Raw genomic sequence first — 72089 nt, 5'->3', positions numbered from 1 at the left:
TAGATACACTACATATTGATATACACCTGGACATCAGCAGGAGAGGAGTCTTTAAAGTAGAGACACTACATACTGATATACACCTGAACATCAGCAGGAGAGGACTCTTTAAAGTAGAGACACTACATACTGATATACACCTGAACATCAGCAGGAGAGGACTCTTTAAAGTAGAGACACTACATACTGATATACACTTGAACATCAGCAGGAGAGGACTCTTTAAAGTAGAGACACTACATACTGATATACACCTGAACATCAGCAGGAGAGGACTCTTTAAAGTAGAGACACTACATACTGATATACACCTGAACATCAGCAGGAGAGGACTCTTTAAAGTAGAGACACTACATACTGATATACACCTGAACATCAGCAGGAGAGGACTCTTTCAAGTAGAGACACTACATACTGATATACACCTGCATATCAGCAGGAGAGGACTCTTTAAAGTAGAGACACTACATACTGATATACACCTGAACATCAGCAGGAGAGGACTCTTTAAAGTAGAGACACTACATACTGATATACACCTGAACATCAGCAGGAGAGGACTCTTTAAAGTAGAGACACTCAATACTGATATACACCTGCATATCAGCAGGAGAGGACTCTTTAAAGTAGAGACACTACATACTGATATAAACCTGAACATCAGCAGGAGAGGACTCTTTAAAGTAGAGACACTACATACTGATATACACCTGAACATCAGCAGGAGAGGACTCTTTAAAGCAGAGACACTACATACTGATATACACCTGAACATCAGCAGGAGAGGACTCTTTAAAGTAGAGACACTACATACTGATATACACCTGAACATCAGCAGGAGAGGACTCTTTAAAGTAGAAACACTTAATACTGATATACACCTGAACATCAGCAGGAGAGGACTCTTTAAAGTAGAGACACTACATACTGATATACACCTGAACATCAGCAGGAGAGGACTCTTCAAAGTAGAGACACTACATACTGGTATTCACCTGGACATCAGCAGGAGAGGACTCTTTAAAGTAGAGACATTACATACTGATATACACCTGAACATCAGCAGGAGAGGACTCTTTAAAGTAGAAACACTTAATACTGATATACACCTGAACATCAGCAGGAGAGGACTCTTTAAAGTAGATATACTACATACTGATATACACCTGAACATCAGCAGGAGAGGACTCTTTAAAGTAGAGACACTACATACTGATATACACCTGAACATTAGCAGGAGAGGACTCTTTAAAGTAGAGACACTACATACTGATATACACCTGGACATCAGCAGGAGAGGACTCTTTAAAGTAGAGACACTACATACTGATATACACCTGAACATCAGCAGGACAGGACTCTTTAAAGTAGAGACACTACATACTGATATACACCTGAACATCAGCACGAGAGGACTCTTTAAAGTAGAGACACTACATACTGATATACACCTGAACATCAGCAGGAGAGGACTCTTTAAAGTAGAGACACTACATACTGATATACACCTGAACATCAGCAGGAGAGGACTCTTTAAAGTAGAGACACTACATACTGATATACACCTGAACATCAGCAGGAGAGGACTCTTTAAAGTAGAGACACTACATACTGATATACACCTGAACATCAGCAGGAGAGGACTCTTTAAAGTAGAGACACTACATACTGATATACACCTGAACATCAGCGTGAGAGGACTCTTTAAAGTAGAGACACTACATACTGATATACACCTGAACATCAGCAGGAGAGGACTCTTTAAAGTAGAGACACTACATACTGATATACACCTGAACATCAGCAGGAGAGGACTCTTTAAAGTAGAGACACTACATACTGATATACACCTGAACATCAGCGTGAGAGGACTCTTTAAAGTAGAGACACTACATACTGATATACACCTGAACATCAGCAGGAGAGGACTCTTTAAAGTAGAGACACTACATACTGATATACACCTAAACATCAGCAGGAGAGGACTCTTTAAAGTAGAGACACTACATACTGATATACACCTGAACATCAGCAGGAGAGGACTCTTTAAAGTAGAGACACTACATACTGATATACACCTGAACATCAGCAGGAGAGGACTCTTTAAAGTAGAGACACTACATACTGATATACACCTGAACATCAGCAGGAGAGGACTCTTTAAAGTAGATACACTACATACTGATATACACCTGAACATCAGCAGGAGAGGACTCTTTAAAGTAGAGACACTACATACTGATATACACCTGAACATCAGCAGGAGAGGACTCTTTAAAGTAGAGACACTACATACTGATATACACCTGAACATCAGCAGGAGAGGACTCTTTAAAGTAGAGACACTACATACTGATATACACCTGAACATCAGCAGGAGAGGACTCTTTAAAGTAGAGACACTACATACTGATATACACCTGAACATCAGCAGGAGAGGACTCTTTAAAGTAGAGACACTACATACTGATATACACCTGAACATCAGCAGGAGAGGACTCTTTAAAGTAGAGACTCTACATACTGATATACACCTGAACATCAGCAGGAGAGGACTCTTTAAAGTAGAGACACTACATACTGATATACACCTGAACATCAGCAGGAGAGGACTCTTTAAAGTAGAGACACCACATACTGATATTCACCTGAACATTAGCAGGAGAGGACTCTTTAAAGTAGAGACACTACATACTGATATACACCTGAACATCAGCAGGAGAGGACTCTTTAAAGTAGAGACACTACATACTGATATACACCTGAACATCAGCAGGAGAGGACTCTTTAAAGTAGAGACACTACATACTGATATACACCTGAACATCAGCAGGAGAGGACTCTTTAAAGTAGAGACACTACATACTGATATACACCTGAACATCAGCAGGAGAGGACTCTTTAAAGTAGAGACACTACATACTGATATACACCTGAACATCAGCAGGAGAGGACTCTTTAAAGTAGAGACACTACATACTGATATACACCTGAACATCAGCAGGAGAGGACTCTTTAAAGTAGAGACACTACATACTGATATACACCTGAACATCAGCAGGAGAGGACTCTTTAAAGTAGAGACACTACATACTGATATACACCTGAACATCAGCAGGAGAGGACTCTTTAAAGTAGATACACTACATACTGATATACACCTGAACATCAGCAGGAGAGGACTCTTTAAAGTAGAGACACTACATACTGATATACACCTGAACATCAGCAGGAGAGGACTCTTTAATGTAGAGACATTACATACTGATATACATCTGAACATCAGCAGGAGAGGACTCTTTAAAGTAGAGACAATACATACTGATATACACCTGAACATCAGCAGGAGGACTCTTTAAAGTAGAGACACTACATACTGATATACACCTGAACATCAGCAGGAGAGGACTCTTTAAAGTAGATACACTACATACTGATATACACCTGGACATCAGCAGGACAGGACTCTTTAAAGTAGAGACACTACATACTGATATACACCTGAACATCAGCAGCAGAGGACTCTTTAAAGTAGAGACACTACATACTGATATACACCTGAACATCAGCAGGAGAGGACTCTTTAAAGTAGAGACACTACATACTGATATACACCTGAACATCAGCAGCAGAGGACTCTTTAAAGTAGAGACACTACATACTGATATACACCTGAACATCAGCAGGAGAGGACTCTTTAAAGTAGAGACACTACATACTGATATACACCTGAACATCAGCAGGAGAGGACTCTTTAAAGTAGAGACACTACATACTGATATACACCTGAACATCAGCAGGAGAGGACTCTTTAAAGTAGAGACACTACATACTGATATATACCTGAACATCAGCAGGAGAGGACTCTTTAAAGTAGAAACACTTAATACTGATATACACCTGAACATCAGCAGGAGAGGACTCTTTAAAGTAGAGACACTACATACTGATATATACCTGAACATCAGCAGGAGAGGACTCTTTAAAGTAGAGACACTACGTACTGGTATACACCTGAACATCAGCAGGAGAGGACTCTTTAAAGTAGAGACATTACATACTGATATACACCTGAACATCAGCAGGAGAGGACTCTTTAAAGTAAAACACTTAATACTGATATACACCTGAACATCAGCAGGAGAGGACTCTTTAAAGTAGATACACTACATACTGATATACACCTGAACCTCAGCAGGAGAGGACTCTTTAAAGTAGAGACACTACATACTGATATACACCTGAACATCAGCAGGAGAGGACTCTTTAAAGTAGATACACTACATACTGATATACACCTGGACATCAGCAGGAGAGGACTCTTTAAAGTAGAGACACTACATACTGATATACACCTGAACATCAGCAGGAGAGGACTCTTTAAAGTAGATACACTACATACTGATATACACCTGAACCTCAGCAGGAGAGGACTCTTTAAAGTAGAGACACTAAATACTGATATACACCTGAACATCAGCAGGAGAGAACTCTTTAAAGTAGATACACTACATACTGATATACACCTGGACATCAGCAGGAGAGGAGTCTTTAAAGTAGAGACACTACATACTGATATACACCTGAACATCAGCAGGAGAGGACTCTTTAAAGTAGATACACTACATACTGATATACACCTGGACATCAGCAGGAGAGGACTCTTTAAAGTAGAGACAATAAATACTGATATACACCTGAACATCAGCAGGAGAGGACTCTTTAAAGTAGATACACTACATACTGATATACACCTGGACATCAGCAGGAGAGGAGTCTTTAAAGTAGAGACACTACATACTGATATACACCTGAACATCAGCAGGAGAGGACTCTTTAAAGTAGAGACACTACATACTGATATACACCTGAACATCAGCAGGAGAGGACTCTTTAAAGTAGAGACACTACATACTGATATACACTTTAACATCAGCAGGAGAGGACTCTTTAAAGTAGAGACACTACATACTGATATACACCTGAACATCAGCAGGAGAGGACTCTTTAAAGTAGAGACACTACATACTGATATACACCTGAACATCAGCAGGAGAGGACTCTTTAAAGTAGAGACACTACATACTGATATACACCTGAACATCAGCAGGAGAGGACTCTTTCAAGTAGAGACACTACATACTGATATACACCTGCATATCAGCAGGAGAGGACTCTTTAAAGTAGAGACACTACATACTGATATACACCTGAACATCAGCAGGAGAGGACTCTTTAAAGTAGAGACACTACATACTGATATACACCTGAACATCAGCAGGAGAGGACTCTTTAAAGTAGAGACACTCAATACTGATATACACCTGCATATCAGCAGGAGAGGACTCTTTAAAGTAGAGACACTACATACTGATATAAACCTGAACATCAGCAGGAGAGGACTCTTTAAAGTAGAGACACTACATACTGATATACACCTGAACATCAGCAGGAGAGGACTCTTTAAAGCAGAGACACTACATACTGATATACACCTGAACATCAGCAGGAGAGGACTCTTTAAAGTAGAGACACTACATACTGATATACACCTGAACATCAGCAGGAGAGGACTCTTTAAAGTAGAAACACTTAATACTGATATACACCTGAACATCAGCAGGAGAGGACTCTTTAAAGTAGAGACACTACATACTGATATACACCTGAACATCAGCAGGAGAGGACTCTTCAAAGTAGAGACACTACATACTGGTATTCACCTGGACATCAGCAGGAGAGGACTCTTTAAAGTAGAGACATTACATACTGATATACACCTGAACATCAGCAGGAGAGGACTCTTTAAAGTAGAAACACTTAATACTGATATACACCTGAACATCAGCAGGAGAGGACTCTTTAAAGTAGATATACTACATACTGATATACACCTGAACATCAGCAGGAGAGGACTCTTTAAAGTAGAGACACTACATACTGATATACACCTGAACATTAGCAGGAGAGGACTCTTTAAAGTAGAGACACTACATACTGATATACACCTGGACATCAGCAGGAGAGGACTCTTTAAAGTAGAGACACTACATACTGATATACACCTGAACATCAGCAGGACAGGACTCTTTAAAGTAGAGACACTACATACTGATATACACCTGAACATCAGCACGAGAGGACTCTTTAAAGTAGAGACACTACATACTGATATACACCTGAACATCAGCAGGAGAGGACTCTTTAAAGTAGAGACACTACATACTGATATACACCTGAACATCAGCAGGAGAGGACTCTTTAAAGTAGAGACACTACATACTGATATACACCTGAACATCAGCAGGAGAGGACTCTTTAAAGTAGAGACACTACATACTGATATACACCTGAACATCAGCAGGAGAGGACTCTTTAAAGTAGAGACACTACATACTGATATACACCTGAACATCAGCGTGAGAGGACTCTTTAAAGTAGAGACACTACATACTGATATACACCTGAACATCAGCAGGAGAGGACTCTTTAAAGTAGAGACACTACATACTGATATACACCTGAACATCAGCAGGAGAGGACTCTTTAAAGTAGAGACACTACATACTGATATACACCTGAACATCAGCGTGAGAGGACTCTTTAAAGTAGAGACACTACATACTGATATACACCTGAACATCAGCAGGAGAGGACTCTTTAAAGTAGAGACACTACATACTGATATACACCTAAACATCAGCAGGAGAGGACTCTTTAAAGTAGAGACACTACATACTGATATACACCTGAACATCAGCAGGAGAGGACTCTTTAAAGTAGAGACACTACATACTGATATACACCTGAACATCAGCAGGAGAGGACTCTTTAAAGTAGAGACACTACATACTGATATACACCTGAACATCAGCAGGAGAGGACTCTTTAAAGTAGATACACTACATACTGATATACACCTGAACATCAGCAGGAGAGGACTCTTTAAAGTAGAGACACTACATACTGATATACACCTGAACATCAGCAGGAGAGGACTCTTTAAAGTAGAGACACTACATACTGATATACACCTGAACATCAGCAGGAGAGGACTCTTTAAAGTAGAGACACTACATACTGATATACACCTGAACATCAGCAGGAGAGGACTCTTTAAAGTAGAGACACTACATACTGATATACACCTGAACATCAGCAGGAGAGGACTCTTTAAAGTAGAGACACTACATACTGATATACACCTGAACATCAGCAGGAGAGGACTCTTTAAAGTAGAGACTCTACATACTGATATACACCTGAACATCAGCAGGAGAGGACTCTTTAAAGTAGAGACACTACATACTGATATACACCTGAACATCAGCAGGAGAGGACTCTTTAAAGTAGAGACACTACATACTGATATACACCTGAACATCAGCAGGAGAGGACTCTTTAAAGTAGAGACACTACATACTGATATACACCTGAACATCAGCAGGAGAGGACTCTTTAAAGTAGAGACACTACATACTGATATACACCTGAACATCGGCAGGAGAGGACTCTTTAAAGTAGAGACACTACATACTGAAAAAACACCTGAACATCAGCAGGAGAGGACTCTTTAAAGTAGAGACACTACATACTGATATACACCTGAACATCAGCAGGAGAGGACTCTTTAAAGTAGAGACACTACATACTGATATACACCTGAACATCAGCAGGAGAGGACTCTTTAAAGTAGAGACACTACATACTGATATACACCTGAACATCAGCAGGAGAGGACTCTTTAAAGTAGAGACACTACATACTGATATACACCTGAACATCATCAGGAGAGGACTCTTTAATGTAGAGACACTACATACTGATATACACCTGAACATCAGCAGGAGAGGACTCTTTAAAGTAGAGACACTACATACTGATATACACCTGAACATCAGCAGGAGAGGACTCTTTAAAGTAGAGACACTACATACTGATATACACCTGAACATCAGCAGGAGAGGACTCTTTAAAGTAGAGACACTACATACTGATATACACCTGAACATCAGCAGCAGAGGACTCTTTAAAGTAGAGACACTACATACTGATATACACCTGAACATCAGCAGGAGAGGACTCTTTAAAGTAGAGACACTACATACTGATATACACCTGAACATCAGCAGGAGAGGACTCTTTAAAGTAGAGACACTACATACTGATATACACCTGAACATCAGCAGGAGAGGACTCTTTAAAGTAGAGACACTACATACTGATATATACCTGAACATCAGCAGGAGAGGACTCTTTAAAGTAGAAACACTTAATACTGATATACACCTGAACATCAGCAGGAGAGGACTCTTTAAAGTAGAGACACTACATACTGATATATACCTGAACATCAGCAGGAGAGGACTCTTTAAAGTAGAGACACTACGTACTGGTATACACCTGAACATCAGCAGGAGAGGACTCTTTAAAGTAGAGACATTACATACTGATATACACCTGAACATCAGCAGGAGAGGACTCTTTAAAGTAAAACACTTAATACTGATATACACCTGAACATCAGCAGGAGAGGACTCTTTAAAGTAGATACACTACATACTGATATACACCTGAACCTCAGCAGGAGAGGACTCTTTAAAGTAGAGACACTACATACTGATATACACCTGAACATCAGCAGGAGAGGACTCTTTAAAGTAGATACACTACATACTGATATACACCTGGACATCAGCAGGAGAGGACTCTTTAAAGTAGAGACACTACATACTGATATACACCTGAACATCAGCAGGAGAGGACTCTTTAAAGTAGATACACTACATACTGATATACACCTGAACCTCAGCAGGAGAGGACTCTTTAAAGTAGAGACACTACATACTGATATACACCTGAACATCAGCAGGAGAGGACTCTTTAAAGTAGAGACACTACATACTGATATACACCTGAACATCAGCAGGAGAGGACTCTTTAAAGTAGAAACACTTAATACTGATATACACCTGAACATCAGCAGGAGAGGACTCTTTAAAGTAGAGACACTACATACTGATATACACCTGAACATCAGCAGGAGAGGACTCTTCAAAGTAGAGACACTACATACTGGTATTCACCTGGACATCAGCAGGAGAGGACTCTTTAAAGTAGAGACATTACATACTGATATACACCTGAACATCAGCAGGAGAGGACTCTTTAAAGTAGAAACACTTAATACTGATATACACCTGAACATCAGCAGGAGAGGACTCTTTAAAGTAGATATACTACATACTGATATACACCTGAACATCAGCAGGAGAGGACTCTTTAAAGTAGAGACACTACATACTGATATACACCTGAACATTAGCAGGAGAGGACTCTTTAAAGTAGAGACACTACATACTGATATACACCTGGACATCAGCAGGAGAGGACTCTTTAAAGTAGAGACACTACATACTGATATACACCTGAACATCAGCAGGACAGGACTCTTTAAAGTAGAGACACTACATACTGATATACACCTGAACATCAGCACGAGAGGACTCTTTAAAGTAGAGACACTACATACTGATATACACCTGAACATCAGCAGGAGAGGACTCTTTAAAGTAGAGACACTACATACTGATATACACCTGAACATCAGCAGGAGAGGACTCTTTAAAGTAGAGACACTACATACTGATATACACCTGAACATCAGCAGGAGAGGACTCTTTAAAGTAGAGACACTACATACTGATATACACCTGAACATCAGCAGGAGAGGACTCTTTAAAGTAGAGACACTACATACTGATATACACCTGAACATCAGCGTGAGAGGACTCTTTAAAGTAGAGACACTACATACTGATATACACCTGAACATCAGCAGGAGAGGACTCTTTAAAGTAGAGACACTACATACTGATATACACCTGAACATCAGCAGGAGAGGACTCTTTAAAGTAGAGACACTACATACTGATATACACCTGAACATCAGCGTGAGAGGACTCTTTAAAGTAGAGACACTACATACTGATATACACCTGAACATCAGCAGGAGAGGACTCTTTAAAGTAGAGACACTACATACTGATATACACCTAAACATCAGCAGGAGAGGACTCTTTAAAGTAGAGACACTACATACTGATATACACCTGAACATCAGCAGGAGAGGACTCTTTAAAGTAGAGACACTACATACTGATATACACCTGAACATCAGCAGGAGAGGACTCTTTAAAGTAGAGACACTACATACTGATATACACCTGAACATCAGCAGGAGAGGACTCTTTAAAGTAGATACACTACATACTGATATACACCTGAACATCAGCAGGAGAGGACTCTTTAAAGTAGAGACACTACATACTGATATACACCTGAACATCAGCAGGAGAGGACTCTTTAAAGTAGAGACACTACATACTGATATACACCTGAACATCAGCAGGAGAGGACTCTTTAAAGTAGAGACACTACATACTGATATACACCTGAACATCAGCAGGAGAGGACTCTTTAAAGTAGAGACACTACATACTGATATACACCTGAACATCAGCAGGAGAGGACTCTTTAAAGTAGAGACACTACATACTGATATACACCTGAACATCAGCAGGAGAGGACTCTTTAAAGTAGAGACTCTACATACTGATATACACCTGAACATCAGCAGGAGAGGACTCTTTAAAGTAGAGACACTACATACTGATATACACCTGAACATCAGCAGGAGAGGACTCTTTAAAGTAGAGACACTACATACTGATATACACCTGAACATCAGCAGGAGAGGACTCTTTAAAGTAGAGACACTACATACTGATATACACCTGAACATCAGCAGGAGAGGACTCTTTAAAGTAGAGACACTACATACTGATATACACCTGAACATCGGCAGGAGAGGACTCTTTAAAGTAGAGACACTACATACTGAAAAAACACCTGAACATCAGCAGGAGAGGACTCTTTAAAGTAGAGACACTACATACTGATATACACCTGAACATCAGCAGGAGAGGACTCTTTAAAGTAGAGACACTACATACTGATATACACCTGAACATCAGCAGGAGAGGACTCTTTAAAGTAGAGACACTACATACTGATATACACCTGAACATCAGCAGGAGAGGACTCTTTAAAGTAGAGACACTACATACTGATATACACCTGAACATCATCAGGAGAGGACTCTTTAATGTAGAGACACTACATACTGATATACACCTGAACATCAGCAGGAGAGGACTCTTTAAAGTAGAGACACTACATACTGATATACACCTGAACATCAGCAGGAGAGGACTCTTTAAAGTAGAGACACTACATACTGATATACACCTGAACATCAGCAGGAGAGGACTCTTTAAAGTAGAGACACTACATACTGATATACACCTGAACATCAGCAGCAGAGGACTCTTTAAAGTAGAGACACTACATACTGATATACACCTGAACATCAGCAGGAGAGGACTCTTTAAAGTAGAGACACTACATACTGATATACACCTGAACATCAGCAGGAGAGGACTCTTTAAAGTAGAGACACTACATACTGATATACACCTGAACATCAGCAGGAGAGGACTCTTTAAAGTAGAGACACTACATACTGATATATACCTGAACATCAGCAGGAGAGGACTCTTTAAAGTAGAAACACTTAATACTGATATACACCTGAACATCAGCAGGAGAGGACTCTTTAAAGTAGAGACACTACATACTGATATATACCTGAACATCAGCAGGAGAGGACTCTTTAAAGTAGAGACACTACGTACTGGTATACACCTGAACATCAGCAGGAGAGGACTCTTTAAAGTAGAGACATTACATACTGATATACACCTGAACATCAGCAGGAGAGGACTCTTTAAAGTAAAACACTTAATACTGATATACACCTGAACATCAGCAGGAGAGGACTCTTTAAAGTAGATACACTACATACTGATATACACCTGAACCTCAGCAGGAGAGGACTCTTTAAAGTAGAGACACTACATACTGATATACACCTGAACATCAGCAGGAGAGGACTCTTTAAAGTAGATACACTACATACTGATATACACCTGGACATCAGCAGGAGAGGACTCTTTAAAGTAGAGACACTACATACTGATATACACCTGAACATCAGCAGGAGAGGACTCTTTAAAGTAGATACACTACATACTGATATACACCTGAACCTCAGCAGGAGAGGACTCTTTAAAGTAGAGACACTACATACTGATATACACCTGAACATCAGCAGGAGAGGACTCTTTAAAGTAGAGACACTACATACTGATATACACCTGAACATCAGCAGGAGAGGACTCTTTAAAGTAGAAACACTTAATACTGATATACACCTGAACATCAGCAGGAGAGGACTCTTTAAAGTAGAGACACTACATACTGATATACACCTGAACATCAGCAGGAGAGGACTCTTCAAAGTAGAGACACTACATACTGGTATTCACCTGGACATCAGCAGGAGAGGACTCTTTAAAGTAGAGACATTACATACTGATATACACCTGAACATCAGCAGGAGAGGACTCTTTAAAGTAGAAACACTTAATACTGATATACACCTGAACATCAGCAGGAGAGGACTCTTTAAAGTAGATATACTACATACTGATATACACCTGAACATCAGCAGGAGAGGACTCTTTAAAGTAGAGACACTACATACTGATATACACCTGAACATTAGCAGGAGAGGACTCTTTAAAGTAGAGACACTACATACTGATATACACCTGGACATCAGCAGGAGAGGACTCTTTAAAGTAGAGACACTACATACTGATATACACCTGAACATCAGCAGGACAGGACTCTTTAAAGTAGAGACACTACATACTGATATACACCTGAACATCAGCACGAGAGGACTCTTTAAAGTAGAGACACTACATACTGATATACACCTGAACATCAGCAGGAGAGGACTCTTTAAAGTAGAGACACTACATACTGATATACACCTGAACATCAGCAGGAGAGGACTCTTTAAAGTAGAGACACTACATACTGATATACACCTGAACATCAGCAGGAGAGGACTCTTTAAAGTAGAGACACTACATACTGATATACACCTGAACATCAGCAGGAGAGGACTCTTTAAAGTAGAGACACTACATACTGATATACACCTGAACATCAGCGTGAGAGGACTCTTTAAAGTAGAGACACTACATACTGATATACACCTGAACATCAGCAGGAGAGGACTCTTTAAAGTAGAGACACTACATACTGATATACACCTGAACATCAGCAGGAGAGGACTCTTTAAAGTAGAGACACTACATACTGATATACACCTGAACATCAGCGTGAGAGGACTCTTTAAAGTAGAGACACTACATACTGATATACACCTGAACATCAGCAGGAGAGGACTCTTTAAAGTAGAGACACTACATACTGATATACACCTAAACATCAGCAGGAGAGGACTCTTTAAAGTAGAGACACTACATACTGATATACACCTGAACATCAGCAGGAGAGGACTCTTTAAAGTAGAGACACTACATACTGATATACACCTGAACATCAGCAGGAGAGGACTCTTTAAAGTAGAGACACTACATACTGATATACACCTGAACATCAGCAGGAGAGGACTCTTTAAAGTAGATACACTACATACTGATATACACCTGAACATCAGCAGGAGAGGACTCTTTAAAGTAGAGACACTACATACTGATATACACCTGAACATCAGCAGGAGAGGACTCTTTAAAGTAGAGACACTACATACTGATATACACCTGAACATCAGCAGGAGAGGACTCTTTAAAGTAGAGACACTACATACTGATATACACCTGAACATCAGCAGGAGAGGACTCTTTAAAGTAGAGACACTACATACTGATATACACCTGAACATCAGCAGGAGAGGACTCTTTAAAGTAGAGACACTACATACTGATATACACCTGAACATCAGCAGGAGAGGACTCTTTAAAGTAGAGACTCTACATACTGATATACACCTGAACATCAGCAGGAGAGGACTCTTTAAAGTAGAGACACTACATACTGATATACACCTGAACATCAGCAGGAGAGGACTCTTTAAAGTAGAGACACTACATACTGATATACACCTGAACATCAGCAGGAGAGGACTCTTTAAAGTAGAGACACTACATACTGATATACACCTGAACATCAGCAGGAGAGGACTCTTTAAAGTAGAGACACTACATACTGATATACACCTGAACATCGGCAGGAGAGGACTCTTTAAAGTAGAGACACTACATACTGAAAAAACACCTGAACATCAGCAGGAGAGGACTCTTTAAAGTAGAGACACTACATACTGATATACACCTGAACATCAGCAGGAGAGGACTCTTTAAAGTAGAGACACTACATACTGATATACACCTGAACATCAGCAGGAGAGGACTCTTTAAAGTAGAGACACTACATACTGATATACACCTGAACATCAGCAGGAGAGGACTCTTTAAAGTAGAGACACTACATACTGATATACACCTGAACATCATCAGGAGAGGACTCTTTAATGTAGAGACACTACATACTGATATACACCTGAACATCAGCAGGAGAGGACTCTTTAAAGTAGAGACACTACATACTGATATACACCTGAACATCAGCAGGAGAGGACTCTTTAAAGTAGAGACACTACATACTGATATACACCTGAACATCAGCAGGAGAGGACTCTTTAAAGTAGAGACACTACATACTGATATACACCTGAACATCAGCAGGAGAGGACTCTTTAAAGTAGAGACACTACATACTGATATACACCTGAACATCAGCAGGAGAGGACTCTTTAAAGTAGAGACACTACATACTGATATACACCTGAACATCAGCAGGAGAGGACTCTTTAAAGTAGAGACACTACATACTGATATACACCTGAACATCAGCAGGAGAGGACTCTTTAAAGTAGAGACTCTACATACTGATATACACCTGAACATCAGCAGGAGAGGACTCTTTAAAGTAGAGACACTACATACTGATATACACCAGAACATCAGCAGGAGAGGACTCTTTAAAGTAGAGACACTACATACTGATATACACCTGAACATCAGCAGGAGAGGACTCTTTAAAGTAGAGACACTACATACTGATATACACCTGAATATCAGCAGGAGAGGACTCTTTAAAGTAGAGACACTACATACTGATATACACCTGAACATCAGCAGGAGAGGACTCTTTAAAGTAGAGACACTACATACTGATATACACCTGAACATCAGCAGGAGAGGACTCTTTAAAGTAGAGACACTACATACTGATATACCGCTTTAAGATGAAGGATTGAGGAAGTATTTACTGAGTTAATGTCTGATTCTGCAGCTGCACATAATCTGCAGTATTGTGCCAGTTTTCCTCTAATGACCCTCATCATCATGACACACACACACACACACACACACACACACACACACACACACACACACACACACACACACACACACACACACACACACACACACACACACACACACACACACACACACACACACACACACACACACACACACACACACACACACACACACACACTTCCTCTCTGAAAAGGAGACCTATATGATTACCGTGTGATTACGTCTTTCAGTCTCTGTCACTGATTATATAAAGTAGAAATGTATATCAATCATAAAAATAAGACATTTTCTTTTTTTAACTTCAGCTAAACATCGGTCATATTTCATTAAATGCAACAAGGAGACATTTGCATAAAGCTTAGTTTTCTGGCTGACTTATTATGTGTTTTATTTCTATTTAATTATTTAGGCAAAAAAAGGCATTGATATCTTAAAACACAGAAAAATTCCAACGTGAAATAAGAGCCAATAAATACAAATATTCTGTAAAAAACACTGTATAATAAAAGAACATAAAAAATAATAACCCTAACTATTTGGAAAAAATATGTACATTTCAGTCAGACAACTCACGTGTTTCTTAATGTTTATTAGAAGCAGCATATAGTTTGAGTTTGGCGTCTAGGCTCGGGCCTCATCACTCCACAGATATACAAAGAACATTGAGTGATGATTAGAAAACTGGGGTGGAAGCTGGGTTGGAAGCTGGGGCGGAAGCTGGGGTGGAAGCTGGGGCGGGAGCTGGGGCGGAGCTGGGGTGGATGTTGGGGTGGAAGCTGGGGTGGAAGCTGGGGTGGAAGCTGGGGTGGAAGCTGGGGTGAGAGCTGGGCGGGAGCTGGGGTGGATGTTGGGGTGGAAGCTGGGGCGGAAGCTGGGGCGGGAGCTGGAGTGGATGTTGGGGTGGAAGCTGGGGTGGAAGCTGGGGTGGATGTTGGGGTGGAAGCTGGGGTGGAAGCTGGGGTGGAAGCTGGGGTGGAAGCTGGGTTGGAAGCTGGGGCGGAAGCTGGGGCGGAAGCTGGGGCGGGAGCTGGGGCGGAGCTGGGGTGGAAGCTGGGGTGGAAGCTGGGGTGGAAGCTGGGGTGGAAGCTGGGGTGGGAGCTGGGGCGGGAGCTGGGGCGGGAGCTGGGGTGGATGTTGGGGTGGAAGCTGGGGTGGAAGCTGGGGTGGAGCTGGGGTGGAGCTGAGGTGGATGTTGGGGTGGAAGCTGAGGTGGATGTTGGGGTGGAAGCTGGGGTGGAGTTGAGGTGGATGTTGGGGTGGATGTTGGGGTGGAAGCTGGGGTGGAGTTGAGGTGGATGTTGGGGTGGATGTTGGGGTGGAAGCTGGGGTGGAGCTGGGGTGGAAGCTGTGGTGGAAGCTGGGGTGGAGGCTGGGGTGGAAGCTGTGGTGGAAGCTGGGGTGGAAGCTGGGGTGGAAGCTGGGGTGGAGGCTGGGGTGGAAGCTGTGGTGGATGTTGGGGTGGAAGCTGGGGTGGAAGCTGGGGTGGAAGCTGGGATGGAAGCTGGGGTGGAAGCTGGGATGGAAGCTGGGGTGGAAGCTGTGGTGGATGTTGGGGTGGAAGCTGGGGTGGAAGCTGGGTTGGAAGCTGGGATGGAAGCTGGGGTGGAAGCTGGGATGGAAGCTGGGGTGGAAGCTTTGGTGGATGTTGGGGTGGAAGCTGGGGTGGAAGCTGGGGTGGAAGCTGGTGTGGAAGCTGTGGTGGATGTTGGGGTGGAGCTGGGGTGGAAGCTGGGGTGGAAGCTTGGGTGGAGCTGGGGTGGAGCTGAGGTGGATGTTGGGGTGGAAGCTGTGGTGGATGTTGGGGTGGAAGCTGGGGTGGAAGCTGGGGTGGAAGCTGGGATGGAAGCTGGGGTGGAAGCTGTGGTGGATGTTGGGGTGGAAGCTGGGGTGGAAGCTGGGGTGGAAGCTGGGGTGGAAGCTGTGGTGGATGTTGGGGTGGAAGCTGGGGTGGAAGCTGGGGTGGAAGCTGGGGTGGAGCTGGGGTGGAGCTGAGGTGGATGTTGGGGTGGAAGCTGGGGTGGAGTTGAGGTGGATGTTGGGGTGGATGTTGGGGTGGAAGCTGGGGTGGAAGCTGTGGTGGATGTTGGGGTGGAAGCTGGGGTGGAAGCTGGGGTGGAAGCTGGGGTGGAGCTGGGGTGGAGCTGAGGTGGATGTTGGGGTGGAAGCTGAGGTGGAGTTGAGGTGGATGTTGGGGTGGATGTTGGGGTGGAAGCTGGGTGGAAGCTGGGGCGGGAGCTGGGGTGGATGTTGGGGTGGAAGCTGGGGTGGAGTTGAGGTGGATGTTGGGGTGGATGTTGGGGTGGAAGCTGGGGTGGAGCTGGGGTGGAGCTGGGGTGGAAGCTGGGGTGGAAGCTTGGGTGGAGCTGGGGTGGAGCTGGGGTGGAAGCTGGGATGGAAGCTGGGTTGGAAGCTGGGGTGGAAGCTGTGGTGGAAGCTGGGGTGGAGGCTGGGGTGGAAGCTGGGGTGGAAGCTGGGGTGGAGCTGGGGTGGAGCTGAGGTGGATGTTGGGGTGGAAGCTGGGGTGGAGTTGAGGTGGATGTTGGGGTGGATGTTGGGGTGGAAGCTGGGGCGGGAGCTGGGGCGGAAGCTGGGACGGGAGCTGGGGTGGATGTTGGGGTGGAAGCTGGGGTGGAGTTGAGGTGGATGTTGGGGTGGATGTTGGGGTGGAAGCTGGGGTGGAGCTGGGGTGGAGCTGGGGTGGAAGCTGGGGTGGAAGCTTGGGTGGAGCTGGGGTGGAGCTGGGGTGGAAGCTGGGATGGAAGCTGGGTTGGAAGCTGGGGTGGAAGCTGTGGTGGAAGCTGGGGTGGAGGCTGGGGTGGAAGCTGGGGTGGAAGCTGGGGTGGAGCTGGGGTGGAGCTGAGGTGGATGTTGGGGTGGAAGCTGGGGTGGAGTTGAGGTGGATGTTGGGGTGGATGTTGGGGTGGAAGCTGGGGCGGGAGCTGGGGCGGAAGCTGGGACGGGAGCTGGGGTGGATGTTGGGGTGGAAGCTGGGGTGGAGTTGAGGTGGATGTTGGGGTGGATGTTGGGGTGGAAGCTGGGGTGGAGCTGGGGTGGAGCTGGGGTGGAAGCTGGGGTGGAAGCTTGGGTGGAGCTGGGGTGGAGCTGGGGTGGAAGCTGGGATGGAAGCTGGGGTGGAAGCTGGGGTGGAAGCTGGGGTGGAAGCTGGGGTGGAAGCTGGGGTGGAAGCTGGGGTGGAAGCTGTGGTGGAAGCTGGGGTGGAGGCTGGGGTGGAAGCTGTGGTGGATGTTGGGGTGGAAGCTGGGGTGGAAGCTGGGGTGGAAGCTGGGGTGGAAGCTGTGGTGGATGTTGGGGTGGAAGCTGGGGTGGAAGCTGGGGTGGAAGCTGGGGTGGAAGCTGTGGTGGATGTTGGGGTGGAAGCTGGGGTGGAAGCTGGGGTGGAAGCTGGGATGGAAGCTGGGGTGGATGTTGGGGTGGAAGCTGTGGTGGATGTTGGGGTGGAAGCTGGGGTGGAAGCTGGGGTGGAAGCTGTGGTGGAAGCTGGGGTAGAAGCTGTGGTGGAAGCTGGGGTGGATGTTGGGGTGGATGTTGGGGTGGAAGCTGTGGTGGAAGCTGGGGTAGAAGCTGTGGTGGAAGCTGGGGTAGAAGCTGTGGTGGAAGCTGGGGTGGAAGCTGGGGTGGATGTTGGGGTGGAAGCTGTGGTGGAAGCTGGGGTGGAAGCTGTGGTGGAAGCTGGGGTGGAAGCTGGGGTGGATGTTGGGGTGGAAGCTGGGGTGGAAGCTGGGGTGGAAGCTGTGGTGGAAGCTGGGGTGGAAGCTGGGGTGGAAGCTGTGGTGGATGTTGGGGTGGAAGCTGGGGTGGAAGCTGGGGTGGAAGCTGTGGTGGAAGCTGGGGTAGAAGCTGGGGTGGTGGTGGGGCATGGGAGCAGAAGCAACATGAAACACAGCAGCAGCAGCGAGGCAGAGGCAGGAAGACCTGGCAGCTTCAATAGAGCGGCATGTTTAGGAGAATGTGTTTGGTTGGTTGTAAGAGGGACGAGGTGAGTCACATGTTAATGTATCATTGGTGCTCGAGTTGACTGAACTAGCCCACAGGCTTCGCCCCATTTAGTGCAGTTTTTGAAGAGGTAGTTCAAATATAAAACTATTGTAAAATGAAAATAAACAATAAAATACAATCAGTATATGAAAAATGACTGTATGAAAATATGTAGAGTATATTAATAATTAAAAGTGGAAAGGTTTTGCAGGAATTTGATTCAGTGTAACATGAACAAAGTAAAATAAATAAGAGCAAATCTACTATTATAATAACTTTTATTAATAAGAAAAAATACAGTAAAAATATGTACAGTATAATTTAATAAAAAATCAACAAGAAATACAAAAACAATATGGAAATGGTCTGTAAATAATATATTTAAATGGATACAATGGGAGGTATGCTCCTGCATTACACTGACATGCCCCCCCATCAAATTATTTTTAAATACAAAAACGATAATAACATAATAAAAAGAAAAGAGACGTGAAGAATCATAAATAGCCTAAATAAATACAAAAGAATACTATATTTAAATGGTAGTGTAGTGCATGAATGTGCAGCATACCTCCCATTTTATCCTGACATGCCCCCCCCCCCCCCCCCCCCCCCCCCCCCCTCCTCAGTGTGAGGCAGCTGAAAGAGCCCTGAATCGTGGGCCTTCGTGCTTCCCCTCCTCGGGCCCCTTTGCTATTTCTGTGCTGGGCTCACGTCACGCTCGGGTATTTTCTCCGGTGACCGGCTGCATCAATAGATCCGTTAAATGTACGCCCGGTGATGGGACTCTTACTCGGTCATTTCGCTCCGTACTGTCGCCCAGGCACCTCCAGAACGGACAAAATGGACTAAAAAAGGCCCAGCGGGGGTCCTGAATGTGACCGTGGACATGGGAACGGGGGCTTTTCAAATGTCAGGTTGGTATCAGGATTATTATTTGAGGTGTGAATGTCAGCTGCTTTCTCTCTCTCACCCCCCCCGCTATGTGTGTGCTTCATGTGGGATTTTTTTCATGGATCCTCTCATTGTCTCCCCCGTGCATGCGGACATAGTGTACCCCAGTTTAACCACTGTACCACCTGCCGCTGTGTGTGGACGTCATGCTGTGTCATATGTTCTGCATGTTACACTCTGGAGGTTTGCGTTATCTCTTATCGGGCTGTCACTCTGCACCCGAGGATGGAAAATACTAAGCAATGAGGTCAGGTCGACCTTGAAGTGTGTGAGTGTGTGCGTGTGTGTGTGTGTGTGTATGTGTGTGTGTGTGTGGGGGGGGGGGGGGGGCTCCCTGCTGCCAGGCCTTTGAATGTGTGTGTGTTTTTACCCCCACTTTAGTTCATTCACCTCCCTGTTGAAAACACAGATCGCCATCCTTCATTATCCGCCTCTCTGTAGCGCTGCAGCGAGAGGCGTTCAAATCCGTCCGGGAAAATGTGTATTTGAGGTAAAATTGGAAAAGCTTTTTGTTATTTTTGTTATTTTTATTCAAAGATTCAAAGGCTTTATTATCTTATGCACAGCTTCAGTGTAGATGTGGTGATGGGAATCTGAAGTCCCAGGCTTCTAAGCAATGCACATATAGGACATAAATACATTTCAAAGACAATACAAATGGGCAAGAAACATATTATACAAATTAAACATTTTATAATATATATTGATAAAGAAAGAAAAAATATGAATAATAATCAATAATATAAATATACAGAAAATATCATCTACTGTAAATATGAACGAATAAACAAGAAGAAAAATATATAACTAATAATACATTAAAAAATAGCTCCAAAATGTTCGACATGCCAGTTCAAATGAATTCAATTTGTTGAAGTAATAACTTATTCATTATTATTATTATTATTATTATTATTATTATTGTTGAATCACACAGCCCTCGCCATCCTTCATTATCCACCCTCTCTCTAACCATAAGAGGCGTTCAAATCAGTCGGAAAGCAGAGCTGCGGGAGCACAACACAGCCTAAAATAAAGCTGAGAAAAGGGAGCCTATCATCCCTGAACGTCTCTGTGGAGTCACCTTGGTTATTTAGCGCCTGAGGAGGAGGAGGATGTCCTAATTAAGGGGAACTCAGAGGGTCTGAACCAGATAATCTTATGTAACCTCGTTAAGAGGACAGCGTCTGAAACGGAGACGATGGAGACGACCTCAGAGGCTAAAGATGTGAAACCGGAGAGAAGAGGGATTCACTTTGAGAGGTTTCCGGACAAGATTATGGAAGTAGAAGTACAAATACTCGTGTTTCAAAATACTCTGGTGAAAGTAGAAGTACTGATTAAACTTCTTTACTCAAGTCAAAGTAAAGAGGCTTTGAAATGTACTTCAGTAAAAAGTACCCATAACTAGCAGCTGTTTTAAAGAGTACCTGACCTCCCTTTATATTAATAGATCAATAATGTCATTGTTAGCTAATGAATGTGTCCATGGTGACCAACGGCAACATGACAACGTTTCCATTGGTCCCTCTTCTTTAGAGAAGACCAGGAAATGATGGATACACGGATCGTGTTCAAATCAATAGGCACGCAATGACTCTAAATAATAATGATCACGCCACCAAACACACATTCAGACTAAAGGAACCAGCCTGTTTGGAAAATGAGAGAAGTAGAAAGTACAGGTATTTGAGTTCAACATGTAAGAAGTAGAAAGTACAGGTATTTGGGTTCAACATGTAAGAAGTAGAAAGTACAGGTATTTGTGTTCAACATGTAAGAAGTAGAAAGTACAGGTATTTGAGTTCAACATGTAAGAAGTAGAAAGTACAGGTATTTGTGTTCAACATGTAAGAAGTAGAAAGTACAGGTATTTGTGTTCAACATGTAAGAAGTAGAAAGTACAGGTATTTGTGTTCAACATGTAAGAAGTAGAAAGTACAGGTATTTGTGTTCAACATGTAAGAAGTAGAAAGTACAGGTATTTGTGTTCAACATGTAAGAAGTAGAAAGTACAGGTATTTGTGTTCAACATGTCAGAAGTAGAAAGTACAGGTATTTGAGTTCAACATGTAAGAAGTAGAAAGTACAGGTATTTGAGTTCAACATGTAAGAAGTAGAAAGTACAGGTATTTGTGTTCAACATGTAAGAAGTAGAAAGTACAGGTATTTGTGTTCAACATGTAAGAAGTAGAAAGTACAGGTATTTGAGTTCAACATGTAAGAAGTAGAAAGTACAGGTATTTGAGTTCAACATGTAAAAAGTAGAAAGTACAGGTATTTGGGTTCAACATGTAAGAAGTAGAAAGTACAGGTATTTGAGTTCAACATGTAAGAAGTAGAAAGTACAGGTATTTGAGTTCAACATGTAAGAAGTAGAAAGTACAGGTATTTGTGTTCAACATGTAAGAAGTAGAAAGTACAGGTATTTGTGTTCAACATGTAAGAAGTAGAAAGTACAGGTATTTGGGTTCAACATGTAAGAAGTAGAAAGTACAGGTATTTGTGTTCAACATGTAAGAAGTAGAAAGTACAGGTATTTGGGTTCAACATGTAAGAAGTAGAAAGTACAGGTATTTGGGTTCAACATGTAAGAAGTAGAAAGTACAGGTATTTGTGTTCAACATGTAAGAAGTCAAAGTAAATAGTGGTCAGAAAATAAGTAGTGAAGTAAAGTACTGATACCAGAAACATCTACTTAAGTACAGTAACAAAGTATTTGTACTCCACTACTTCCCACTCTGCGTACGGGACAGCGCAAAGACTCTGACCCCAGCTGTCATTTATACTGGGGACATGTCCATTTTGTCCCCACCCCTTCACTTCAGGTGAATTGTTCTGAATATAGGGTGCACAAATAATTGTAAAGTGTGTGTGTGTGTGTGTGTGTGTGTGTGTGTGTGTGTGTGTGTGTGTGTGTGTGTGTGTGTGTGTGTGTGTGTGTGTGTGTGTGTGTGTGTGTGTGTGTGTGTGTGTGTGTGTGTGTGTGTGTGTGTGTGTGTGTGTGTGTGTGTGTGTGTGTGTGTGTATACAGTATATGTGCAGCCTCGTATGCATAACTTACAATATGACAACTGTTTGTAAAATCTATGTTTGATGCAATGCTGAATAATCTTTAACCTGCTACCTGCAGTTTTTACATTAAAGTGACATTTGTCATGGATTCAGGTCGCTAGAATATTTAAATTCTGTTTGCATCAATACTAATAATAACCCAAAGGTAAAGAAAATTCAAAATAAATACTAAAAGATCAAATTATGGCCTTTATACTTTATACTTTAGGTACATGCTGCAGATACTACTCAGGTACTTTTGCAGTATACTTCTTCTTCTGAATAGACCTTCCCTTCTACCCCTGAGTAAAAGCATGATCCTGAAACACACACACACACACACACACACACACACACACACACACACACACACACACACACACACACACACACACACACACACACACACACACACACACACACACACACACACACACACACACACACACACACACACACACACCAGGTTCCTTGGTGTTTTTTAAAAAAGTGTTGGGAAAATTATGTGTTTTTTTTCCATTCCCGCTGTGAAGGAGCTCGTTATATTTTTTATATTTCCAATTTGATTTGGACGACTGTTAAAAAGGGTGAACTCAAGGGTGAAGACCAAGTAGTCCAACATGATGTGGTCTTAGTTTGGATAAAACAGCAACTATCAATTAGTGCGTGGATTAATTTGTGCACTAATCGGAAAAATCTAAAAACCAAAATCATTTTCCCTGAACTTTTTTTATTTAATTCTACCTGAGCAGTTTGTGTCAACATTAAGGATTCAATTAAAGCTCAATTTAACTTTTGCAAACATTGCTCATATTGTGATTTATATATCTGCAGCATTTCCTATCATACATCCTTAGTTGCAACTAACTTTTATTTTATTTTTCCTTTAATGTTTTGGAGGAAATATTAAAATAAACTCCCTAAAGTCTTTAAATAGTGTAAACATATTCACTTGAATATGATATAAACAGAGGAATGAAAGATTTAAGGACATTTAGCATGAAAGGAATCTTCTCTCAAATGACTAACCGTGCAGCGTGATATTTAGAAGAATGTTTTTCTGATACATGCATATCTTTCTAACTGTATGTTCTGTCTGCTTTTCTTCCAGGTGACCCTTCCCCGACATCCGTTCGCATGAATGTTAATATCACTACAGTTACATAACAGATATTGCCCTTGAAAATCGATCCCAAAGACATTGGATTTCATGGAGTCACTTGAAACTACTGCGGCGGCGAGGAGCTCCGATGAGGGTCATGATGGAAATGTGGTTTCAAAGAGAGAAATCCCCTCGGAGGAAGCACACGAAGTGGAAACTAAAACTAAAGGATGGCCCCGACAACTGGAGGAAGGTCGGAGCGAAGAATCGTTTGAAGACCAGTTCTCGATCCATCAAGACTATGAGGCGAATCCACCGCAATCTACGAAACCGTTTCCCATTGGCAGGCAAAAAGCTGCACTCTCTACACAATCACCTGGCCTTGCATCCCACAGGAAGTCCACCAGTTCACCTGAAGTTCACCAGTGTTCCCATTCAGCCATGGACCCGATTTCCGAGGAGAAGATGGAGCAGAAACCACAAAAGCCCGGGAAGTATGTTTGTGATTATTGCGGGAGAGCATGTGCCAAACCGAGCGTTCTGAAGAAACACATTCGATCGCACACCGGAGAACGACCCTATCCGTGCATCCCCTGCGGATTCTCCTTCAAAACCAAGAGTAACTTATACAAACACAGGAAGTCTCATGCTCACGCCGTCAAAGCCGGTTCGATGTCAGGACTCGCTAATATGGATTCGTTTGAAGGGGAAGGCGAGTTGTTCTCCGATGCTGAGCAAACATCAGACTCGGATGAGGACACTCTCAGCGACCCGCTGCTGCTTCTTGACTCTCCGGTGGAGGCATCGGATAACACGGCCGTAAGAGTACTCAATCTCATTTCTCAGAAGAAGGGAATCCAGGATGTTCCACAAGAAACCAACGCCGAGACAAGTCGTTCGATTCAATCCAGCGCGATCAAACAAAGGCTGGCTCTGAGGCTTTCTGAGAAAAGAAGCAGCGACTCGGAGAACAACCTGTCGCTGCCGAGTCAATCCAGTAAAGGCAGCACGGATTCGGGATATTTCTCTCGTTCAGAAAGCACAGAGCACCAAACCGGGCCTCCGAACACCAACGCCAAATCCTATCAGGAAATAATGTTCGGGAAATGCTACAAACCGAGCCCAAAGCAGACGGCCGCCGCTTTTGCCCAGGCGGCGGAAAGACGCTCGGAAAGAGGCGTGTCCCGTGTTTTCACCCAGGAAAAAGACGCGGTCGAGTCGATTAAAATAAACACAAAGTCGTTGCTGAGGGAGGATGCTCAGGAACTTCAGTCTGATGCGTTTCTGATCAGAAGCAACTCGATGCCAACGTCTTCCGATGTGTGTCTGAACATGCCTCCCGCACTCAGAGGAAGCCATTCGTTCGACGAGAGAGCGAGTATCGGCGGTATGAGGAGACTCCGGAGACAAGCTGCCTTCGAGCACTCGGCAAACGAAAGCCATGTAGATGTAGACGGCGGAAAGATGATGGAGAGCGGTGTGTCAATGATCTCAGGATCAGAAATGGAAAGCTGCCCCTCTGGTACGAGCCATCAGAGACACGCCATGGAGCTGGCAACGCGGAAACGTCGGAAAGAGAAACGGGAAGAGGAAGATCTGTCGGGACAATACGAGGGACGGGATGAATGTGAGGAGATGTTTGACTCGAGCAAAGACTACGATGTTAAACAAGCCGTGGCTGGCATTATGGCGTTAGGACATCCGCAGTTTGACATATCAGTGAGTCCGGAAATGTCTGGTCGTAAAACTTTAGGGAATGTAATATCTGTTATCCAGCACACAAACTCCATACACAGGCCTCACTCTGAACAGTATCACGCGCTGAGACAGGAAGGGGTTTCCTTTCAAGCGATGGAGTCCTGTGAGTCGTTGGAGAGGAGCGATCAGTCCTTTCAAATCCCCAAGTTGGTGCGGCAACCCAGCATACAAGTCCCAGAAATCAGGGTGACGGTGGAGCCCGACAGCCCAGAGAAAGCTCCCGAGGTGAAGGTGAAAGAGCCGGAGAAGGAGGAGTTTCAGTGGCCTCAGAGGAGCGAGACCTTAGCACAATTCCCTCCGGAGAAACTCCCCCCGAAGAAGAAGAGGCTCCGCTTGGCCGACATCGAGCACTCCTCCGGGGAATCTAGTTTTGAGTCGGCGTGTACAAGTCTCTCCCGAAGTCCAAGCCAAGACAGCAACTTATCTTATTGCTCCACGTTTTCCTTCGACAGGGAGGAGGTTTTGAAGTCGCCCGCCCGACAAGATGAGTTTGGGAAACCGTTGGAGCTTCTGGCGGTGCCGGGAAGCGTTCATAACTTATCGCTACTCAACCAGAGACAACAACATGAAATGAGGCGATCGTCTTCAGAACAAGCGCCTTGTAACTTACGCAAGGAACTACCAGAGGCTCGTAGCATATCGTTCGATTACGGTAGCCTTACGCAAACTTCTAAACTCAGACACGTGGATTTGAGGGAGAGAACGAGGGGGGACTTGGTGAGGCAGGAATCGTTGAATATGGAAACTGAGGTGGGGCAGCAAGGGTTTCACCTCAGCAACACGTTGCCAATATTCTCCACCGGGAACACGTTTCCCCAGCTGTCCCATCCGAGCCTCTTAGTTCCCGTGAGATTACAAACTCACGTGCCATCGTACGGCAGCATCACGTACACGTCAGTATCACAGATTTTCGACAATCAGTACGAAAGCGCCGCCTCTCAGACTCAGATCTCTGGCGTTTCCAGACAGACGTCGACGGAAGCTCTCGATTTGTCGTCGGCTAAACTGAAAACGGGCATTCCTCTTTCTCTGACGTCCAGAACCATTTCCATCACCAACGCCTCCAGTGGTGGCGCCAACAAACGGATGCTTTCGCCCGCCAGCAGCCTGGATCTTTTCATGGAGGTGAAGCAGCAGAAACGGGTGAAAGAGGAGCGGATGTTCGGGCAGATCGTGGAGGAACTGAGCGCCGTGGAGCTAGGGAAATGTTACCTGAGCGAAGAGAAGGGGCGAGCGTCAACACCTCAGGCTATCACACGCCTCGAATCCACCATGGAAAGCAGCTCGCCTCCATACGGGAAAGAAATTGGTGTTGAGAAGCGAGTGGAATTGGTGGCGAAACTCGTTACCAATCAAGATGTTTTGATCTCCGAGCATTCAAGATCATTTCCGAGTCTTCGCACGACGACGGGCGTCAGCTGGTGTTTCCTGAACCACACAAAGCCGAACTACTCGCACAGCGACGCCCCGTTTTCCTCCGTTTACGCCTCGTGGGGCGTCAGCAGCCACAACCCAAACCCTTTGGATTTGAACACAAGCGCCGCCTTGGCTCTACTGAGATCCAAACAGAAAGGAGGCTCTGTTATCTATAGCAAGGCAGCCATTGGTCAACCAGGGGCAGGGAAGTTGGTGTCGTCGCTGCTCATGTGGAGGCAAACCGTGGAGCAGGTGAGGAGATATCCTAAATACCTTTTTATTTCACACTGGATCATTTTGCATTCAAGTCTTCTTTCTGACCTCTCAGGGATTTGAAATGGAGAATGCTTTTTGCCCAACATTTGTCAAACTCTTAGGTATTTTGGCGAAAGCTGCAGATATGAGCTTGAATTCATTACGGCAATGTGTTGCATTAGATAGGTTGTTAACATTGAGACATACTGACAATAGCTGCAATTAAACCAGGTACTTTTTTTAAAAACATATTACATCCAAAACCCTCATTGTGTAATTAGTGTTACTTTCCAATGTATTTTTATTGAATTTTCGAGATGAAATTATTACTTATATTCATAACAAACCAAAATGCAGAATGTCTTTGGACATGTAGCACATCAGCATGGCCTTTAGGACCTGAGATACACATGTTTAACAATGTTCTTGTTTCTTTTATACAATAATCGACTTGAATATAATCTGCAATATTGACCCTAAAATCATCGTTTTTCAGAGAGTACATGAATGAGGTAGTTTGATTTGAGGTTTCCTGTAGAGTTTCCCCCTTCAGCATTATCCATGTTTGCCAAACATTTCGTGTAGCGCCATGTTTGACATTCAATATTGTCAGCATCGCGTTACGCCGTCGATACGGTGTCCGCTTTAAAATGGATGTTAACAAAATGTTTGTTCATCCGATTCAGCTGCAGAGGAAACCGGAGCCCCGAGAGAACGACGCCGCTTACGGGAAGAAGGGGAAAGAAATCAGAGTGAAATCTGCCAAAGACGAGTGGAAAGAGCGGGAGGCCGTTCAGACGCTGCCAACTCGAATCAAGATCTTTGAGGGGGGGTCAGTGAAGATATCAGCTATCATAACACTCTGCTGACAGCACAGCGCTATTTAGGGACAGGGGGAAGTACTCAGAGGGGGGGAGTGCTCAGAGGGGGGGAGTGCTCAGAGGGGGGGGGAGTGCTCAGAGGGGAGGGGAGTGCTCAGAGGGGGGGGGTGCTCAGAGGGGGGGGAGTGCTCAGAGGGGGGGGAGTGCTCAGAGGGGGGGAGTACTCAGATATAGTACTACAGTACAAGGAGAAGTACTCAGATCTTGAGTAAAAGTAGAAGTACTCAGATCTTGTACTTGAGTAAAAGTACAAGTATTCAGATCTTGTACTTGAGTGAAAGTAGAAGTACTCAGATCTTGTACTTGAGTAAAAGTAGAAGTATTCAGATCTTGTACTTGAGTAAAAGTAGAAGTACTCAGATCTTGTACTTGAGTGAAAGTAGAAGTACTCAGATCTTGTACTTGAGTAAAAGTAGAAGTATTCAGATCTTGTACTTGAGTAAAAGTAGAAGTATTCAGATCTTGTACTTGAGTAAAAGTAGAAGTACTCAGATCTTGTATTTGAGTAAAAGTAAAAGTACTCAGATCTTGTACTTGAGTGAAAGTAGAAGTACTCAGATCTTGTATTTGAGTAAAAGTAAAAGTACTCAGATCTTGTACTTGAGTAAAAGTAGAAGTACTCAGATCTTGTACTTGAGTAAAAGTAGAAGTACTCAGATCTTGTACTTGAGTGAAAGTAGAAGTACTCAGATCTTGTACTTGAGTGAAAGTAGAAGTACTCAGATCTTGTACTTGAGTAAAAGTAGAAGTACTCAGATCTTGTACTTGAGTAAAAGTAGAAATACTCAGATCATGTACTTGAGTAAAAGTAGAAGTACTCAGATCTTGTACTTGAGTAAAAGTAGAAGTATTCAGATCTTGTTCTTGAGTAAAAGTAGAAGTACCAGAGTGTAGGAATACTCTGTTACAGTAAAAGTCCTGCATTCAAAATGTTCCTCAAGTAAAAGTAGAAAAGTATTCTCATCAAAATATAGTGAAAGACAGTAAAAGTAGTCATTGTGCAGATTGGTCCATTTCAGAATAATAGATATGATATGTTTTATAATGATTGATCATGAAAGTGTTCTCAAAGCTGATAAAGGTGCAGCTAGTCTGAATGACTTTGTATACTGCAGGGTAGCTGGTGGATTTACTCCAGGTGGAACTAAAGTCTGAAACTGTTTCTGTGTTCCAGGTATAAGTCCAATGAGGAGTATGTGTATGTGCGAGGTCGCGGTCGGGGGAAGTATATCTGCGAGGAGTGTGGGATCCGCTGCAAGAAGCCGAGCATGTTGAAGAAACACATCCGAACTCACACTGACGTCCGGCCGTACGTCTGCAGGGTCTGCAACTTCGCCTTCAAGACTAAAGGTACACACCCATTGTTAGAAAGATCTCCCTGTTAATAATCCCTGGTCCCCGGCTTGAGCTTGAATCTCAGTATCCATGTATCTGTGATCCTCTCCAGAATGGAAGTAGTCATCACATACAGAGCATCAACTAGTTCCTGAACAGTGTCCTTCACATGCTGATATCCAAGAGAGGGAGTTCCACAGTCACAAGATGGAGGAATAGAAAGCAGTATTCAATGTTTACTTCAGATTAGCTCCACGTCAGAAATGAGCATGCTTGATGTCTCTCTCCATAGAGGCTGAATCCTCATGTTAATCACATAGCTATCATATGCCTCAAACAGTCCTGATGCTCTTCTAGGTAATCACACATCCTGTCATGTTCACAGCTACAGTTGATACCTTTGTTATCATGTTACTCTGATGTTGGAAGAGTACATTCAGTGTTTTCCCAACACACATGTTGAGAGGAAACTGCCTTTTCAAAAAACCACCCATACGAATAAATTCCAAACTTGATTGCATCTCAACAGAAGGTGTTCATGTGTGGAATAACTGTAATGATGAGCTGAAATACTTTGAAACTTTGTGTAAACTAAAACTATTATTTAGAAACCAAACCCTGAATGTTCTGAGCAGGACCGGTGAACTCATGCTTGCTATTTCTGTCGTTTAAAAGTTATTTCTTTTTGGGTTTTATTGTTCAAGAAATGATATTTATTTTGACTGACTTCATGGATCACCGTTTTTTAGCCCATACCAAAATATAAAATACAAATTATTTACATCCAGTTTGTTTATCTAGAAACTAACTGATACACATCTATTACATTTAATTAGGAAGGAGGTTCATGTCAGAGAAACAGTAATTCCACAAAAAGAAGTTAGCCTATATAAACACTAGTGGTTCTAGTTGAGGCACTGCGGTGAAAGATCAGATATTTTTTTTCCACTTATTTATATAATTCTTTTGCCGACTTTTCTAAATTGGACTTTCTTAAAACTGTTCAGCTTTCTTTCATGAAAGGACAACTATTTTATAAAATACGTGTTCAAATCTGTTTCTCATCCTTAGTGTTTTTGTTTTACAGGAAACCTGACTAAACATATGAAGTCGAAGGCACACATGAAGAAATGTCTTGAGCTGGGAGTGTCGGTGACGATGGACGATACGGAGATACAGGAACACGGTATCTATAATATATCATATTCAATTGACTTGTTTAAAGACTCTTCTTGCACGATTTCTATTTTATTTGTATTTACTTGCACTATTTAATCAGTTTTATTTGTTATATTTCCTATATATATTCATTTTCACTGTTGAAGGAGTCCGTGACTTCCGTTTTTCATTGCCATATCTACACTGTAGCTAATGTGCACATGGCAATAAAGCCTTCAATCTTGAAAAGGGTAACGTACAGACTTATATCGACTTATCTGATTAATGGTTTAGTGGTTATTGCTTCAGTGAGTGCAGGAATGAGTCCTATAAGCGAGAAAGATGAGATAAGATAAGAAGTACTTTGTTGATCCCAGTTTGGGACACGTTCGTGTTAAAAGACAAGGCAAATGTAAAAGACAGAATTTCAGCTCAAACTAAACTGCTGTTTCTCTTTCGAAGTGGACGAATCAAAGACATCGGTCACCGCCAAACACCAGTTCTCAGACGCCGATGATTCGGACGGTATGGACGAAGACGAGATCGACGAAGAGGACGAAGAGGACGAGGATTACGACGGAGATTCGACTCCGAAACTGCGTTCGAGGAGCACGAGTCCTCAATCGTGTGGTGTCACGTCTTTATCCGTCACCTCCACCATCCACGGATACTCGAAGTCTACGGACGAAGACTCGTTGACGATGCTTTCTCCGGATCAAACCAGCTTCCTGTTTGACCCGTACACTTCCTGTCTGCTGTCTCCAGGATGGGAGTCTCCGATCAGAGAACCGTCTCCATCTCGTCTTCGTTATCCGTCCCCGATGAGGGAACTTTCCCCGAGAGGACGGTCTTCCCCACGTTGGGATTCCTCTCCGTTGAGGCCCAGTTCTCCCAGTTTCTCCCCCGTTCAGAGGCCCCTCTCCCCCGGGGAGGCGTCGGCCAGAGGGAGGCAGAGGGTTGTGCTCAGAGCGGTTTCTCCACGCAGAGGGTCGCATCAACATCAACATCAACATCAATACAAGGGGGAGAAGAGCCGAGCGCAGGCCATCAAGATGGAGATGGAGAAAGGACACTTTGAAATGGAGACGGTAAGGACACCCCCGAGTTATAGGGTTAGGAATCTATGCTCAAACATAAACAAAGGAAAGATATGATAGAAAGATGCACCTCAACACTTCGGGTCCCGTTGCTTATCCGAAACGCCAATGAGCAAATTCCCAAAGCATGTGAAACCGTTCCACGTAGCAGATTGTCAAGATCAATATTTCCTTGTTGTTTTTAATTGTTTCGGCACATAGCCTTCCTTTGTGGGATTCAAGCTGATCCTGACTTTGATATACGGGATGTGCCATCTTTTCTTTCTTTTCAAAACCTCGAAGAGTCTTTGAAATGGAGATGATCGGTATTATGAAACATCTGAAAATATGGGTCAGATTTGGATAATCTTTGGTGGGAAGCGTGGGCAAAGAAACAATTGATAAAGTTTTGGAAAAGGAAGTTAAAACTCACCAATTTGGTGCTACACCTAAAGTCCAAGAAGCATTTCCCCAAAAATGGTGGAAAGGTAGCCCAAGTCCCAAGTCAAATATGTCCTTGTTTATTTCCTTGTTTTGGGACGGAGACTTAATGAGAGTGTTTCAAACGAGCTCTGACTTGGAAATACCTTTCCACGTTTTGTTGGGACTGTTTCTTTACAGATTCAGAACTAAACTAACCTTTGAAATTAAAATGATAGGTAACGGGAGGTTCGGCACCTAATAGGGTTTAGATCTGGATGATAGTGGTGGGAACTTTTGGCCTTTGGCAAAGAAAAGAAGTTGAAACTCACCAATTTGATTCCCGGCCCGAAGCTAAACCAAAAGTCCGGTTAAGCATTTTACCCCAAGATGGTGGAAAGGTAACACATTGCAGATTCCCAAGTCAAATGTGTCCTTGTTTATTTCCTTGTTTTGGGACAGAACATCTGGGACAGGCGACGCTTCCACGTTTTCTTTCTGACTGTTTCTTTACAGAACTACGATAGCCTTTGAAATGAAAAGGACAGGTTTGGGAGGTTCGGCTCCTAATAGGGTTTAGATTAGAATGATCGTGGTGGGAAGTTTCGGCCTTTTGCAAAGAAACAAGTTCTCATCAAAGATGCTAGACCCCTCAGACCCCTAGACTTAGACATGTGGGATGTGCTTTACTAACTGCTGTGTCAAAAACACTTTTGTCCCAACCCTAATAAAGGAACTCTGATTCTCTTTTGTTTCCAGGATCAGAGGAGCAGCTTGTCGCCCCCCAAAAACCTCCTCAGCCACCTCCCCCTTCACTCCCAGCATTCAACCCGCTCTCTTCTCCCATTGGTTCCCATTGGAGGACACCAGATGTCACCCTCCACCTCCACACCTCCACCTTCCTCCAGCCCTGATGCCCCCCTCTCCTCGGCCCCGACCACCCCCAGCAGCGAGGGGTCGTTCCTGGGCATCGAATCTGCAGTGGAAGACGCTGGAGGAGAAAATCACCCGGGGAAAAACCCAGAACAGGAAGTACAAACTTGCCTCAACGCCATCGCCTCGCTGAAGATCACCACAGAGGAACCTCACTGAGAAACTCATCTCACTCTCATCTTTAACTCTAACCCCCTCAGAGGATCTTTAGAAACGCCCTCTGGTGTCGCACATCGCTCCGTTTGACGAGGAGATTGAAACAGAAGAAGAGGAAGAACCGGAAACAGAAGAACCGGAAACAGAAGAACCGGAAACAGAAGAACTTGAAACAGAAGAACTTGAAACAGAAGAACCGGAAACAGAAGAAGGAGAACTTGAAAAGGTCCCCAAGGAGAACCGGAGAATCATTGCTGGGTGCAGGTGCAATACGGAAAGATATTATGCTAATATGCCTTTGTCTGACATAGTAGTTTGCATACAATTGCACATAAATTATATTTATGGATCTGTACGATACTTATACTCCTTCTTAGATGCATACGAATATTTGACTGTATGTGTACTTTGAGAATAGACTGTTGTTTAATGTAATCATATCGAGGTGTGATGCAGTAGTGCAGTAACTGAACACTATTTATATAAGGGGAAATGTGTATTATGAAACAGTCTGACCAAATTTGAAGTAGACGCTTTCCTCGTGCGGTTCGGTGCTTCGGAAGCGGCGGCGAGCGTCTGTGCCTTTACTTTGCTTTTCATCTTTTATTTATTTATTATGGGAAGAAAGCTCTTTGTTTCTCGTGCCGTCGATCCGGCTGCAGCTTGATTTATTGTGAAACAATCTTAAAAGAAAAAAAGGAAAAAGTTTCCTATGTTGCATTTTTCTAAATGTCGTGGTTTTTATCTTGGTAAAAAAAATGCATGGAATTTGCTATTGCACAAAAATAGATAAGATGTAAGATGTATTTATATATTAGAACGTGAGCACTTATTGAGATATTTGACTACTATTTATATGGTATATCTGTACTTATGCAGCCGTTTGAGCCACGTCTTTGCTTTGGTTACGTTTTTCTCTCACACACACGACCAGAAGCGTTTCATGACGATGCACTTTCATGCTTTCATCTTGAAAATAAGGGAGTTTTTATTCGTGTTCATTTTTTAGAAACATTCCAGTTTTCTTTCTCATTTTGTGAAACTTGTTGCACAAAAGTTCAAGGGGCTATGATGATCAGTGGACGGTCTGTTGTCTTGCATTTAACTGCAGAAATCAATATCACTTTACTGTAAGGTATACGTTAGTGCTGATCCTGCACCAGGTGCATTACTCTGTACATAAAGGTGTATTTCTATGATTTCAAGTATTTTTGCAGTGTTGAAACTTTTTATGTGGATGTTTATCTCTTTGAGAGGTTAAAGGTACGGTGGCCCACAGGTGCAAACACTTTACAATGACCTAGATATAAAAACCCAAAGGTTCCACATGAAGAAACATCTTCAGCAACTTGACGACACATGCAGCGTTTAGAGAACAGTCAGCAGCTTGAGGAGACATGGCAGCGTTTACTGAAAGCTGCAGAAACCTAATGCTGAAGAAGCTCAAACACAACAGAGACCAGGGGACACTAAAGAGTGACGCACAAAGCTGGAGACCAGGGGACACTAAAGAGCGACGCACACAGCTGGGTGAAAACGTTTTTTTTTTTTAGTTAAACTTTTTTTTCTGGTCTCCCAGCTGTGTGCGTCACTCTTTAGTGTCCCCATGTCTCTCAGATGTGTGCATCACTCTTTAGTGTTGCCTGGTCTCCAGCTGTGTGCATCACTCTTTAGTGTCCCCTGGTCTCCCAGCTGTGTGCATCACTCTTTAGTGTCCCCATGTCTCTCAGCTGTGTGCATCACTCTTTATTGTCCCCTGGTCTCCAGCTGTGTGCATCACTCTTTAGTGTTGCCTGGTCTCCCAGCTGTGTGCGTCACTCTTTAGTGTCCCCTGGTCTCCCAGCTGTGTGCATCACTCTTTAGTGTCCCCATGTCTCTCAGCTGTGTGCATCACTCTTTAGTGTTGCCTGGTCTCCCAGCTGTGTGCGTCACTCTTTAGTGTCCCCTGGTCTCTCAGCTGTGTGCGTCACTCTTTAGTGTCCCCTGGTCTCCCAGCTGTGTGCTTCACTCTTTAGTGTCCCCTGGTCTCCCAGCTGTGTGCTTCACTCTTTAGTGTCCCCTGGTCTCCCAGCTTTGTGCGTCACTCTTTAGTGTCCCCTGGTCTCCGGCTGTGTGCATCACTCTTTAGTGTCCCCATGTCTCTCAGCTGTCTGCGTCACTCTTTAGTGTCCCCATGTCTCTCAGCTGTGTGCGTCACTCTATAGTGTCCCCTGGTCTCCATTGTGTTTGAGCTTCTTCAGGGTTTGGGTTCTGCAGCTTTCTCTAAACGCTGCCATGTCTCCTCAAGTTACTGCAGATGTTTCTTCATGTGTTTTTGTATCTTCATCTCTCCTAGTGTTTCAGGTCGTTGTTTGCACCTGTCGGCCTCCGTAGAAAGTCTGCAGATGAGATTTAATCTTTAAAAAAACGCTGTTACTGGATGGATTTGAAATCAGAAACACTTTGTTCTCTCATGTTTACATAAAGTATTTAAAAAGGTGCCCTGCTTTACTCTCTGAACATGTATCTTTGATTTCTTGTATTTTCTTTGTGGTGACGTGACGGTGCGGACGGGGACGCGCTCTGGCCTACGTTACGTACTCACATTGTTTTTATTGTGAACTCATATTGAATGAACTGCTTTGTGCCTCATGTCTATGAACGTCCCTGTAAGCTCACAGAGGAAGAATCATCATTTTTACCTCTCATCACATCTTTTGGGGTGGAAAAATAAATCCTCAGTAGCCAAACTGTGGTTTCTCTGATTGGTGCTCCACTCTCACACATTCAATCCAGGTTATTCAAAGACAGTATGCTTCAAACTCCAGGATGTGTGTCGCAGTTCATTTTGTTTTTCTTTAACTCGTTATTCAGGGTTTCGTAACGAGCTAACCCCTACATTCTCTCTCAGTGTTTTCAGCCAAGCTTTGGTAGAAAAAGGTGCTTCTTTTTCACTTTTTTTCCTACGTTTTCAAATATATTTCAGTGTCTCTTCTTCCCGTCTTTCTTTGTGTGTCAGCTGTTCTTTTTGTGCGCTCCATTAACTTCTCGTTCATTTTATTCCCTGTGTTTTTTAGCTGTATTTTGTGAGAAACACGAGTTTATTTTCTTAAATCTATGTCCTTTTTTAAAAGCTAATTTTTGGGGTCAAACATTAGCTTATTTCTTTTACCTTCCGCTTTTAGCCATTTCTTTGGGTGTCAAGTTATTTGTCAATATTTTCATCGCTTCTTTTTCACTTTTTTTCCTACGTTTTCAAATATATTTCTTTTTCCCGTCTTTCTTTGTGTGTCCGCTGTTCTTTTTGTGCGCTCGACTAACTTCTCTTTCACTTTATTCCCTGTGTTTTTTAGCTGCATTTTGTGCATTTTTGTCTTTTTTGAAAGCACATTTTTAGGGTAAAACGTGAGATTATTTTTAAACGTATTTTCTGTTTTCAGCTATTTTTCTGGTGTGAAAGAAGCAAATGTTTCCCTCTTTTCTTCGTGTTTTTGGTCGTATTTAAAGAGAAACACAAGCTTCTGTTTCTGTACATGGTGCATACATAAACACAGTTACTGTATAGAAGAAAGAAAAACAACCAAAACACAATGGAAACTATTTCACGTTAAGATATAGAAACATTATTTACATGAAATCTGGATATACCAAACGACTATGTGCAGTTGGAAAGTACTTAAAATAATAATAATAAAATCAGTATTGTTATGGAAGCGGATGTGAGGTAGCTTGTGTACAGAAGAGGCAATACTTAAATGAAATAAATAAAAACTAGAGTTTTAGAGTTAAGATTTAAATAGTTTAACCCTCCTATAGTCTTCGTGTTCCCCCCCTTACTTTGGTGTTCGCGGTCAAATTTGAACGGTCCTGTTTTAACTGCTATTACATTAACACAAAAAACATTAATCATCACCACATTTCATTTAACAAGCTTTCAAACTGTACATATTGTATCAGACTACTGGTATACATGAAACACTGAAGTAAATATACAAGGAACAGACACCGAACATGTATTGGTGTGCCAGGTGTGATCCATGTGGGGGGAGGGGCACATAAGAGCGGGAAATGTGTCAACTTGAGTGTGTGTGTGTGTGTGTGTGTGTGTGTGTGTGTGTGTGTGTGTGTGTGTGTGTGTGTGTGTGTGTGTGTGTGTGTGTGTGTGTGTGTGTGTGTGTGTGTGTGTGTGTGTGTGTGTGTGTGTGTGTGTGTGTGTGTGTGTGTGTGTGTGTGTGTGTGTGTGTGTGTGTGTGTGTGTGTGTGTGTGTGTGTGTGTTTTATCTGATCCGGATGGTTACTAATTCCTTTTCTTTATGGCGGTCACCCGGGTACACCATGGATGTTACAAAGTTCACTAAATCATCCAAAATTCAATGAAAGTGGTGATCAGCCATTTTCCATGTTCAAATGTCTGCTGTGAAGGATATCATGAAGCCTGAATGCAATCGACTGTAAAACAAAAAAGTTATGATTGAAGAAATTAGTGAATCGGTCAGATTTGACCCGAAGACAACAGGAGGGTTAAAACGAATATACCTCGAACCCGAGGATGTGTGTCGAACATTATTTAGTTTCTCTTTAACTTATTATTCATGCTTTCCTCCTTTAAACCCATTCCCATGAAACCCAGCACTTTCCCTCGGAGCAGTGCCCTCCTCTGGTGGAAAATCCCCAACACAACAAGACAGAGAGAGAGAGACCCTAACCCAAAAACTGTTTCAGATTGTGGCTAAAAACATGTTTTTCTCAACCATTTTTTTTTGCTGAGGACAGAAAAAAAAGTGCACGAATAACTTGTGTTTCTGTGAAAAATAAAACCAAAAACATGAAGGGAAAGTAATAAAATAAGAAATAAGAAACTTATTCAACTTATTTTATTATTTTCCACAAAATATTTTCATGTATTTCTCCCACAAATGAATCTCTAAATATTCAGATTTTCTTTTCAAACTTTCCGACTTTTATTCAAAAATATTGCAAATTAGTTTCACAAAAATATCCGTACATTTTAAACTCTGTTCCAGTCTCTGGATCTCCTAAGCCAACCAGCAGTTAGCATTAGCATCATTAGCATATTTAACCATAACCTTTCAGAGAGGGGGGTCTTCATGATGACATCTATTATTTAAGTATGTTTACACCCTGCAGGAAGCTCTCTCCATGACTCAGCGCTTCTTAGATTCAGAGAGGGCAAAAGTGCACACATCCTTTACTCAAGTAGAAGTACAGATACTCGTGTTTAAAAATATTCTGTTAAAAGTAGAAGTACTGACTAAACTTCTTTACTCAAGTGAAAGTAAAGAGGCTTTGAAATGTACTTCAGTAAAAAGTACCCATAACTAGCAGCTGTTTTAAAGAGTACCTGACCTCCCTTTATATTAATAGAACAATAATGTCATTGTTAGCTAATGAATGTTTCCATGGTGACCAACGGCAACATGACAACGTTTTCATTGGTCCCTCTTCTTTAGAGAAGACCAGGAAATGATGGATACACGGATCGTGTTCAAATCAATAGGCACGCAATGACTCTAAATAATAATGATCACGCCACCAAACACACATTCAGACTAAAGGAACCAGCCTGTTTGGAAAATGAGAGAAGTAGAAAGTACAGGTATTTGAGTTCAACATGTAAGAAGTAGAAAGTACAGGTATTTGAGTTCAACATGTAAGAAGTAGAAAGTACAGGTATTTGAGTTCAACATGTGAGAAGTAGAAAGTACAGGTATTTGGGTTCAACATGTAAGATTTAGAAAGTACAGGTATTTGAGTTCAACATGTGAGAAGTAGAAAGTACAGGTATTTGGGTTCAACATGTAAGAAGTAGAAAGTACAGGTATTTGTGTTCAACATGTAAGATTTAGAAAGTACAGGTATTTGAGTTCAACATGTGAGAAGTAGAAAGTACAGGTATTTGAGTTCAACATGTGAGAAGTAGAAAGTACAGGTATTTGTGTTCAACATGTAAGAAGTACAAAGTACAGGTATTTGAGTTCAACATGTAAGAAGTAGAAAGTACAGGTATTTGGGTTCAACATGTAAGAAGTACAAAGTACAGGTATTTGAGTTCAACATGTAAGAAGTAGAAAGTACAGGTATTTGAGTTCAACATGTAAGAAGTAGAAAGTACAGGTATTTGTGTTCAACATGTAAGATTTAGAAAGTACAGGTATTTGAGTTCAACATGTGAGAAGTAGAAAGTACAGGTATTTGAGTTCAACATGTGAGAAGTAGAAAGTACAGGTATTTGAGTTCAACATGTAAGAAGTAGAAAGTACAGGTATTTGTGTTCAACATGTAAGATTTAGAAAGTACAGGTATTTGAGTTCAACATGTGAGAAGTAGAAAGTACAGGTATTTGAGTTCAACATGTGAGAAGTAGAAAGTACAGGTATTTGTGTTCAACATGTAAGATTTAGAAAGTACAGGTATTTGTGTTCAACATGTAAGATTTAGAAAGTACAGGTATTTGTGTTCAACATGTAAGAAGTACAAAGTACAGGTATTTGAGTTCAACATGTAAGAAGTAGAAAGTACAGGTATTTGGGTTCAACATGTAAGAAGTACAAAGTACAGGTATTTGAGTTCAACATGTAAGAAGTAGAAAGTACAGGTATTTGGGTTCAACATGTAAGAAGTACAAAGTACAGGTATTTGTGTTCAACATGTAAGAAGTAGAAAGTACAGGTATTTGAGTTCAACATGTAAGAAGTAGAAAGTACAGGTATTTGTGTTCAACATGTGAGAAGTAGAAAGTACAGGTATTTGTGTTCAACATGTAAGAAGTAGAAAGTACAGGTATTTGAGTTCAACATGTAAGAAGTAGAAAGTACAGGTATTTGTGTTCAACATGTGAGAAGTAGAAAGTACAGGTATTTGAGTTCAACATGTGAGAAGTAGAAAGTACAGGTATTTGAGTTCAACATGTGAGAAGTAGAAAGTACAGGTATTTGAGTTCAACATGTGAGAAGTAGAAAGTACAGGTATTTGTGTTCAACATGTAAGAAGTAGAAAGTAAAAAGTCTTAAGTAGTGGAGTAAAGCACTGATACCAGAAACATGTACTTGAGTACAGTACCAAAGTATTTGACTTCTCACCTCTGGTTATATTACAATAGGTCCTGCAGTTTGTGTTTTAGTGTAATCCCCCCCCCCCCCCCCTCTCCCCTCCTCTCTCTGGGTTATTTTGGGATGTTCTTATCACAGCTGTTGTCTCTTTGGAGGCAGCGAGTCTTCAGACCCTCGACTCTCTTTCTCACCCCGACCCTCACTCGTGGTAAGACCCTGTGGTTCTTCATTTGGGACTTTTACCGTGAACATCCTTACAAAATTACATTAAATCTGTGTTTTACGTGTTTTTTAAACCTATTTTTAATCGTTAAAATTACTAACATGTGTTTGGAGTTGATGTATTTTTCAAGCAATGTTGAAAATGGGTCATTTGTTAACAGATTGGACAGAAAAACTACATTTCACTGGTTCATATTTATGTAAATTCACCAATTTAGCACCAATATGTTCCTCTTTCTCCTACAGTAATTAATTCCTGATTTAATTTATTTTGCGTATGCCGACTTTAATCAAATATTGAGTACATTAGAGGTCACTTGTATATTATTCAGCTTTCTGTACGTACACAGTGACATTGCCGTGTATAAGTGTATATTGGAAATAAATAAATAACTTGCCCATATTAAGAAGTTCCTAAAATAGCAGTTGGTGTGAACAGGTGCCATGTGTTCACAGAGGGAGAGTGCACGTAAACAGGAACAGCCACTCAGACACCATTAAAGGGGCTTTAATCACTCATTTAATCACTTTTCTTGTCAATAATTGAAATACGTTGTTGAATATTAGACTTCATTTGGGCAGAAACAGTGCTTTATGTCAGTAGCAGCTACAGGAACGCATGTAGTGACGCTCCTTCGAAAGAGAATACATATATTTAAAGCTGTTTTAAGTGTGCATGACTAAATTATGCAATGGTTGTTCCTGCTGAGGGTGATTAACAATTATTTAAAATACCATAAATGCTTCAAAACTTGTTGATTTAATATTGTATTTGCATGGTTTAATCAGTTTTTATTAAATGGCAATCTTTTTACTCCCTTTTAATCTGTTACTACTTATTTTTACATTTTTTAAATAATATTTATATTTAATGTTCTATCTTCCCTTGATATGAACAATATTTCTATTAATTTTAATTTATTTTCACCGTTTTAAGAATACATTTATTTTGTAATTAAGAAGTGGTTTATTTTGACCGGTTTGATCGCTTTTGATTAAAAGCCAAAAGTAATTCTACCTTTTAATCTGTTTTAAGATTTTTTAATATTATTTAATCCAATTTTTTATACCCCCTTGATGTGAACAATATTTCTATTAATTTTAATTTATTTCCAGCTTTTTAATAATACATTTATTTGTTCTTACTTTTGTCCTTACATCAACTCTTAATTAAGAATCTTAAAGTGGCTTCTTTTGATGAGTGAAAGATGGGAAACATTACATTTGTTGACTGCAGTGAGAGTTGCAAAATAAATATCGTTGTACTTTGTTTGATGACGATACAGATATGTTCTATTCAGTCCCCTCTGAAGCCCATCTGATGTCTCTCTCCTCACAGTTTACTGTAATGGAGGCTTGTCTCGCCCCCGGGTGTCCGGACCTGGACCTGACGGAGGACCTGGCTCAGCAGCTTGAGGACATCATCAGCACCTACCAGGAGGAGGAGTCGCCCCCTGACCAAAACCAGGAGGAAGGAGAGGAGGTCCCGCCCACAAAGGAGACCCCCGGGTCCCGAAAAGAGCAGAAACTGGAGAAAAAGATGCTGAAAAACCTCGGTGAGAAACCCTGTTAGATCATGTTCAGGTTTCTCTACTTTAAAGAGTCCTCTCCTGCTGATGTTCAGGTGTATATCAGTATGTAGTGTCTCTACTTTAAAGAGTCCTCTCTTGCTGATGTTCAGGTGTATATCAGTATGTAGTGTCTCTACTTTAAAGAGTCCTCACCTGCTGATGTTCAGGTGTATATCAGTATGTAGTGTCTCTACTTTAAAGAGTCCTCACCTGCTGATGTTCAGGTGTATATCAGTATGTAGTGTCTCTACTTTAAAGAGTCCTCTCAAGCTGATATCAGTGCGTAGTGTCTCTACTTTAAAGAGTCCTCTCCTGCTGATGTTCAGGTGTATATGAGTATATAGTGTCTCTACTTTAAAGAGTCCTCTCCTGCTGATGTTCAGGTGTATATCAGTATTTAGTGTCTCTTATTTAAAGAGTCCTCTCCTGCTGATGTTCAGGTGTATATCAGTATGTAGTGTCTCTACTTTAAAGAGTCCTCTCCTGCTGATGTTCAGGTGTATATCAGTATTTAGTGTCTCTTCTTTAAAGAGTCCTCTCCTGCTGATGTTCAGGTGTATATCAGTATGTAGTGTCTCTACTTTAAAGAGTCCTCTCCTGCTGATGTTCAGGTGTATATCAGTATGTAGTGTCTCTACTTTAAAGAGTCCTCTCCTGCTGATGTTCAGGTGTATATCAGTATGTAGTGTCTCTACTTTAAAGAGTCCTCTCCTGCTGATGTTCAGGTGTATATCAGTATGTAGTGTCTCTACTTTAAAGAGTCCTCTCTTGCTGATGTTCAGGTGTATATCAGTATGTAGTGTCTCTACTTTAAAGAGTCCTCACCTGCTGATGTTCAGGTGTATATCAGTATGTAGTGTCTCTACTTTAAAGAGTCCTCACCTGCTGATGTTCAGCTGTATATCAGTATGTAGTGTCTCTACTTTAAAGAGTCCTCTCCTGCTGATGTTCAGGTGTATATCAGTATTTAGTGTCTCTTCTTTAAAGAGTCTTCTCCTAATGATGTTCAGGTGTATATCAGTATGTAGTGTCTCTACTTTAAAGAGTCCTCTCAAGCTGATATCAGTGCGTAGTGTCTCTACTTTAAAGAGTCCTCTCCTGCTGATGTTCAGGTGTATATGAGTATATAGTGTCTCTACTTTAAAGAGTCCTCTCCTGCTGATGTTCAGGTGTATATCAGTATTTAGTGTCTCTTCTTTAAAGAGTCCTCTCCTGCTGATGTTCAGGTGTATATCAGTATGTAGTGTCTCTACTTTAAAGAGTCCTCTCCTGCTGATGTTCAGGTGTATATCAGTATTTAGTGTCTCTTCTTTAAAGAGTCCTCTCCTGCTGATGTTCAGGTGTATATCAGTATGTAGTGTCACTACTTTAAAGAGTCCTCTCCTGCTGATGTTCAGGTGTATATCAGTGTGTAGTGTCTCTACTTTAAAGAGTCCTCTCCTATTGATGCTCAGGTGTATATCAGTATGTAGTGTCTCTACTTTAAAGAGTCCTCTCCTGTTGATGTTCAGGTGTATATCAGTATGTAGTGTCTCTACTTTAAAGAGTCCTCTCCTGTTGATGTTCAGGTGTATATCAGTATGTAGTGTCTCTACTTTAAAGAGGTTATTTCGTGATGTCTGATTGATGTTCTCCAGGGAAGGAAGCCATGCTGCTGATGCAGAGTCTGAACAAACTGAACACTCCTGAGCAGAAGCTGGAGGCCATCATCAAGAAACACGCTGAGCTGGTGAGAACATCCCATAATAACTCACATCAGAAAGAAAGGTACCACTTTACAATAAGACTACCCATACGTCAACACAGGCTCACTATTTGGCAAGATGACTAAGCCTTATATTGCCTAATTAGCGAGAATCAACTCAGTGAGCAACAGATACCAAGGATGCTGGCTGATCAAGGAGACGAAGTAAACTAGGTAGCCAATATAAGGCTTAGCAGTACAGATACATGTGGGCTCACTATTTGGCAAGCAACCAGTCACAGTTGCCCTGTTTATCTCATGTCTTATAAAAGCTTATTAATGATTTATAAAGTGTTCACAACCTAATTAATAAATGAATTACAAACTATTCGTAAACCCTTTATCAGAGTAGTCTTCTTGTGAAGTGATACCGGAAGAAAATACACAACACATGGTGTCATACTTGCCAACCTTTAGACCTCAGAAATCGGGAGCATTTCAAAATGCAAAATTGGGGGGGGGGGGGGGTGCTAGTGGATCGCCGGAGCTGTTAGATTAACACTAACATGCTTATTGTAGTTGTAAGTGCACTGCCTTGCGGCCTGTAGCACCGTCATTGATGGAGCATATGTGTGGGCAGGAAAGGAGTGAGCAGAGAGTAGAGTAGTTTTTGATTCTTGTTCTGTTTTCTGTGACTATCTTCCTCACCCGCTCAGACTTTGAGTTGAGCGCGCTACTAAAGAGACGTGTTACCATGGAAACCAAACAATGTTGTAGCTGTATTAAAGTCCGAGTGGAAACAGTCGTGTGTAAATCTGATTTTGTCAGAAATCGGGAGAAATGCGGGAGAAATATGACCCCGGGAGGAAACCGGGAGAGGGCAATGAAATCGGGAGTGTCCCGCGAAAATCGGGAGGGTTGACAAGTATGGTGGGCTCACTATTTGGCAAGCAACCGGTCACAGTTGCCCTGTTCATTTCATGTCTTATAAAAGCTTATCAATGATTTATAAAGTGTTCACAACCTAATTAATAAATGAATTACAAACTATTCGTAAACCCTTTATCAGAGTAGTCTTCTTGTAAAGTGATACCGGAAGAAAATACACAACACATGGTGTGGCTGTTTTAGTTCCGTCATGCTTTGTGTTTCCTCAAAAACACAAATGGACAAATCCTGCGTTTGGTTGAGAACCGTGTTTCAGAAAGACAAGGATGGTACTGCTGGGAGAGGAGCGTTATAGCTGAAGATGCTGCAGAGGAACAGAACATAACTCTGTAATGTTATATACTGTGTGTTCGCAGCTAGAGGAGCACCGGGGGGAGCAGAAGCAGCTGAAGATGCTGCAGAAGAAGCTCCTGCAGGTGATGAAGGACAAAGATCAGCTGCAGAGCGAACACAGTCGGGCGGTTCTGGCTCGCAGTAAACTGGAGGGACTCTGCCGAGAACTGCAGAGACACAACAAGACCCTGAAGGTAGGAGGAGGCTCAGGGACACACGGCAACAACTCAACATCTGTCCCAGTATCTTAGTCTGATGTCACAATGTGTCTCTCCGTCTGATAGAAGACAAAGTAACTTCAGAGGTAACACTGCAGTGAGATGGAGGCTCTTGTTTTTAGACAAAGCATCATCTGTTTAAAGGTCCCACGTCATGCTTCTCTGGTTCTGACCCGTCCCCTTGTGTTCTGTAGCTTCTGCATGTGAACGGTCTGCAGAGTCTCAAACCCTCAAAGTACAGCCTGTAGGGAGTAACACTCTAACAGAGAGAAGACCTGTCTGTGCTGGACACACACACACACACACACACACACACACACACACACACACACACACACACACACACACACACACACACACACACACACACACACACACACACAGACACACACACACACACACACACACAGACACACACACACACACACACACACACACAGACACACACACACACACAGACACACACACACACACACACACACACACACACACACACACACACACACACACACACACACACACACACACACACTCGGTGGCATGTTGCGAGGAGCGGGACACTGAGCTGTCTCACTGGTGTGGGGTCGGCGAGACACCGCGGAACTCAGGCTGGGCACACACACGAACTCCCAGCCAGGCTGCGGGTGTGTTTCGGGCTGGGTTTTGCTGTGTCTCGCTGTTTCGTAGACGGCCACTGGGCTCAAAGGGGGGGAGGGGGGGGGGGGGGGCAGGAGCTCCAACAAGCCGTGTAGGACAGAGAGTGAATACACATGCTATACAGAGATGCTGTAGGAGAAACCAATGTGAGTTTGGAACATTGAACAATGTAAATCTATTCTAGCAGACCTCAACAATGGAGCTATGATCAGTAGAAATGGCCACGACACGGGCCCTTTAAATCAAAACATCTTATTTTCAGTTGTTTCTCAGATGAAACACATATTTTTCTACATATTTATTAGAAAATCACTTTTAAGATTTCCTGATTCTGGTCAAATCTAGTTCAAAATGAGATTCATCTAAATATCCCTTCCTATTTCAAGAAGTCTTACCTTAAGCTAATGTCCACTTTATTGGCAGATTTAGGATTTATTTCAAGTGAAAACAACTTGTTTTCATTATTGTTTAACTTGTTTTTCGAGCAGCATTTGTTCCACTGCATCTCAACTAATGAATGAGTTAGTATTTAGTCGTAGTCTCGTGTCACACAGAGCAACGATGGTCTGTATCTCATGCTTTATAACACTCCAGTGCAATCCATTCCTCCTGCTTTGCTGTGTCTTATATTAAAGTGAATATCTTTGGACATTGAAACACATCACCTTGCACTCTGAGACACTGGGACGGACATTTCACACATAAAAGCGTTAAAGTATGAAATAATCTGAAGACTAATCCATGTAAGAAATAATCCTGAGTGACCGCAGCGTTTTGAGTCTGGGTATGAGTCTCCTGAAAGACACAGAAAGCTCTTTGTGGTTTAGTTTCAGTCTTTAGAAAGTGCTTAAATCATCAGGTCATATTGAACACTTCACCAAAACATCAGCTGCTGTCTGTTGATACCTTTGTTATCATTCCCCTCCGTTACTCTGAGTCATCGGGAGCTCATTATACAAGTGTGGTCTTTTCTTAACTAAGTGAAGACACTCCTCTGAAAGGGTTGTAATGTGAGCTGGCTGAGTGAGACGTCGGGGGGGTCGAACACATGTCGTCTCTACGAGGAGACTGCAGCTGCCAACAAACATCAAGCATCTCAAACTCAGGATCTAAACTCAGAGAATCATGTTGTTGTTGTTGTTGTTCAACGAAACACATACAAGATGTTGTTTTGAAAGCATCAGATATAAAACATTGGAAAGAGTCACATACATCTGTTTGTGTTGGATGCATATTTAAGGTATATTTGTTCTTACCGTGCTTAGACGCTGCAGAGTAATACATAATAATAATAATAATAATAATAATAATAATAATAATAATAATAATAATAATTATAATAATAATAATAATAATACATTTCATTTAACGCGCCTTTCATGACAATCCAAGGACACCGTACAATTTGTCAAATATTCTAAAAGGCAAAAGCAACAGAGCAAGATAAATCCACAAACATACCATTATGGAGAAGACAATTCAAGTGGACACAACGGATAGGGACAGGTTATTCAGGGGACACAGATGATAGGGACAGGTTATTCAGGGGACACAGGTGATAGGGACAGGTTATTCAGGGGACACAGGTTATAGGGACAGGTTATTCAGGGGACACAGATGATAGGGACAGGTTATTCAGGGGACACAGATGATAGGGACAGGTTATTCAGGGGACATAGATGATAGGGACAGGCTATTCAGGGGACACAGGTGATAGGGACAGGTTATTCAGGGGACACAGGTGATAGGGACAGGTTATTCAGGGGACACAGATGATAGGGACAGGTTATTCAGGGGACATAGATGATAGGGACAGGCTATTCAGGGGACACAGGTGATAGGGACAGGTTATTCAGGGGACACAGGTGATAGGGACAGGTTATTCAGGGGACACAGGTGATAGGGACAGGTTATTCAGGGGACAGAGGTGATAGGGACAGGTTATTCACGGGACAGGTGATATAGGGACAGGTTATTCAGGGGACACAGGTTATAGGGACAGGTTATTCAGGGGACACAGGTGATAGGGACAGATTATTCAGGGGACACAGGTGATAGGGACAGGTTATTCAGGGGACACAGGTGATAGGGACAGGTTATTCAGGGGACAGGTTATTCAGGGGACACAGGTGATAGGGACAGGTTATTCAGGGGACACAGGTGATAGGGACAGGTTATTCAGGGGACACAGGTGATAGGGACAGGTTATTCAGGGAACACAGGTGATAGGGACAGGTTATTCAGGGGACACAGGTGATAGGGACAGGCTATTCAGGGGACACAGCTGATAGGGAGCACTACAGTGAGTAGGCTGATCTGAGTCTGACAGTCTGTCATCCGTAGGCCTACTTGCCAACCTTTACACCTCAGAAATCGGGAGCATTTCAAAATGCAAAATGGCGGGGGGGGGGGATGCTAGTGGATCGCCGGAGCTGTTAGATTAACATTAACATGCTTATTGTAGTTGTAAGTGCACTGCCTTGCGGCCTGTAGCACCATCCTTGATGGAGCATATGTGTGGGCTGGACCTGGAGGAGTGAGCAGAGAGTGGAGTAGTAGTTGTCGATTCTTGTTCTGTTTTCTGTGAATATCTTCCTCACCCTCCGAGACTTTCAGTTGCGCGCGCTACTAAAGAGACGTGTTACCATGGAAACCAAACAATGGTGTAGCTGTATTAAAGTCCGAGTGGAAACAGTCGTGTGTAAATAATAGGTGTAAATCTGATTTTACCAGAAATCGCGAGAAATCGGGAGAAATATGACCCCGGGAGGAAACCGGGAGAGGGCAATGAAATCGGGAGAGGGCAATGAAATCGGGAGGGTTGACAAGTATGCTGTCATCACAGATAGTTTAGTTTGAAATGCACCATATATTAAAGTGATCACTTCTTCCCTCTCAGGAGGAGACGCTGCAGCGCTGCCGGGAGGACGACCTGAAGAGGAAGGAGATCACGACGCACTTCCAGGGGACGCTGGGCGAGATCCAGGCGCAGATCGAGGAGCACAGCGGCAGGAACACCAAACTCTGCGAGGAGAACGGCTCGCTGGCCGAGAAACTGAAAGGCCTCATCACTCAGTACGACCAGCGGGAGGCGGTGAGCGAGGAAACACAGCCACATGTTTGACTCATCCAAATGCTAACATGTAGGCCCCTTTAACTGAACTCCACCACAGCTCACTCGATGGGGTAAAGTACACGTTAGAGTTAAGACTGTTTAGAGGGCCATTTGGAATTTAATGTAAGTCCAACTCTAAAATTAGCTAAATGGAAAATATCATTAATTACTTTCTACATGTTTCCATTTTTCATTAACGTCAAACATGACTTTTGGGTCTTACAGTTTGGATACTGATCTGCATGACTTTTGGTCAGTGGTGTAAGGTAACGGAGTAGATGTAATCAAGTACTGTACTTAAATACAACTCTCTGGTACTTGTACTTTACTTGAGTATTTCCATTTATCCTACTGTGTACTTCTACTCCACTTCAGTTCAGAGGTACATGGTGTACTTCTACTCCACTACATGTATTTAATCCCTTTAGTTACTTCTCAGATGTGGATGAATGATGTGAAATATAATCAAGTGTTAAATCAGACTTTAGTTCCACCTGGAGTAAATCCACCAGCTACCCTGCAGTATACAAAGTCATTCAGACTAGCTGCACCTTTACCAGCTTTGAGAACACTTTGATGATCAATCATTATAAAACATATCATATCTATTATTCTGAAATGGACCAATCAAACAATGACTACTTTTACTGTCGCTACTTTCACTATATCTAACAACTGTTTTGTATTGATTGCATTCAAATCCTACATTTGATCTTAATCTGCATGTAAAAAAGGGCTTTATGCACATCTGCTTTTACATGTATTACCTTCAGTATTTGATATCCATGATGTTCCTCTGCTTGTGCTTCAGAACCTGGAGAAGGTTTTCAAACACAGAGACCTGAAGCAGAAGCTGGTGGAGACGAAGCTGACGCAGAGCTACGCAATCCTGAAGGAGACGGAGGACAAGCACAAGCTGGAGAGAGAGCTCGTACGTTTACTCCTCAGTTATTACAATATATCCCTCATTGCTCATCTCTTACATGTTCATACAAATGCTAGAGATGGATGGATGGATAGATAGATAGATAGATAGATAGATAGATAGATAGATAGATAGATAGATAGATAGATAGATAGATAGATAGATAGATAGATAGATAGATAGACAGATATATAGATGGATAGATGGATGAATGGATAGATGGATGGATATATAGATGGATAGATGGATGGATGGATATATAGATGGATAGATAGGTAGATGGACAGATAGATAGATATATAGATAGATAGGTGGATGGATGAATGGATAGATGGATGGATATATAGATGGATAGATAGATAGATAGGTAGATGGACAGATAGGTAGATAGACAGATAGATGGATGGATGGATGGATGGATGGATGGATAGATAGACAGATAGATAGATGGATGGATGGATGGATAGATAGGTAGATAGATAGATAGATGGATGGATGGATGGATGGATGGATAGGTAGATAGACAGAGAGATAGATGGATGGATGGATGGATGGATAGGTAGATAGACAGATAGATAGATGGATGGATGGATGGATAGATAGGTAGATAGACAGATAGATAGATGGATGGATGGATGGATGGATGGATGGATGGATGGATGGATAGATAGATAGGTAGATAGACAGATAGATAGGTGGATGGATGAATGGATGGATGGATGGATGGATGGATGGATGGATAGATAGGTAGATAGACAGATAGATAGATGGATGGATGGATGGATAGATAGGTAGATAGACAGATAGATAGATGGATGGATGGATGGATGGATGGATAGATAGGTAGATAGACAGATAGATAGGTGGATGGATGAATGGATGGATGGATGAATGGATAGATGGATAGATAGGTAGATAGACAGATAGATAGATGGATGGATGGATGGATGGATAGGTAGATAGACAGATAGATAGATGGATGGATGGATGGATAGATAGGTAGATAGACAGAGAGATAGATGGATGGATGGATGGATGGATAGGTAGATAGACAGATAGATAGATGGATGGATGGATGGATAGATAGGTAGATAGACAGATAGATAGATGGATGGATGGATGGATGGATGGATGGATGGATGGATGGATAGATAGGTAGATAGACAGATAGATAGGTGGATGGATGAATGGATGGATGGATGAATGGATAGATGGATAGATAGGTAGATAGACAGATAGATAGATGGATGGATGGATGGATAGATAGGTAGATAGACAGATAGATAGATGGATGGATGGATGGATGGATGGATGGATGGATGGATGGATGGATGGATGGATGGATGGATGGATGGATAGATAGGTAGATAGACAGATAGATAGGTGGATGGATGAATGGATAGATGGATAGATATCTTATCTTAAACTCTTCTGATTGGTCCACAGCTTATGACACAGATGGCAGCGTTTAAATCCAAAGTGAAGACGATGAGGGAGCAGGAGGCGGACATGAAGATACAGGTAAAGGAGCAGTGCATCATGGGTAATACAAATACAAGTACTTTGTTACTGTACTTAAGTACATTTTTCTGGTATCAGTACTTTACTCCACTACTTATCTTTCTGACCACTTTTTACTTTGACTTCTCACATGTTGAACTCAAATACCTGTACTTTCTACTTCTTACATGTTGAACACAAATACCTGTACTTTCTACTTCTTACATGTTGAACCCAAATACCTGTACTTTCTACTTCTTACATGTTGAACTCAAATACCTGTACTTTCTACTTCTTACATGTTGAACCCAAATACCTGTACTTTCTACTTCTTACATGTTGAACACAAATACCTGTACTTTCTACTTCTTACATGTTGAACTCAAATACCTGTACTTTCTACTTCTTACATGTTGAACTCAAATACCTGTACTTTCTACTTCTCACATGTTGAACCCAAATACCTGTACTTTCTACTTCTTACATGTTGAACTCAAATACCTGTACTTTCTACTTCTTACATGTTGAACTCAAATACCTGTACTTTCTACTTCTTACATGTTGAACTCAAATACCTGTACTTTCTACTTCTTACATGTTGAACTCAAATACCTGTACTTTCTACTTCTTACATGTTGAACCCAAATACCTGTACTTTCTACTTCTTACATGTTGAACTCAAATACCTGTACTTTCTACTTCTCACATGTTGAACTCAAATACCTGTACTTTCTACTTCTCACATGTTGAACCCAAATACCTGTACTTTCTACTTCTTACATGTTGAACTCAAATACCTGTACTTTCTACTTCTCACATGTTGAACTCAAATACCTGTACTTTCTACTTCTCACATGTTGAACCCAAATACCTGTACTTTCTACTTCTTACATGTTGAACCCAAATACCTGTACTTTCTACTTCTTACATGTTGAACACAAATACCTGTACTTTCTACTTCTTACATGTTGAACACAAATACCTGTACTTTCTACTTCTTACATGTTGAACTCAAATACCTGTACTTTCTACTTCTTACATGTTGAACTCAAATACCTGTACTTTCTACTTCTTACATGTTGAATACAAATACCTGTACTTTCTACTTCTTACATGTTGAACACAAATACCTGTACTTTCTACTTCTCACATGTTGAACACAAATACCTGTACTTTCTACTTCTTACATGTTGAACTCAAATACCTGTACTTTCTACTTCTCACATGTTGAACACAAATACCTGTACTTTCTACTTCTCACATGTTGAACACAAATACCTGTACTTTCTACTTCTTACATGTTGAACTCAAATACCTGTACTTTCTACTTCTTACATGTTGAACACAAATACCTGTACTTTCTACTTCTTACATGTTGAACACAAATACCTGTACTTTCTACTTCTTACATGTTGAACCCAAATACCTGTACTTTCTACTTCTTACATGTTGAACACAAATACCTGTACTTTCTACTTCTTACATGTTGAACTCAAATACCTGTACTTTCTACTTCTTACATGTTGAACTCAAATACCTTTACTTTCTACTTCTTACATGTTGAACTCAAATACCTGTACTTTCTACTTCTTACATGTTGAACTCAAATACCTGTACTTTCTACTTCTCACATGTTGAACTCAAATACCTGTACTTTCTACTTCTCACATGTTGAACTCAAATACCTGTACTTTCTACTTCTCACATGTTGAACACAAATACCTGTACTTTCTACTTCTTACATGTTGAACTCAAATACCTGTACTTTCTACTTCTCACATGTTGAACTCAAATACCTGTACTTTCTACTTCTCACATGTTGAACACAAATACCTGTACTTTCTACTTCTTACATGTTGAACTCAAATACCTGTACTTTCTACTTCTTACATGTTGAACTCAAATACCTGTACTTTCTACTTCTTACATGTTGAACTCAAATACCTGTACTTTCTACTTCTTACATGTTGAACTCAAATACCTGTACTTTCTACTTCTTACATGTTGAACTCAAATACCTGTACTTTCTACTTCTTACATGTTGAACACAAATACCTGTACTTTCTACTTCTTACATGTTGAACTCAAATACCTGTACTTTCTACTTCTCTCATTTTCCAAACAGGCTGGTTCCTTTAGTCTGAATGTGTGTTTGGTGGCGTGATCATTATTATTTAGAGTCATTGCGTGCCTATTGATTTGAACACGATCCGTGTATCCATCATTTCCTGGTCTTCTCTAAAGAAGAGGGACCAATGGAAACGTTGTCATGTTGCCGTTGGTCACCATGGAAACATTCATTAGCTAACAATGACATTATTGTTCTATTAATATAAAGGGAGGTCAGGTACTCTTTAAAACAGCTGCTAGTTATGGGTACTTTTTACTGAAGTACATTTCAAAGCCTCTTTACTTTGACTTGAGTAAAGAAGTTTAGTCAGTACTTCTACTTTCACCAGAGTATTTTTAAACACGAGTATCTGTACTTCTACTTGAGTACAGGATGAGTGGACTGTTGCCCTCTCTGGTGATACATGCCTGTCTGGATGTTTGTTTCATGTTTTTAATTTCACATTTTCCTCCTCAGCTGGCGATGTACTCGGAGAAGTTCGATGAGTTTCAGGGAACCGTGTCGAAGAGCAACAGCGTGTACAGCGGCTTCAAACTGGACATGGACAAAGTGAGAGGCTTTTCTATCCATCCATCCATCTATCCATCCATCTATCTATCTATCTATCTATCCATCCATCCATCCATCCATCCATCCATCTATCTCTGTGTTTTCATGTTATAATTGATGTTCTGTTGTAGATGGCGAAGAAGATGAAGAAACTGGATAAAGAGTGCCAGTCGTGGAAGAGTCGCTTCGACAACTGCAACAAGGGCCTGGTGGAGATGGTGAACGACGTAAGAAACATCTATATTTACTTATGTATATGAAAATGTTTCCAACTTTAATTAATTGTATATTTTTGAAAAGTGGGCACACATGAATACCGTGATATATATTTGTACATATATATTTAATTAGTACAATATATGACAAGCACAAGTTTAATTCATGCTCTAACTTCTCCTGCATGTCCCTCCTCCTCTCCACAGAAAAGCATCAAGGAGAAGGAGTTTGATCTGGTCCTGGTGAAGAACCAGAAGCTGGAGAACCTGTGTCGGGCTCTGCAGGAGGAGAGGAGGAGCTCTTCTGTCAAAGTGCAGGAGGCAGGAAGTGCTCCCCAATCCACGGAGAAGGAAACACCGCAGGAGGAGGTCCAAGGCGTCCAAGAGGTCAAGAACCATTATACTTATCACCGCAATAAACCGTATTTAATTTAGTCTAAATGTATATTATTTAATCTCATATTCTATTCTTGTACATATCCTATTCTATTGACATGTATATAGACTTCTTGCACTATTTTTTATTTGTGTATTTTATTATATATGCTGCATTGTTGGAGGAGCTCAGGTTAGAAGAATGTCATTGCCATTTCTACTCTTTGGCTGCTGAGCATCTGATGATAACACCTTTGAATCTTTGAAACAGGAGGTCCAGAAACAGGAAGTCCAGAAACAAGAAGTCCAGAAACAGGAAGTCCAGAAACAAGAAATCCAGAAACAGGAAGTCCAGAAACAAGAGGTCCAGAAACACGAAGCTGAAACTCTGCTGAGCAAAGAGAGAAATAAACTCAAAGCAGAGCAGAGCCGCCTGCAGGAAATCTTCCTCATCTCTCATACCATCCCCACAGAGACTGACAGCCAATCACAGGAGCTCCCTGAGGAGGAGGAGGCGGGGCTAAGGGAGGAAGAGGAGCACAAGAAGGAGGAAGAAGGCCAAGTTCAGAGAGACCTGGAGATGCAGTCTGTGGATTAATGTGGAGAATATAAATGTGTGAGATTCATATCAATAAAAATAAACAAAAACAACTCTCTTTGTGTTTGTGTTTGATCCAGAGGCCTGTACGACGAAGCAGGATGTTCTCTTAGCGGCTAACTTCAGGGAAACTCTGGGTTTCCGGTCCTACGAAGCTGTTTCTCTTTTTAGCAGGCTAGATCTCCATGGTAACTGATGCTGAGCGGCTAACCTGCCCCGGAGCAGGTTAGGTTGCAGGCTAAGAGCTCAACTCAGTGAAAGCACTGCCTGCTGACCAATCAGAGCTCAGTGTGCGGAGTTTAAAGCGATCAAGTCATATTACAGGAGAAAGGAAATACAGAAAAGCTGCCGTTGCAGAAAAGACGGCCGGCAGAAATCAGCGACTGTGTGAACGTGAACATTAATAGAATATCACCTCCCATCTTCAGAGCAATCTGACTATTAGAACATTAGCGTTAAGAAAGCTTACTTAAATATCTGCCACAACATAAGTAACCGGATCAGAGTAACATTAAGTACAGTCCGCGGCATATCACATCATAATGTATCATCTCCTTATCTGAGTCAGCTGAGCCGTATCTGGCCGTGCAACACTCACAGTGTCACATACTGGATGCAGAAGGATTATTTGAAGCAACACATTAAGTTGAGGAAACACTCGAGTCAAATGTAATGAAAGTCAGATGGTGTCTTAGACGGGGCAGTGATATCATAAACCTGTTCATGTACGCATTCAAACACTTGTTCTTCTGTGTTGTTGATCTGTAATGTTACAGTGTTACGTTGATTTGTTAGTCCTTCTCGGTCAAATACTTTGCGCACGGACCAATTTCCAAATCTTTGGCGGAAATCGCGCTCTATTTAAGGCGGGGCCTCGCATATGACGCACACCTGCACACCTGTTAGCTGTTCCACCATTCTTCGTTTCCAGAGGCTAGGAAGGATTCTTGCTTCGCTTCTGAAGGACCTGACTCGGAAGACATGCATGTCCTACCATAAGCGTCCTCGACATTGAGAAACACCCTGACATTATACCTGCACTGTGAATAAACCATCTATTCAACACCTTATGCACATTTCAGAAATGTGAGCTTGATACATGCACAACGCATTTCAGTGGTTTTGTGTTAGAAAATAAATGCAACCAATCAGATCTTGTTTTGGGTCTCTGGGTAGAATACCCTGCAACAAGGTATTCTATATCCTTGATAGAATGCCCTGGCCCTCACACTGAATGAGAGCGTACGTCTGGATTGACAGTTTGATCAACCAATCATATATTGATTTGTAGCCAGGCGTATTCTTTCAGAGTCTAGAAGGCCCGTTAGTTCAGTGGAGAGAGACTCTGGCCGTTTCTCAATCTCGAGGATGCTGGCTTGGTAGTCGCATACTTCCAAGTCACTCCCTTCAGAAACGAAGCAAGTATGCTTCCAAGCCACGGCTTCGGAAAACGAAGAAGAATGGAACAGGCTAACAAGTGTGCCACTCTCTCTAACGGTTTCAACATAAACTGTACCGAAAATAAATACCTCACGATGTCTTTCTAATTATGAACTTGCTTTACTTTCACGGAACACATTTTTGGTGATAACAAATTTAACAAAGTAACTTATTTACCAACACATGTTCTACGCCACTACATACTGGCCGTTTCTCAATCTCGAGGAAACTGGCTTCCAAGCCAATATTTCATAGATGCTACGTCATCGAGTGCCGCCAAAGGACTGTTCCAATCTCCAGCATACTTGGAATTCCACTGAGGCCGCGTCCTTGGTTTGGGGGTAATTTCGAGGCTGCACATGGTTAGACTTCGCGTCCTTCAAATCCCCACAATGCTTTGCACACGGACCAATTTCCCCAAATCTGTGGCGGAAAATCTAAGGCGAGGCCTCTCCTATGACGCACACCTGCACACTTGCTAACCTGTTCCACTCTTCGTTTTCCGAATGCCAGGAAGGATTCTTGCCTAGTTTCTGTAGCAAGTGACTCGGAAGACATGTGCTACCAAGCAAGCATACTCGTGATTGAGAAACGGCCAGAGGATCTATGAATGCGACGAAGCAATTCATTTGCCGTTTTATTGTCTTTAACGTTGAAATGACAAGTGCAACAGGTGAAGATGATGGTGTTGTGAGTACCCTTTTCAAAACGAACATTCAGTGAAAAGACGGACATTATAACGGCGGGGAGGGGGGGGGTGTCTACAGAAGGTCCGGTTGTGATAGACACGGTTCGCCACTGAAAAAAATAGAGGGACGATAACTCAAATATGAGATTTCAAAGGTCTTTTATTTTGAAACTGAACATCAGAAGGACCTGATATATTCTCTGAGTGCCCATTTCAGCTTTAAACCTCAAGAGTGCTGAAAATCATTATCATTTGGGTTCAGTCAATGAAAAACTAAGCTGAGAAGACAAGACAAGAAGGCACTCAACTTCTTTCTCAACAAAAAGAAAAGTAAGGACCTTTTATTCTGAAAAACGCAAATACACCCCCAACTATTTAGCACTATAAGCACTTTATAAAACTTTAATACATGTTTTGTACACATTATAATGCTGTAGTAGTACAGTATTTGGTGGCAGTTATAACTTCTTATAATGTTTGTATACTATAAATATTACTCTGTAGGGTATTCTATCTGTATTTAATTCATTTAAGTTATACACAAGCCTCCATTCAACTTTATTAAATGCTTATATACTGCTTGTAAATGCTGGGAGTTTTAAGTTCCATAATTACTTTTCTTTCCCTTTCATTGTGAGACTTGAACACAGCAGCCACTAGAAAGGGCTGTAATGTGAGTGGTTTCACCAGCAGGGGGCAGCAGAGTGATGCAAAACACAGGACAATAATCACAGAGAAACAGTCTTCCCACAGGAAGTAAACAAACCTCAGAACATATCTTGAGATATCAGGACAATTCACACAGTCCAGGGAATGTTACAAATAATATTTCATAAATCACACAGTAGCATAAAAAGGTGACGTAAGCATTCAGCACGTAAGCCAAGGTGCATCAAAAAATAGTGGCTCACGGTCTGTACATCCCTGAAAACGCTCACGGTTCACATGAGCAACAATAAGAATAATAATCCATAACACAACAACAACAGCAACAACAACAACAACAACAACAACAGCCTGTTTCAAGTCTCTCACAATTTCAGTAAAATGGCAGTGACGCTGAGACAGAGATTGACTTCAAAAACCTTGTTGATCCTGGATATAAACAAACAAAATAGACCCTATGCCACCTGTCCCTCGACGGTTTTAAACAACAGCAGCTTCCCCTCAGGTGATTTGAAACAAACAGGAAGCATTATGTCCACTTGCTCGTAACGTGAACTGATGCATTTCCTTTAAAAAAGGCCTGAAAGTGACGTCTGGACAGAGGTGGGAAGTAGTGGACTTTGTTACTGTACTTAAGTACATCTTTCTGGTATCAGTACTTTACTCCACTACTTATTTTTCTGACTACTTTTTACTTTCACTTCGTACATGTTGAACACAAATACCTGTACTTTCTACTTCTTACATGTTGAACTCAAATACCTGTACTTTCTACTTCTTACATGTTGAACCCAAATACCTGTACTTTCTACTTCTCACATGTTGAACTCAAATACCTGTACTTTCTACTTCTTACATGTTGAACTCAAATACCTGTACTTTCTACTTCTCACATGTTGAACCCAAATACCTGTACTTTCTACTTCTTACATGTTGAACTCAAATACCTGTACTTTCTACTTCTCACATGTTGAACTCAAATACCTGTACTTTCTACTTCTTACATGTTGAACTCAAATACCTGTACTTTCTACTTCTTACATGTTGAACCCAAATACCTGTACTTTCTACTTCTCACATGTTGAACTCAAATACCTGTACTTTCTACTTCTTACATGTTGAACTCAAATACCTGTACTTTCTACTTCTCACATGTTGAACCCAAATACCTGTACTTTCTACTTCTTACATGTTGAACTCAAATACCTGTACTTTCTACTTCTCACATGTTGAACTCAAATACCTGTACTTTCTACTTCTCACATGTTGAACCCAAATACCTGTACTTTCTACTTCTTACATGTTGAACTCAAATACCTGTACTTTCTACTTCTCACATGTTGAACTCAAATACCTGTACTTTCTACTTCTTACATGTTGAACTCAAATACCTGTACTTTCTACTTCTTACATGTTGAACTCAAATACCTGTACTTTCTACTTCTCACATGTTGAACTCAAATACCTGTACTTTCTACTTCTTACATGTTGAACACAAATACCTGTACTTTCTACTTCTCACATGTTGAACTCAAATACCTGTACTTTCTACTTCTTACATGTTGAACACAAATACCTGTACTTTCTACTTCTTACATGTTGAACACAAATACCTGTACTTTCTACTTCTCTCATTTCCCAAACAGGCTGGTTCCTTTAGTCTGAATGTGTGTTTGGTGGCGTGATCATTATTATTTAGAGTCATTGCGTGCCTATTGATTTGAAGACGATCCGTGTATCCATAATTTCCTGGTCTTCTCTAAAGAAGAGGGACCAATGGAAACGTTGTCATGTTGCCGTTGGTCACCATGGAAACATTCATTAGCTAACAATGACATTATTGTTCTATTAATATAAAGGGAGGTCAGGTACTCTTTAAAACAACTGCTAGTTATGGGTACTTTTTACTGAAGTACATTTCAAAGCCTCTTTACTTTGACTCGAGTAAAGAAGTTTAGTCAGTACTTCTACTTTCACCATTTTTAAACACGAGTATCTGTACTTCTACTTGAGGATGTGTGTACTTTTGCCCTCTCTGATTGGAGGATCATCCGTTGTCATCCAGGTTGTATAGAAGCACCTGGTGGTTCGGGGTGATTCCTGGACAGGCTCCCAGGCTGTAAAGGCATCCGGACGACGGGTAAAACGGCACCAATTTGTACTTCTGAAGCTCCTCCAGACCAAACGCTGGAGAGCAACAATCCATCACCAGCACTTTGACCCTCTTCCTGTCCGGGTAAAACAACCTCCTCTCTCCTATCACCTCCTCTTCTTCCTCCTCCTGTTCTTCTACCTCTTCCTCGTCTTCCTCCTCCTCTTCCTCCAGTTCTTCCTCTTCATGGTGGATCTTCCTCAGCAGGTTGTTGATGAGGACGGAGCGCCTCAGGTAGGCTTCAGGGTCCTCCAGAAACCTCAGTTTCTCCAGGGAAAGCTTCAGGATGCAGCTCCGATCCTCCTGCAGTATCAGGAGAGGACTCTTTAAAGTAGGGACACTACATACTGATATACACCTGAACATCAGCAGGAGAGGACTCTTTAAAGTAGAGACACTACATACTGATATACACCTGAACATCAGCAGGAGAGGACTCTTTAAAGTAGAGACACTACATACTGATATACACCTGAACATCAGCAGGAGAGGACTCTTTAAAGTAGAGACACTACATACTGATATACACCTGAACATCAGCAGGAGAGGACTCTTTAAAGTAGAGACACTACATACTGATATACACCTGAACATCAGCAGGAGAGGACTCTTTAAAGTAGAGACACTACATACTGATATACACCTGAACATCAGCAGGAGAGGCCTCTTTAAAGTAGAGACACTACATACTGATATACACCTGAACATCAGCAGGAGAGGACTCTTTAAAGTAGAGACACTACATACTGATATACACCTGAACATCAGCAGGAGAGGACTCTTTAAAGTAGAGACACTACATACTGATATACACCTGAACATCAGCAGGAGAGGACTCTTTAAAGTAGAGACACTACATACTGATATACACCTGAACATCAGCAGGAGAGGACTCTTTAAAGTAGAGACACTACATACTGACATACACCTGAACATCAGCAGGAGAGGACTCTTTACAGTAGAGACACTACATACTGATATACACCTGAACATCAGCAGGAGAGGACTCTTTAAAGTAGAGACACTACATACTGATATACACCTGAACATCAGCAGGAGAGGACTCTTTAAAGTAGAGACACTACAAACTGATATACACCTGAACATCAGCAGGAGAGGACTCTTTAAAGTAGACACTACATACTGATATACACCTGAACATCAGCAGGAGAGGACTCTTTAAAGTAGAGACACTACATACTGATATACACCTGAACATCAGCAGAAGAGGACTCTTTAAAGTAGAGACACTACATACTGATATACACCTGAACATCAGCAGGAGAGGACTCTTTAAAGTAGAGACACTACATACTGATATACACCTGAACATCAGCAGGAGAGGACTCTTTAAAGTAGAGACACTACATACTGATATACACCTGAACATCAGCAGGAGAGGACTCTTTAAAGTAGAGACACTACATACTGATATACACCTGAACATCAGCAGGAGAGGACTCTTTAAAGTAGAGACACTACATACTGATATACACCTGAACATCAGCAGGAGAGGACTCTTTAAAGTAGAGACACTACATACTGATATACAACTGAACATCAGCAGGAGAGGACTCTTTAAAGTAGAGACACTACATACTGATATACACCTGAACATCAGCAGGAGAGGACTCTTTAAAGTAGAGACACTACATACTGATATACACCTGAACATCAGCAGGAGAGGACTCTTTAAAGTAGAGACACTACATACTGATATACACCTGAACATCAGCAGGAGAGGACTCTTTAAAGTAGAGACACTACATACTGATATACACCTGAACATCAGCAGGAGAGGACTCTTTAAAGTAGAGACACTACTGTCTTGAACATAGAGGATTCGTCTGCATCAAAGCAGAGAATGGAGAATCGTTATTATTTACTTTTGCAATGAGAGACTGAAAGTCCAGGAAAAGGATGTAATGGCACGAAGAGAGAAGATGCTCAGGGTTATAAACAGAAAGGCAACACACACAGAAATGTAAAGAAAACCGACACTATGCAAAGATGACAAACACTTGAGATGGCTCAAGGATGAAACCACATCAAATCACGGGCTTTAAGAAACACATGAATAGTGAAAGGACATTCTGATCAGGACATACTTTTTGAAAATATCCATGTAGGCCTCTGTGTAAATCCTCCTCCTCCGCATATTTCCTCTTGAAGTAAGCAACTTTCGACGTTGTTGAATGGGTTTGTTTCTCTCACAGGGAAGGGGCTGCTGGAGGAAACGGAAAACAGACATTAGAACTTAACAGAGGGGGAAACCCTTTTCTTACCCAACAACACAATTCAAACATGTGCTGAGCCCATGACTCAAAGCGCTTTACAAATACACATTACATATACAGATCATAGATACATGTAATGCTCATCTACTGTGGACAATACCCACAGGAGCAAACTCGGGTGAAGTGTCTTGCCCAAGGACACAACGGCCTGAAGCAGTTGGGCGGGAGCGGGTTTCGAACTCGAGTTCCCCAACACCCCCTTGATCTGATGATCAAACGCACAGATCACTGCGCCACCCGTCCCATGATAATGAGGTTGGAGAGAATTAGGATATTTGAGGCTTCTGTATTTCATATTTACAACATTCAATCAATTGAGATGAATACAGATTACCAGAGACTATTCGAAGCCACATTTTAGAGTTAAACAGCTTGAGTAGCATATTTAAACGTATTGTTTTGGTTCTTACAGCCTTTAGCTGTACAGTAACATTGGGTGGAGACCAAACCTGAGCTAAAAGCATTAAAGATGATGGTTTTTTTGTGTCTGTTGGATGTGTCAAATATGCCACTAGTTCTCAAATGTACGCTATTTTAACTTTGGCGTGATAATATGTCGAAAGCAGCTTGTTGCATGGACACAATATTACATGTACGTGTGCTATAGGGCCATCAAACCGCCTGCTTCCATCACCATGAAACCAGTCGTGGTGCCTGGATGATTACATGAGTCACTGGGAGTCAACGAGGTGACAGAAAGGAGCTCTGATTACCTGCTGAAGATCCACAGATGATGCTCAGCTGCTGAATCACTGCCTCTTCACTGATATATACCTCCACATCTCCTGGAGGAGAGGAGGAGGAGGAGGAGGAGGAGGAGGAGGAGGAGGAACAATAAATCATTTTATCATGAAGGAAGTAAACCATCTTTCAGAGCTGCTCACCTGTAATTGGATATTTTCTTTGTTTAACCCTTAGATGCATAAGTGGGTCTTTTTGGTTTTCTTGAAGTATCTTTGTAATTACATTTTTTTTATCATTTCATATTCCAGCTATTCCTCAAAAAACATATTTTGGATATCATGCCATTCACATTTTAAATTAAAATTGTATACATTTTAAGAAATTGTATTTTTTGTATTAGTACCCCGAGCTTCCATAAGTGGGTCAAAAATGACCCGCATGCATTTTCTATGGAATTTCGTTTTTTTTTCAAAATGTAAAAAAAATGGCTACAATTATAAATAGTGAAAAATGAAATATAAAATATTTCTAGTGTGAACCAAAATAGTGATTTTTCTGAACCAAAATGACACAAATGGCATAAAAACACATGTTATTCTAATAGGGGTCCTTTTTGACCCACTTATGGAAGAGTAGGGTCCAGTCACTCGGGCATCAAAGGGTTAAACCTCCATTTTTGGATTTAAAATCACCTTTCTACATACTGGATGTGCAAACATGATCTTTTAGTCCTTCTTTTTGGGATCAATCGTGAAAACCAATCATAAAATCTTCTACGTTGTTACTTATCGATATCTGATAACGCCCATTTGAACCCTTGATAGCATTTTAACCAGGTGCTGTCTTATTGAAATACGTTTTATATTCAAACCAGCCTGACGATAATGCCGACATGTTTTTGGTGTAAAGCCGTTATCAAAGGATACATTTGAAGAAACATCAAACAAAAAACCCATTATCAGAAGAAGAAAGGCCACCTTCAAAACGAGAATGAAACAAAAATCAATCAAATACATGTAAATAAAATGTTATAACATGAAAACTAAAATTGAAATGGATCAAAAATGAATAAAATAATATGAACGTTCATTTTTTGTATGAAATGTGATTATTAAATGTCAATATATCTGCAATTAATTTTAAGGATTTCCACATTAAAACACTCTGTAAGCACTGCTATATTACATCCTGGGTTGATCCTTTATTATTTATAAAGCAGTCTTTGAAAAAAAGAAATCTGTTTTCCTTGCAAGCTCAGTAAGATTCAAGAAAGAGGAGGAGGAGGAGGAGAGATAAGAGGGCAGTGTGTGTGTGTGTGTGTGTGTGTGTGTGTGTGTGTTCGTGTGTGTGCGTGCGTGTGTGTGTGTGTGTGTGTGTGTGTGCGTGCGTGTGTGTGTGTGTGTTATTTAAAATGCCATAAATCAATCATAAACACAGAGTGGGAAGCTTTTTCGTTCTCGCCAGCTTTCCCTGAAGCTGCTGCAGTGACTCAGTTTAACAACCGACTGCTGAGTAGAATGATGCATGAGAGAGGGATGCGTGGGAAGTGTGTGTGTGTGTGTGTGTGTGTGTGTGTGTGTGTGTGTGTGTGTGTGTGTGTGTGTGTGTGTGTGTGTGTGTGTGTGTGTGTGTGTGTGTGTGTGTGTGTGTGTGTGCGTGCGTGCGTGCGTGTGTGATACTCAGATACTCTGCAGGGTAAAACAGCTGAATTATAACCAAACATGTTCATTTAACGTACTTTTCCAAAAATAGCACTTTTTAGCCCTGTTTTGACACGTGCAGCAATAATGCATTATATAGTTATATATTACATTATTATGATTATAAAGACACTTTTATTAACCAATAGAAGAACTCTCAATCTCTCAGTTTATCTGCAAAATATCTCATTTGCAGTCCTGAGATTTACTTGTAAAAATGATGTATTCCTTTTAATTTAGGACAAATGTCGTTTAAAAATATATTAGTATGGAGAATTATGCACATATATTATGTTTTTCTTCAGTTTGCATGTTATTTTCATTTGATCTCACTTCTAAATCTCACTGTCTTCTGACCTATTCTCCTGTTTTTTGTGATTTCCTTCTTTCTTCATCCACGTTTGAAAGCTAAACTTGTCCAATGCGCAGTTTCAAAAAGAGAGTATAGCTGCTGTTTGAAATGCAAAGTGCACCTCCATTAAATCCATCAGATATCCGAGCTTCTTACCTATGATTCAGCCCGGCAGCAGGTCAGTTAATCCCAGTTTTAAAGCCTCTCTTTCTCCGGTAAAATGCTCCGCTATTCGGCGACGAATCCACCGTTCTCACGCCGACTCACAGACGCTCTTTACCGGCCTGAAATCAGTCGCTTTCTCGGTCCCTGCAGACACTTCCAGCTCCGGAGCTCCAGAAGGGGGTGAGACGCCTCCTAAAATATCCCGTTCACACACACACACACACACACACACACACACACACACACACACACACACACACACACACACACACACACACACACACACACACACACACACACACACACACACACACACACACACACACACACACACACACACACACACACACACACACACACACACACACACACACACACACACACACACACACACACACACACACACACACACACACACACACACACACACACACACACACACACACACACACACACACCTCTCTTTGCGTGCGTCCTGATTGGTCCTCTCGGAGGCAGATGTTTCCTGTTGCTAGGAGACTGAGTAAGCACAATGATGACGCTCCAGATTTCATCCTGCGTCTCTTCGGAGGAGGAAGAACAAAACAAACGAAACATGGGTTGTTTCTTTGTTTTGTTTGTTTTGTTTGAGGACATCTGATTCAAGATTCAAGGATTCCAGGCATTTATTGCCATTTGTACATAGCTACAGCGTAGTTATGACAATTACATCTACGCTCCTCCAACAGTGCAACACAATCAAACAGATCAAATAGTGCAAGTAAATACAAATAAAATATAATAATAATAATAATAATACATTACATTTATATAGCGCTTTTCCTGGTGCTCAAAGCGCTTAATATAATAATAATAATAATAATAATACATTTCATTTCCAAGCTCTTTTCCAGGAGCTCAAAGACGCTTTACAGTGGTCATAAAACGAGATATAATAGAAATGAAAACAAATATTAAAACAGTAACACAAATTAATTCACGTGTTTTGGTCAGTGTTTTGAAGGTGGGGGGGTCGGTGCAGTCTCTGATGTGTTGTGGAAGGGAGTTCCAAAGGGTGGGGGCAGCGATGGAGAAGGCTCTGTCCCCCCAGAGGGTGGGGGCAGCGATGGACAAGGCTCTGTCCCCCCAGGTTTGGAGCTTGGTTCGTGTCGGGATAGAAATGAGATTGGCTTCTGATGAGCGAAGGCTGCGGGAAGCGGTGTAGTGGTGGATCAGGTCGGTGAGGTGGGGGGGCTGGTTGTTGAGAACTTTGTGTGTAAGCAGAAGGATTTTGAAGTGTATTCGTTGACGGACAGGGAGCCAGTGCAGGTTTTGAAGGATGGGGCGACGTGGTCTCTGGAGCGGGTGTGGGGTCTGGAGGACGGGGTGACGTGGTCTGTGAAGCGGGTGTGGGGTCTGGAGGACGGGAGGACGGGGTGACGTGGTCTCTGGAGCGGGTGTGGGGTCTGGAGGACGGGGTGACGTGGTCTCTGGAGCCGGTGTGGGGTCTGGAGGACGGGGTGACGTGGTCTCTGGAGCGGGTGTGGGGTCTGGAGGACGGGGTGACGTGGTCTGTGGAGCGGGTGTGGGGTCTGGAGGACGGGAGGACGGGGTGACGTGGTCTCTGGAGCGGGTGTGGGGTCTGGAGGACGGGGTGACGTGGTCTCTGGAGCCGGTGTGGGGTCTGGAGGACGAGATGACGTGGTCTCTGGAGCGGGTGTGGGTGAGGAGGACGGGGGGGGTGCTGTGGTCTCTGGATCGGGTGTGGGCGAGGAGGACGGGGTGACGTGGTCTCTAGAGCGGGTGTTGGGTCTGGAGGACGGTGTCTCTGGAGCGGGTGTGGGTGAGGAGGACGGGGTGCTGTGGTCTCTGGAGCGGGTGTGGGGTCTGGAGGACGGGGTGACGTGGTCTCTGGAGCGGGTGTTGGGTCTGGAGGACAGGGTCTCTGGAGCGGGTGAGGGGTCTGGAGGACGGGGTGACGTGGTCTCTGGAGCCGGTGGGGGTGAGGAGGATGGGGTGCTGTGGTCTCTGGAACGGGTGTGGGGTCTGGAGGACGGGGTGACGTGGTCTCTGGAGCGGGTGAGGGGTCTGGAGGACGGGGTGACGTGGTCTCTGGAGCGGGTGTGGGGTCTGGAGGACGGGGTCTCTGGAGCCGGTGGGGGTGAGGAGGACGGGGTGCTATGGTCTCTGGAGCGGGTGTGGGGTCTGGAGGACGGGGTGTCGTGGTCTCTGGAGCGGGTGGGGGGTCTGGAGGACGGGGTGTCGTGGTCTCTGGAGCGGGTGTGGGGTCTGGAGGACGGGGTGACGTGGTCTCTGGAGCGGGTGGGGGGTCTGGAGGACGGGGTGACGTGGTCTCTGAAGCGGGTGGGGGGTCTGGAGGACGGGGTGACGTGGTCTCTGGAGCGGGTGGGGGGTCTGGAGGACGGGGTGACGTGGTCTCTGGAGCGGGTGGGGGGTCTGGAGGACGGGGTGACGTGGTCTCTGGAGCCGGTGTGGGGTCTGGAGGACGGGGTCTCTGGAGCCGGTGTGGGTGAGGAGGGGGCAGCCCAGTTCTGGATATATTGCAGATTATTTAGAATGTTGGCTGATGAGCCCTCCAGGAGAATGTAATAGTCTTTATAAGTAATTGGAATATTGATATAAATTGGAAACGGATTAATGTTACGGATGTTCTTTCAAAAGTTCAGGTGTTCTTTATTTTCTCTAAACACGTAAGTCCTTCTAACGGATCCTTATCCTGAGACTTTGAGACCCAAACTAAATGCAGATTACTTCATTCATTTAATTTCCGAAAAGCAATGAAAAAACCTGAATTTAATTTTTTTCTCATTTACTTAAAATGCTGAAATGATTTTCAACACTGGATCCAGAAATATAATCTAATTAATGTATAGTTATTTTTTAAGACACTTTAAAGACTTTTAGGAAATACCTTTTTTATGCTATACTCTTTATCTTGTATGATGGGAGTACGGTGATACAGAACGAGATCATATTGTTTGGCTTCACTTTTTATTACTTTAGGGAAATAGTAGATTTCAGTGATCCGACCAACGCCACATAATTAATGTAAGGAACAGATATAATATCTAACAGCTAATAACATGTACAAAAGCAGAGCATCATCATCATCCTCATCCTCATCATCATCAGTGTTCGGAGGCTAAATCTTAAAACCAAAGCATCTGCTGCCGAAGATTAAACCGCGGCCAAAAACACAAAATACTTTCCTTAATCTGGAAATCCACAACTGGAAATCTCTACCGGCAAATCTGAGGAGGACAAGCTGCCGTGGGTTTGTTGTTGTTGCTTAAAATAAAGCCTCATTCTCAGAATTAAGATAAACAAGGAGACAGAAACGAGGAGACAGGAAAAAGGAGTCAGAAAAGGAGACAGGCACAAGGAGTCAGAAAAAGGAGACAGTTGGCGGACAGACGTTCCCTCAGCGGGGAATCTTCTGGGTTTTATTGGCAACGACAAAACTTGGTACAAAAAGTGCTTTCTGGAGCTGCAGGGTCTCAACATGCAGACCGGACCCGGACTGAAGAACCGGAAGAATCAGTGTCTCAGACTCTGTGTTTCAGACTCTGTGTTTCAGACTCTGTGTTTCAGACTCGTCTCTGTCAGTGTTTCAGACTCGTCTCTGTCAGTGTTTCAGACTCGTCTCTGTCAGTGTCTCAGACTCGTCTCTGTCAGTGTCTCAGACTCGTCTCTGTCAGTGTTTCAGACTCGTCTCTGTCAGTGTTTCAGACTCTGTGTTTCAGACTCAGTGTTTCAGACTCGTCTCTGTCAGTGTTTCAGACTCGTCTCTGTCAGTGTCTCAGACTCATCTCTGTCAGTGTCTCAGACTCGTCTCTGTCAGTGTTTCAGACTCGTCTCTGTCAGTGTCTCAGACTCGTCTCTGTCAGTGTCTCAGACTCGTCTCTGTCCGTGTCTCAGACTCGTCTCTGTCAGTGTTTCAGACTCGTCTCTGTCAGTGTTTCAGACTCTGTGTCTCAGACTCGTCTCTGTCAGTGTTTCAGAGTCTGTGTCTCAGACTCGTCTCTGTCAGTGTTTCAGACTCTGTGTCTCAGACTCGTCTCTGTCAGTGTTTCAGAGTCTGTGTTTCAGACTCGTCTCTGTCAGTGTTTCAGACTCTGTGTCTCAGACTCGTCTCTGTCAGTGTTTCAGACTCTGTGTTTCAGACTCGTCTCTGTCAGTGTTTCAGAATCGGTGTTTCAGACTCGTCTCTGTCTGTGTTTCAGACTCGTCTCTGTCAGTGTTTCAGAATCGGTGTCTCAGACTCGTCTCTGTCAGTGTTTCAGACTCGTCTCTGTCAGTGTTTCAGATTCTGTGTTTCAGACTCTGTGTTTCAGACTCGTCTCTGGACCTTTATTTTGTAAATACTTATTTGTTCAGCTATAGAAAGCCAAGTAAACTTAAGGGGCTCAAGTCATTATAACAGCTTTTCTCATATTACTGGTATTTGCCATCAAATAACAATAAAACATTTTTTTTCTTTTCTTGGTCTAGTCTTGGTCTAGTTTTGGTCTAGTTTTGGTCTAGTCTTGGTCTAGTCTTGGTCTAGTTTTGGTCTAGTCTTGGTCTAGTCTTGGTCTAGTCTTGGTCTAGTCTTGGTCTAGTTTTGGTCTAGTCTTGGTCTAGTCTTGGTCTAGTTTTGGTCTAGTCTTGGTCTAGTCTTGGTCTAGTCTTGGTCTAGTTTTGGTCTAGTCTTGGTCTAGTCTTGGTCTAGTCTTGGTCTAGTTTTGGTCTAGTCTTGGTCTAGTCTTGGTCTAGTTTTGGTCTAGTCTTGGTCTAGTCTTGGTCTAGTCTTGGTCTAGTTTTGGTCTAGTCTTGGTCTAGTCTTGGTCTAGTCTTGGTCTAGTCTTGGTCTAGTTTTGGTCTAGTCTTGGTCTAGTCTTGGTCTAGTCTTGGTCTAGACTAGGTCTAGTCTTGGTCTAGTCTTGGTCTAGTCTTGGTCTAGTCTTGGTCTAGTCTTGGTCTAGTTTTGGTCTAGACTTGGTCTTGTTTTGACTCCCTGTTGTCCTGTTGTTGGATCTGAACCTGAGTCTTGTTCCACTTGGACCTCAGTCCTGGTCCAGGTCTTTACATCTGGGCCCTGTATTCACATGTCATGCACGCAGTCGTACAGCAGCATTCACAGAGAGCAACGAGAAGAAAAGCTTCATGCAAAATGTGGATGATCTCGTCATCGTAGTGGAAATCAGGCACTTCATCATCAGAGCATCACATCTGACCCCACGGTCTCAAACTGAGCATGCACACGTGTTCACAGATATACGAATAGAAACCCTGGGAAATACTAATAAGAACATTAACATGTACTATTTTAGAAAATATAGAATAGATATTACAGATTCTGTACAGCAACTCCACATGCATACAATATAACAGTTTGTGCAGTAAATATAGTTCATGTCACTTTCCACGCTCACATTGAAGCCTGCAGAAGAAAAGTGCTGATGTTAAATATTAGGGTAACGGTCAATATCAGCATTTTGGGGCTTAATCGCTGAAATACGACTTTTTTTTCTGGAATAAACAGTTTCTGTGCCATTTTGTTGTGCTATGATTTTCGTTTGATGAAATGATGATATTCTGCTGTTAAAGTGACAGTTTGAGCCCAAAGCTTGACGCAACAGATGCTCACTGATGGTTTTGGACTCTGCCTAGGTACATTTTAACTCAACACTCCCATATTTTCATCTTTGAGGAACACAAACACTAACAAAAGCTCTCCAACCTTTGCAGGAAGTCCTTGAGAATTGAACAAAACGTCGATCCGTTTGCAGCACTCCTATTCCTCACACTTTTTCATTTATACCTGAAGTACTCTCCATCTCCGTCTCCATCTCCTTCTGAACACACACAGCATGTACAGCTTGTTTCCTGCCATCACACAGAAAGAGTCCATTAAACCGTGCCCTCTTGTTTTCAGGCTTCACTGCTGGAAACGTCCCTGAATGAATAAATAAATCATCGTGTTCTCATTTGAA

The 72089-nt window shown here is 42.3% G+C and overlaps 4 protein-coding genes across 5 annotated transcripts in view; 2 read left to right on the top strand and 2 right to left on the bottom strand.

Moving 5' to 3' along the window:
- The first annotated feature begins 20101 nt into the window (after window positions 1–20101).
- Window positions 20102–34240, top strand: hivep2b (HIVEP zinc finger 2b). 2 transcript variants are annotated; one of them, XM_079693855.1, is made up of 8 exons: window positions 20102–20299; window positions 20718–20826; window positions 24502–27918; window positions 28608–28753; window positions 29977–30152; window positions 31225–31323; window positions 31758–32383; window positions 33551–34240. In XM_079693855.1, the coding sequence occupies exons 3-8, from the start codon at window positions 24601–24603 to the stop codon at window positions 33881–33883; spliced, it is 4698 nt and encodes a 1565-aa protein (XP_079549981.1). In that variant the 5' UTR covers window positions 20102–20299; window positions 20718–20826; window positions 24502–24600; the 3' UTR covers window positions 33884–34240. The 2 variants fall into 2 exon arrangements, with proteins under 2 accessions (XP_079549981.1, XP_079549980.1); XM_079693854.1 differs by lacking the exon at window positions 20718–20826.
- A 6772-nt stretch (window positions 34241–41012) lies between these two features.
- On the top strand, window positions 41013–56023 carry txlnbb (taxilin beta b). Its single transcript, XM_079691451.1, has 11 exons — window positions 41013–41137; window positions 42491–42707; window positions 44360–44451; window positions 45711–45881; window positions 49462–49656; window positions 50489–50608; window positions 52049–52123; window positions 54690–54782; window positions 54914–55009; window positions 55205–55384; window positions 55644–56023. The coding sequence occupies exons 2-11, from the start codon at window positions 42500–42502 to the stop codon at window positions 55968–55970; spliced, it is 1557 nt and encodes a 518-aa protein (XP_079547577.1). The 5' UTR covers window positions 41013–41137; window positions 42491–42499; the 3' UTR covers window positions 55971–56023.
- A 4423-nt stretch (window positions 56024–60446) lies between these two features.
- Window positions 60447–66668, bottom strand: LOC307046510 (uncharacterized protein; the record flags this gene model as incomplete). Its single annotated transcript, XM_079692878.1, has 2 exons — window positions 60447–61219; window positions 66573–66668. 2 exons carry the CDS (start codon window positions 66666–66668, stop codon window positions 60812–60814), a joined length of 504 nt encoding a protein of 167 aa, XP_079549004.1. The 3' UTR covers window positions 60447–60811.
- Window positions 66669–69499: 2831 nt separating this feature from the next.
- Window positions 69500–72089, bottom strand: part of syt16 (synaptotagmin XVI) — a 21416-nt gene continuing 18826 nt past the window's right edge. Inside the window, exon 5 of the mRNA XM_079693331.1 lies at window positions 69500–72089. This exon is cut by the window's right edge and continues 2248 nt beyond it. The gene's annotated coding sequence lies outside the window, so the exon portion shown is untranslated.

Source organism: Notothenia rossii (assembly GCF_949606895.1).
Source record: "Notothenia rossii genome assembly, chromosome: 7".
In the NCBI taxonomy this organism is placed as follows: Eukaryota; Metazoa; Chordata; class Actinopteri; order Perciformes; family Nototheniidae; genus Notothenia; species Notothenia rossii.
This window is presented reverse-complemented; position numbering and strand designations above follow the sequence as displayed.

Excerpts from the sequence above, each read along its gene's own strand:
- hivep2b (XM_079693854.1), top strand. The coding sequence starts at position 24,601 with ATGGAGTCACTTGAAACTACTGCGGCGGCGAGGAGCTCCGATGAGGGT. Across the intron at positions 28,754-29,976 it reads ATCAAGATCTTTGAGGGGGG|GTATAAGTCCAATGAGGAGT; the intron begins GTCAGTGAAGAT and ends TCTGTGTTCCAG. Across the intron at positions 32,384-33,550 it reads GACACTTTGAAATGGAGACG|GATCAGAGGAGCAGCTTGTC; the intron begins GTAAGGACACCC and ends TTTTGTTTCCAG.
- txlnbb (XM_079691451.1), top strand. The coding sequence starts at position 42,500 with ATGGAGGCTTGTCTCGCCCCCGGGTGTCCGGACCTGGACCTGACGGAG. Across the intron at positions 49,657-50,488 it reads AGTACGACCAGCGGGAGGCG|AACCTGGAGAAGGTTTTCAA; the intron begins GTGAGCGAGGAA and ends CTTGTGCTTCAG. Across the intron at positions 55,385-55,643 it reads AGGTCCAAGGCGTCCAAGAG|GAGGTCCAGAAACAGGAAGT; the intron begins GTCAAGAACCAT and ends TCTTTGAAACAG.